Source organism: Somniosus microcephalus, chromosome 13 (assembly GCF_052327205.1).
Source record: "Somniosus microcephalus isolate GS21.2 chromosome 13, FLI_Smic_1.0, whole genome shotgun sequence".
Taxonomy (NCBI): Eukaryota; Metazoa; Chordata; class Chondrichthyes; order Squaliformes; family Somniosidae; genus Somniosus; species Somniosus microcephalus.
Window position 1 is genome coordinate 21949088 of NC_140999.1, and position 72089 is coordinate 22021176.

Genomic DNA, 72089 nt, shown 5'->3' on the forward strand with positions numbered 1-72089 from the left:
TCTAGCGCAGACCATCCTTTAAGTTCCTTCCTCCCCTCCCCCCGCCCCCTTCCCTGCCTCTGCACCTGCTTAAAAACTGTTACATTTCCAACTTTTACCAGTTCTGAAGAAGGGTCTCCGACCTGAAATGTTAACTCTTGTTTCTCTCTCCACGGACGCTGCCTGGCCTGCTGAGTGTTTCCAGCATTTTCTGCTGTTATTCCCCTTAAATGTTGCCTCATTGTTGTTCTCCAGTCTAGGGAGAGTGACCTCTAGTCACCCTGATTGTGCAGGCTCAGCTATGCGTTGCGGGAGCCCATTTGTTGTATCATTGGAAGCATGGGGAGGGGGCGTGACTGGCGCCCCATATTTCCTCTTCTAATAGCGGTTCCCTTAATCTGACAGCACATTCAGAGACCCACGTTTTCTTGGATCTGCAGTGCCGTCAGTTCTCCAATCATAGAGATATTTAATCAATAGAATACAGTCAATGAAGGGAGACACCCATCTCCAATCTACTGTACTCCTATAATGTAAAAGAAAACTCTTAACTGAACATTGTCTGCATCTGGCCCTCTTTTTTTTAAATGTGTGTTTGTTTTAAATATTCAGCCAGGGTGCCTCATTCTAATCCATCGCCATAAGCTAGTTTCAGTAATTCTTAAGCTACCAAGTGGAAACGTAGAAGGAGGTGGAAAATCCCACATCAGCAGAACAAACCAGCCACTACCATAGCTGCCAACCTCAGCATATTATCAGAAAGGAGCTAAGCTAAACACAAAGGGTGAACCTGATTACAGTCCTATTTAAGGAGACGGAGCTGTGTATGATTGCAAAGAATGGGGCACACAAAAAAAACAGTTCAAATTGTTTTAAACAAAAAATAGTCTTATTCAGAAGGAGTCATATTTGGCATGGCTGCACCACTTCATTTACCTCGCCTTGCTGCAAGCGTGTCTCCTGTCAGTTGAGCAAGGAGGGCCATTAGCTTTGTGAGTTCTAGAGGAAACTGCCTATTCAAAGAGGGTACATAGAAGCAACTGTCTGATATAGGAACAGGAGCAGGCCATTCAGCCCCTCGAGCCTGTTTCAGTGTATGGATAGTCGGGAGTAAATTGTCCACATGATCTTGAGTTGATTTGATGTCACTTCACGTCTATGTGGAAACCCCACACAAATGTAGGTCCCCAATTCAGCCCATGATGCTGTATTATTTTAAGCCGAATAATATTTACAAGATACTTACTTTTTTTTCTTTGTTTCTGATGTTGAAAAAGATTGAAGCCTTTCATTTTTCTGGGCATGCCATCCTCCGCAAAGACACCTGAGCCGAAGCAGCAAGAGCTCCTGGGAGTCTCTGCCCTTGGCTCTGACTCCTTGCTTTTGTTTGCTTTGTGAGGGGTGGATGGTGGTTCCACCCCTCACAAGGCAAACAGAAAACTCCTGGAAACAGAGACAACCGATGGAACCAGGTTTCTCTGATTTTCCAGGGGTTCTGCCAGGTTCAGAACCCCTGAGGAACTTCTGGGCCAGAGTTGAAGACAAGAAAGACTTGCATTTATATAGCACCTTTCACGACCTCAGGACATCCCAAAGCACTTTACAGCCAATGAGGTACTTTTGAAGTGCAGTCACTGTTGTAATGTGGGAAACACGGCAGCCAATCTGCGCATAGCAAGCTCCCACAAACAGCAATGTGATAATGACCAGATAATCTGTTTTTTTGCGATGTAGAGCTCCAGCAGCCCTCCAGTACTCTGCCCAACAGATCGTTCCTTATGTGTGAGTGTCGGCAGACTGTGGGGAACATCACGGCGAAGACCAATCTTATTCTCATCCAATTCCTACGCACACACACTTCCCAGTTTTCTGAAAGCCTTACATTTTCTTTCTATGGAATTACGTTGAGCCTCCTCTCAGCTGCTGCTATTTAAATGCCATAAAGAGAATAGGCCTCAGGCTTGTAGATTAGGGACACTTAGTTGGCATAGGCACTTATCTATCTTTTTCTCATTTGCCTCCCACAATTGTTTCTCCTTTCCTCTCCTGCAGGTGCTGGCTCATTTTTCAATTCAATTCAATTCAAATTGCTTTATTGGCATGACAAGGTACATCTTATGTTGCCAAAGCATCGAAAAACATTCATGGTTGAACACAAAAACACAGATCTATCCATACAGTGTATAAACAGATATATCCCTGAGTGTGTAAATATACATTCATATAATTTGTATATACTCTTCTTATATTTAGTGGTTGTCCCTCTGTTTATGGCAAGCTGTAACATAGTGTGCCGCTAAGGTTACACAATTTCTCTCTTCCCCTAGTAGGTATGGGAGTTTTTGGTCGTCATTCAAATTTCTGAATTCCGGGCATATTTTTGTGAATTTTGGGTAGAAATTCTCCCTTATGCCCTGATATTTTCTACAAGCTGTGAGGAAGTGCATCTCTGTCTCCACCACTCCCTGACTGCAGTGAGAGCATATCCTGTCCTCTCTTGGTAGCCGGGTCTGCCTGTGTCTACCTTTTTCGATCGCCAGGCTATGTTCACTAAGTCTGTACATTGTCAAGGTTTTTCTCAGTTTGCTATCCTTTACCATGGTCAGGTAATCAGCCATGTTGTATTGTCTGTTTAGGGCCAAGTAGCAATTGAGTTTGTTTTGGGTTTTTGTTGTTTCTGCCCAATATGACAGATATTTTTCCTTTTGCTTAGTGACGATTGTGTTGGGTCGAATTCTTTGTGTTACGCTCATGCTGAGGTATGTTTTCACAGGCTCGAGCAGCCCTCCAGTCCAGCAGATCATTCCTTATGTGTGAGTGTCGGCAGACTATGAGGAGCATCACGGCTAAGACCAACCTTATTCTCGTCCAATTTCTACGTGCACGCACTTCACAGCAGGGGTCATTGGCTAGCGCCTGTAGGAAGGCCTGGCTGATTTGACCTATCCCCAGCCCAGGGTCTTGAAGCTAATGGTAGCACCCATGATCTCTACCCCACCTGAGATCAGCTAAGTCCACATAGACTCGGGATTGAATGTGGGACCTTCTTGGTCTGTATGGAATAGTACCACACTGGGTAGGGCATTTACCTAGTAAGTCATCAAGGGAGCGGGACACATAGCAACTTTATTTCCTGCAGCATTTCTTGTTTGTTTCTTGTTGGATCAGTACTAGAAGAGTGGGGAAACTCAAGAAATTAATATATTTGTCACTGATTCAAAAATGTGCCAGTTGCCCAATTGAAGCAGAAGTGGGGCTGAGATTAATTTCTGACCCCACCCAGTCAGTGTAACTAATATCCAGAAAATACTACGAATCTGTTATCCACTGTTATTCATTGGCAATGTCATTCTCAATATTAAAACTAACGGGCTGGAGAGCTCGCCTGATGACTCAGTGAGTAAACATGTTGCATGGTGTGGTACTGAGCAACACAGACCAGCAGAATCACAGAACACGCAAGGGTAGATCATCAAATAGAGAACCGACCTCACCTAGAAACAGAACCCACACAAAACTCACTGGCGCCAGTGACACTTGTAAATTATTCCATAGCCATTTGGCTCTTCCTGGCTTAACATGCACACATACATTAATTAGGGATGATAGGGAGCACTTTATTCAAGGCATTCAGAGGATATCAAGGGCCAGAGCCCAAGTGGCTTCTATGGATGCCATCTAATGCCCTCTATCATCTATTATTTACTATGGTTTGCATGAAATAAAAAGAATAGCGTCCCTGATAGTTCAGTGGGTTACTGTACCACCTGGTGTGGCACGGCTCCTTACAGACTAGGAAAGTCCCAGATTTGATCCCCGGCTCTACTGAGTTAACTGATCTCAATATAGCTTCTACAATTGTCCTCCTGGCTAAGGAAGAGAAAAAGCAGCCAAGGCATCCCACTCCTGATCACCACCCAATGTCCTCAATTGGAAATCAGCCACGCGTAAGTGCTGGATACGGACATTATCAGGCTCTGCTCCCCATTCCTGGCATGTCCTAAGCTCTGGAATTCCCTCCCTAAACCTCTCCGCCTCTCTACCCATCTCTCCTCCTTAAAACCTACCTCTATGACAAAGCCTGTCCTAATATCTCCTTATGTGGCTCGGTGTTTGATAACACTCTTTTGAAGCACCTTGGAATGTTTTACTATGTTAATGGAGTGGGCCTTTGGCGTAGCGGTAGCATCCCCGCCGCTGGGCCAGGAGGCGTAGGGTTTCAAACCCCGCTCCAGACAGTCCCGGCAAGTGGAGTCGGAGCTCCGGCTCTAAATTCTGGGTTGACATCCAGCGGGATACTTGCGTCCGTGGGTGTGGGTGGCCCCCCCCCTCGTATGGGTTGTGGGAGCCCGTAAAACCCTCCCGCCATAGGACTAACCACCCTAATGGCTGGTACGAAGATGGTTACCGTCACGGAAGGAGCGTTAATCGCGGCCAGAAATCCTTCCACCATTTCATACAGTTCCCCAAAGGGAACAGTGTGAAGACACGTATGACGACGACTATGTTAATGGCCCTATATAAATGCAAGTTGTTGTTGTACAAAGTGGCCACATGATTCTCCGGAGGGTATAAGAAAAGCTCTGTTATGGACTTTTCCCAAATTAATTAATCTCACGAAGGGGGCGAATAACTGCAGATAAAACTTCATAAAGAGAAAGAAAGAAAAATCCCTTTCCACAAAGATAATCAACTTAAAGTTCCAGAATATGGGGTTTTATTGAACTTAATGCTCAACACATCCATGCAGAGCAACAATAAACAAATCGAACGTTGAACTATAAAGCCAAAACAAGTAAGAGGATGCCATACTCCCACCATATGATGCTCTAGTCAGAGCACACCTTGAACGCTGTGTCCAGTTCCGGCCCCTGAGACACAATTCAGGTGCTGGAGCTAGTTCAGAGAAGAGCCATAAGACTGATCCCTAGTGTCAGAGGTCTGAGTTATGAGAACAATCTAAAGAAACTTGGTGCTAGAAATTCGGTGGGCTGCGCCACCAGTTAGCGCCTAAAGAGGGCGCTCAGTGGCTTTAGCGCCACTGGCCACGCCTCCCGCGATATTTAGCTGGGGCGCTAATGGCAGCGTTAGCCTGTTGCGCTGCGCCACAACCGATGACGTCATCGGTGTGCGCAGCGCCCCGCTACTGCCCCGATCGCGATATTTGGCAGCGCCCGCCTCTGTAGCGCCATTCGCAAATCGCGCCCGGTTCACGGGGCCTACCTGTGGCGGGAGTGGCGCAAATTAAGGTGGAGGTGCGGGGCGGCCGTTTTTTTCAGCAGCCACCTGCCAGCACCTCCGTCCCCAGCCTCCTGATCTCCCCCCGCGGCAGTGCCGGCTGTTTTCCGAGAGCCCGGCACTTCTCCTCGGTGCCGGGCTCTTTTGCCGGCACTCGCGATCTCTGATCGCGCTGGTGCAGGCCCCTCCCCCTTAAGAATGGGAGGAAGGCCTGCAGTACCGCAGTGCGCCGTGCTGCAGCGTGTGGCGCTGCGGCACGTTGCGCTGCGATATTCAGTTTCAGCACCCCAAGAGGGACGCGGAGCGCCTCGAGCAGCGCCCCGTGTCCCTCTTGGGGCGCACAAGCTGAATTTCCAGTGGTCACAACTGCTCCGATCGCAGCGGTAATTCCGGCGCCCAGGCGAGCTGGGCGCCCCGTTTGTGGCTCCACCGAATTTCTCCCCCTTGGACTTTTCAGCCTTCAAAGGAGGTATCTGAGACGATCTCATAGAGCTTAGAGAAGATTGTGAATGGTATGGAAGAGGTGAACAGGAATAATTGTTTCAAACTAAATCGTGGGAGGAGGACAAAGAGGAGTAGGTTCAAACACGCAAAAGGTAAATTTAGGACTGATATCGGGAAGTTCTGCAGCATGTAAAACGTGATCAATACATGAATGAACCTCTACATAGAGTAGTGGAGGTGAAAACATGGAATGGTTCAAGCAAAAATATATTTAACAATGGGAAAAGTGTAGGGTGTCTTTAGGATGGATGAACTAAATGGGCTGAATGGCCTTTGTTCATATTTATTTGGTGATTATGTGAGCAATCTGACTTTAGAATCTACATTATTCAACCTTGGCTGGTTGCATTCCACAGGGAACATCTCACAGCCTATCAGGAGATAGAGCCATAGTGTTGGGTATTTAATCATATCACATGTTAGCTCTTGCCTGTAGGTCATAGGGCCATGGGTTCAGGCTTCACTCCGGGACTAGATCACATAATACAGGCTAACTTTTCAATGAAGAACTGAGGAAGTGCGACATTGTCAGAGGTGGCACTCTTTGGGTGAGGTGTTAACCTGAGGCCCAATTTGCCTGTTCTGGTGGATGGTAAAGATCACACGGCATTATTTGAAAAAGAGCACAGCATTCTCCTGGTGTCCTGACCAACCAACACCACTATTGGCTATAACAACAGAAAATGCTGGAAAAACTCAGAAGGCCAGGCAACATCCATGGAGAGAGAAACAGAGTTAATGTTTCAGGTCGAAGGCCCTTCATCAGGACTGAGAAAGAAGCAGGAAATGAAACAGATTAAGAAGCAAGTTTGGGGATGAAAGAACAAAAGGGAAGGACTGGGAGAGGGGAAGAGATATTAAGAGATATTCAAGGCGAGACGAGATGGTAATAGGACAAGTAAAGAGACGAAGGATGGCTCTAGATGAAGTGTGAAATGTGCTGGTAGAATGAAAGACAGCTGCCATGTGGGAGAGAAAAAAAAAGGAAAAGGCACAAACCAAAAGTGAGGATAAAAAATATATAAAAATATGATAGGGGCCGAGGTTATGATCTGAAATTGTTGAACTCGATATTGAGTCCGGAAGGCTGTAAAGTGCTATTGGCTAAACTGTTTAACTGGTCATGCACCTTATTGCTGTTTGTGGTAGCTTGATGTGCACAAAATGGCGACCACATTATAACAACACCCACTGCACTTAAAAGTAATTTGTTGAACATGATACACTTGGATGTTTCCGAGAGTGTGATAAGGTGCTATATAAATGCAATTGTTTCTTTCTTCTGTAACCTTTAATTCCTTTCATAATGAGAATGTAGGAATGACTCAGTAACAAAGTTAGTCCAGTTCCTCTCATAAAGCCAAGTACTGGCAGGGAACAGAGAATGCCCACGTCGGGAAAAACTCAAGAGATCGCCAGTGGAAGAACACCTGTATGTGTCAGAGTCTGACTCACGGACGAACGTTACAATGGAGCTGTGGAAAAGTCAGCAGTTCCACCTGCCCACATCACAGCCAGGAGCATCCTGCTGAGGGAGATGAAGGCACATCAGCGTTAAAGGGAGGGCTGGAAGCATTGGGGTAAAAATCCATTTAAACAGAGTGGAAAGCGCTCACAATTAAATATGAAGCACATTTTACATCCGTGGGAAATAGGGAATGAATTGTGTTTAGATGGCAAGTTAATTTACTTTGTTTCTTAACAGTTATAATTCATAAGCACCATGGATTAATGAAACCGAAGACAATTGTTTTCAACAACTAATGAACTTTGCAGCAATTCACTTCTAACTTCTGAGTCTGTTGACATTTTGAAATTTCTGGTATTTTAATGGCAACATTAACAATCAATAAAAAAAAGTTAACAATGCGCCTCTTCCGTTGCTCAGATGGTATTTTCATAATATTTCATGATGGTTTTTCCAAGATGGAGGCGGTGTTGTCAATGCCCAAGCATGAGGTAGGCTGGTCAGGTGAAGGACAGATTAGTTGGGAGAGGAACAGGTCAGTTTACTTTGCCCTGGTTTTCACCTCATTAACTGAAGGCACTAGTACGTACAAGTATTTATGTAGTTAAAATCGCAGGAAAGTGGCAGACGTGCACTGGCTCCCTGCATTTGCATTGCTAAAGCAGATCTTGGTTGGTGCAGTGGTAAGGACACTACAATGGCCCTCATTGCCTCTGGACATGGGAGGTAAAATATAAATCAGGCAAGGGTTTCGAGCTCCTGCTGGAAAGTGCATGTGTTTGCATGTTAAGTGAGGACAAATTTAGGCTCAATTTTGATTCCCCCACAATCCAATAGTCTGCCAGCATTCATCATCTAGGCTCACTCATCAAGAATAGTCACTTGGGCCTGGAGGTGGTCACTCGCTAACCAACATCCTAATCTAAGCAGTGGAGACTCAACGGGATTCATTTTGACTGCCTTCGTCTGGCTTTAACAACCTCAAAAATGGGGTTGGTAGCCTTACTGTCCCATTAATACAGGCAATGCAGCTGGCTCCATTTTGAAAGGTGTCCAAAGCCTGTTTTAGGGGATAGGCCCCTTTTAATATGGAAATAGGGGAGTCCTATGACGTAAATAAGATCCCGATTGCTATTTTAGGTCGGAACTGGTCAGACCAGCCAGTTCGACGGCTGTTGGAGCCAAAGAGGCCTGCCAAAGGTAAGTGTTGAATTATTTTGTAGGCCCTAGAGGAGCAGCAGTGTTTCTTCAGGTCCCACAAAGATAATCTGGGGCCTTGCTGCCTCGGGACTCACACCCTGGCAGATCACAACACCCCCCTCCCCCACCCCTCCGCAGCGTACCTTGCTGGCGGCCGCCCTCCCTGATCTTGAGGCCTCAATCTCCGACTAGCTGCACCGGGACAACTGTTTGGTACTCCACAGCTCATCTACCTTCTTGATACGAGGCTGGAGCCTCAAAATCACGGGCGGCCAACCAACGTGCTCCACCGGTCAGTTGCCCCTAAAGTCACACTAGACCTCAACTTGTCTGTCATGTTAGAACAAATGATTTTCATCTGCTCAACCTTTCAATATAATAAGAACACTAGAAAGTAGAAAGAAGCAGCTGACTAATGATGCAAATAGTTCGAATGAACCGAAAAATATCTTTAGGCATCGTTAATCAGCTGCTTCTTTCTACTTTTTCGGGATGTGTGTGTAACAGCTTAATATCTCATCTGCCTCAGTGAGGTTCACTGATTCATACCGAGGCAGTGTCCTATCAGACAGTTCTTAGGAAGCCTCGGTTCCTGGAAGAGCGGGTTTCAGATTTAGCTGTGGAGGTGCTATGCTAGCTGCTGTGGCAAGTTGCTCTTGCACGAGACCCTCTATCTGGTGCAATGTCAACTTCCACTGGCCACTAAGTGTTCATAACATCGTAAAAATGACTTTGCTAAAAATGAGGAACAAATGAAACCTTTTGATTATGGTCTGCTGGAGGAAATTTTCCAGCATGGTTTAGACATTCTTATCTTGCTTTTGTTTAAACTATGGTAAAAGTAATAGATTTATAGAGCAATGTGTGATTGGCATGACGATTGTTTCATTTTCCTTGTGTAAATAAGCTATAAAAGTTGCAAACTCTATTTTGCCCAGTACCTCTTTAACACCTCTTTTCTCTAATGGTGGTGGCAAATGCAACAGTGAGTCTATGTTGTCTGGGAGTGAGGAATGTGGCGAGTTTGCAAGTGCCTGGGAAGATGCCGCTGTAGTCTGTTCAACCTGGAACTGCTGCAGGGCAGCAGGAGTGCTGCCATTTGGCATGAAACTCATATATCATACCCACAATGGCTCAGAAGGTAAGGGCACCACACAGTGTACTACTGACTCATCCAGACCCCGGAGGGCTCCAAGTTCGATCTCTGGTCTGTGCTGAATTATCTGATCCTAGTCAGGCTGTTGGTGAGGGCAGTACAATTTAGGGATAGGGAAAAAAATCAGTCACAGGTTCCTGCTCTTGATCATTATCCACTGACCCAGATGGAAAGTTTGTGTATGAGGGCTCGACTGTGAGGTTTGATCTCTGTGATCAAATGGTATGCTAGCAGCAACAGCCTAGCTCACAAGTGAAGACTGGTCACTTCGATGGGGTATCAGCCGGCTTTCAATACCTTTCCCTAACACAAACTACTGCCTCCAGAAGATGAGCAGAGTAAAGGGAAAAAAATGTGCACTTAACTCACATATGATTGGTGTTAAAATCATAATAACAGTGACTCTTCTACTATATAATTTCTGATGCTATGTTTTGTGTTGTGTATTCCTATCTCCTTCATTATTGTTTTCTCACCAATTTGCTTCCCTCCTCTCCTCCTCTCCCCCAGGCATTAACCTTCAGCTCCAATAGGGTCCTATGAGCGTTGGTCACCCTCTGGTACCTCTTTGGCCAAGAGATCATTATCCAGGTCAGAGCCTTCAGAATGTATGTCGTCAGGTTATTCAACTATGAGGACGCCTAGCATCCTAGATACAGCCCTCTAACAGGGATCAATGGTGTGGCAATATGGGTGGTGCCTTTTCCCCTCTTCCCTAACCCAAGGGTACAACAGGCAATGTTACCCCTACCACCATGTTGCCTGAGGTCACCTAATTCAGCACAGACTGGAAACAAGACCAAGGGCATTTCCAGTCAGTGACTCGTTGTCTAAATCTGGCAAACCATCGAGGGAGTTCTCCTTTATTACTTAATACAAGAATCCTTTCCTGTGGGGAAAAAAGCTGCCCAGGTCATCACACTGGCTCTCCTCCCAGATAACCCTGTTAGGAGGAACAGCAGTTCTTTTGGAGCTTTAACTGTACAATTATACCAAACTTTCATTGGCAAGAGCATGCACACTGTAAAACTGTAAATTAGGTCATAACTTTCTCTTGTTTTAAATATAACAGAAGTGTTAAGACGTAACCTTGATTTCTTTCCTATCTTGAAAAATTGAATGGCCCGGAATTTGCGGTTGTAATGATGGAGAAACTGTCAGCATTCGCCGTCATTACTGTGTAAATCTGACAGCAACTTCTGGCGTCTGCACATGCGCAGTTAAACGTGGCAATCCAGATGTTACTGTCAGTGATACCTTGCTTCTCCACAGGGTGTGCTATTGCAGTCTTCGCAGATGCAATCAGCACAGAACCAGTGATTTGACATGGACTTAAACTTTTTACGCACTATTCTCGCTGTAAAAACCATTGAAAAAGTTAAGCTTTGTTGAATGAGGTGTAACTGAGTTTTTAACAGTGTACTAAGTCATAATTACTGCTGAACAACCTTTCTGGTCCTGAGAAATGAATTTATTAAATGTGGAGTGTCATTCCCTCCATTCCAGGATAAAAATGTAATTGATTTTTAAATTAATAAAAATTATTAATTTTAAAAATTTCTTTATGATATTTCAGCTTCTACCTTAATCCCATGTGTATGGCCTGATCCTTGTTTCGCTTTCTGTAAATTGATTAAAAAGTGAATGATAAAACCTGCATTTTACTTCCTGGTTTGCTATCTGTGAGAATTCTTCAATGTGGTTGGTTGCTCAGTCTGTTTGATGACATCACTGTTGCCGGACGCCAGAGATCCCATATAGATGGCACCAGATGGAAAGTCACGTCGGAAAAGGTGAAATCGACACCACAGAGCCTGCTAAAACTTTGTGGGCAGCTTTCTTTAAGGTCAGTGGTGAGCACCGTCACTTCGCCACTGACCGCAAAATCTAGGTCATTAAAATTGTGTTACATTGCACAGGTTCCACTGCAATTTGTTTCTGGTTTCCTTCCATAAGGACTGGGCACACTCCAGAACTTCATCCAATTCGCCCATTCTTCATGTGTTGGCCTGGACACTGCCAACTAAGCCTGAACTGACCATTACTGGTCGATGCATACACACTTTCCAGAAGGGGTCATCATTAGATAGTGATCAAAAGGGGGAACTCTGACTGATTTCCCCCCTTCCAATTAGTGTAATATAGTATAACAACCACCATCCTGAACGATATCAGCTGACATAGTGCAGACCAAAGATTGATCCTGGCACATTTCTGGTCTGTGTTTCTTAGTAACATACCTGGTGGTGGCATTAACCCACTGAGCAACTGGGGAAGCCCATACAATTCCTTTTCAATGACTATTGAACTTTTATCTCCATAATTCTCCCCGTTCCAATTTTGGAACAGTGTCCCTTCCCTTTTTCACTGCGTATCAGTTCTAGAATACCCCATAGCAAAGGGATTGGCACAGTGGGAACCTGGGCAGTTTCACATCTTAGTTGCCAGTAGAAATACAGCTGGAAGGACTGTGGGTCCATCCGATGGCAGATATTGGTGAGGTGCAATCTAGGAAATGGTGCTCACTGATTCAAAATTGTCCTTCTCGATGGCTCCACGAGTTTATCCAGTGAGTAGCTGAAGCACACAGACCAACAAGGTCCCAGGTTCAATGCAAAGACTCAGCTGAAACTGGTTTAGGGAGGTGATATAAGGCTAAAGGGATCAAGGGATATGGGGAGAAGGCAGGGACAGGGTACTGAGTTTGGATGATCAGCCATGATCTCATTGAATGGCGGAGCAGGCTCGAGGGGCCGAATGGCCTACTCCTGCTCCTATCTTCTATGTACTGTATCTATGTTTCTATGTGATTATTAGTGAGGTTTCCCACTCCCTGGGAAGTACAGTATCAAGTTTTCGCTGTGACCTTTAAAAGGCCTTCTGCCTTTGCACCTCTGTTGATCAATAATGGACATCTGATATTAGGCATTCTTAATATGTCAGAAATGAGGTACTAATAATAGAACATATAACAGTAGTTCATCACTAGCATTTCATTTAAGTGCACCCAATGCCTTTGGGCGAGTGAATCCGCCAGAGTTTTGACTTCTGGCAGAAAATTGGAAGGGCTCCAGTATTCCTCCATTACCACACTGACTACAGTCAAAAGTACATAATTGTAAAGCACTTTGGGACATCCTGAGCTTGTGAAAGGCGCTATATAAATGCAAGTCTTTCTTTTCCTTCTTATTATTGGTCCCCATCCTATTTTCTGATCCAGCCCAGCCCAGTACCACCCAAAACAAGGGGCAATCAATTCACAAAGTCATGCTTGAGTGTCATTTGGCTGTGCAACAATTTGGCAGATTGGCTTCCCGAAAGGGGGGTGGTTTGGGATTTGGGACTTCGATAATAGAGCACTACGGACCCATTCACAGAATCACTCGGGAAATCTCTCGATTGCTTATATGGCCAGTCCATTCCTAATGGTGGGATCACAGCCAAGCCCAATCCTCACCTGATAGCCCCACACCAGCACTTTCCAGAAGTAATTATTGGAGAGTGATCAGGAGTAGAAAGCCTGACAGAATTTTCTTGAGACCAATTGTATCACCGCCCCAGCAAAGATCAGGTAACTCAGCACCGTCCGGTGTTGCAGCCAGACACCCACCTGGTCTTTAGACAGTGGGTTTCGTAACTGAGCTGGTTGAACAAACCTAATGGGATGGAAATCCGACTTGGGTGGTAGTGCAAAACAGGCGCTATCGAATCAGCTGCTCGCTATACACCCCGCCCGTTGGGGTCGATTTTCATTAAGCTGTCGGGAAGGAGGCGGGACTGCAACTTTTGGGTTTTAGTCCCGCCTACATCGACGTCCGGCCAATCCACGTGATTTTCCCTTGATTGACCTTGTTGAGCCCACCCAGCGGGTGCAGCAGGCCAATTAAGGGCCACCCGGCAACAGGTGACATCACAGACTGAAATTTCATCTGTCAAGAGGTCTTGACAGATGAAATATCAGTGTTTCACAGGTGTTTGAAGCTGTCAAACACTGACAGTCTGACTTCTAACCTGAGTCCTTCTACGCAGACTCAGTTAGAACTCACACCGGCAATGAAAGCTGAAGGCTATCACTTTTGACAGATCGCAGCCATTCAGCTTTCAGTGCTGGCTGAGTGATGGACTCCCGACGCCTACAGGAAGAAAGGCTATTAAGGTAAGTACAGGTAATTTAAACTTCTTTACACACTTTAGACACACCAAACACACTAACCTTTGCACTCATGCACCCATCACTCACCTGAACACCGACATCGCAACCCCTCCAAGTCCTTCAACCCGACGGCCCGCCTGCTCTAACCTGGCGTGGTTTGGAGTCGTCGGGAATCCCACACGACACCCCTCAAAATAGGGATTAGGCTAAAAACTGCCTGTTAACTACCTGTTAACAGGCAGTTAATTGGCACTAATCCCTTCCCGCCTCGGGTCAGCGGGTCCCAGTGCGGGGTGGGTACCTGCCTCCTGTGAAACTTACGTGGAGGCGGGTTTTGGGCGGGATGGTGCCGGGACCCCCGAATTCGGGATTTTTGCCCCCCGCCCGCCTAAAAGCCCGCCTCACGGCACACTGAAAATCTAGGCCATTGACTTGAATAGAACTGATGGGTGGTCGATATCTCCCGCTTAGCGCTAGCGCCCCAAACTATTTTTACTGCAATGAATAAAGTAAGATGGCAGTATTCTAAAAAGCCACACAAGCTGCCTTCAGTATCTGACACGGCTAGCTCAAATGTAAAGCGCACTTTATTCACAATAATAAGCAAGAAGAATTGACGTTCCAGTTCATAGGAGTATCTGGACTTCTTTAAGTTCAAAGCGATTGGTCTTATCACATCGCTGCCATGGGTTGCATCAGTACTGTGTAATTCTTTTGACATCTATGTGCAGCCGTGACTCATAAATCTCGAGCTTGTTAATCCATCTGCCTTAAATTTTAGCACCATGTTGTGAAAAACAAACCTGTATGATGGGATTAAAGGAAGATCAGGAGAAAAGTCAAGGACAAGAAAAGGCCAGCCAGCTCACCCCCGCACCTCATCTCTCTGGTATTCCAACTCTCCCGGCCCACCATCCAACTGTCCTTTGAATGGCCTATCTCTCCTACTCAGCCTGGCACTTTATTTGCTTGAAGAAGTTCCTCTAGTATCTGATCTCAATTTATTTGAACTGGAATATATTCATCACTTCTGGTACTATTAGTTAACTTTATTTCAAAGTAGGATTGACCTTACTTTAACCATTTAACTTTTTTAATATTTCACTAACCCCCACTGTGTTTACTAAAACAGCTATTGCTATGATACTAAAGAGCGAGCTTGTATTTATATATTGCTTTTCACGTCCTCAAGATGTGCCAAAGTGCTTCACAACCAGAGATTTACTATTATTTTTTAAGTGTATTAAAAGAGAGGCTATGGCGCGGGGCTGTGTGAAGTATGAGGGTTTTCCCACCAGTGGACTGCCGATAAATATTCTTCACACATCACAGCTGTACATACATGTTTCGATTCACCATGCTGTAATTTACACTTTAAAAATATCCACACACCCATTGTCCACACTCAATTGTCCGCCTGAACTTTCATGGCAGTTGGATAGGAATACCAAGTGGAATCAAGCCTGCCAGAACTTTTTTTTAAATGACAATCTTCAGTTTAAAATAAAACAAGAGAAGTTTACGAAATTCATTCAAAGCACCTGTTGAAAGAGGATTTGGGAATTCTCGATTATCTACCAGTTTTATATTATCCAGCAGGAGGGATTCCCTCCATTATGGCAGATAATTGATACTCTTTTCAAATGGTACTTTGCAAAAAAAAAAATCGAAATCTTTGCTGCTCCCAGATACTTGGTCTAGCACCAACCAGGCAGAGGCCCAGAGAGCATTGTAAATGTCACAGAGAAAGAAATGTCTTTAAATGTCATAGGTGCCTCTCCCTTTTATGCAAACAACTCTTATCGCTGCAATTCGAGACAGGGTCGAAGCTGGAGCAGACTGGTGGCCAGAAGTCCCGCCTGCACCACATTTGCAGTGGCGGAGAGAGTGGGGGTGTTGAGGCATTTGAGGCCCAAGTTGTTCACAGAATCCAGGTTCAACTTTACGCTGGAACCAGTCTTCAGTTGTATCATTTAAACCATAACTGTGACAAGGAGTGAAGAAGTCAAAACAAAACAAAAAATTGAATGAAATAAGTGAGGACTGAAAGCTCTGATCTGGAGTTAAGGGAACAGCTGAGAAACGTCACCACATTTCTGTAAATTACCAGGAGCCCCTGCACTTGTTTTTTTTTAAAAGCCAAGAAAGTTACCAACAAATGTTAAGTATTAAGCTGATTTTTATCAATTAGATTAACTAACTCCTTAGTATTATGTTGGCCCAGTGTAGGAAATACTTTACCGTTAAGTAAAGATACAAGTACTGCAAAATCTGTGAAGGAAAAATACAGTGAGTCAAAATGTTTCAGTGAGCATATTTCAATTCTGGTTTCATACTATATTAATCCGCAAGTATAGGTCACACATGAAATATATGGGGGAGGATGTAATTTACAAGTCACGTAAAAATGTCACCAAAGTCTACAAAGAGCATGCAGCCTATACTAGCGTGTGACTTATTGATTTACTAATAGTGTGTGATCATGTGGAGAAGGCTTACATCTAACTCTATCCTTACGGGACTCTTCAGGATTTTCTGTTTAATGCGTTAGTGCAGAATGATGGACACTGTTGAGACTAGTATTGTGACTCAGTTCAGGGTTCATTACTTCGAACAAGGTGACCAGGCTTTTGAACTGAAATCCAGCCAAGACGTACGTATCCTTTTAATGGCCATACCTTTCCAAAAACAGCTCTCTCAATCAAATGCTTGGACGTCACATAACAACTGATCAGGGCTGTGGAACAGACCAGTCAAAAAATGTGATAGCAAAATACTGCGGATGCTGGAAATCCGAAATAACAACAGAAAATGCTGGAAAAACTCAGCAGGCCAGGGCAGCATCCGTGGAGAGAGAAACCGAGTTAACGTTTCAGGTCAATGAACCTTCGTCAGAACTAGAAAAAAGCAGGAAAGGGAATAGGTTTTAAAGCAAATTGGGAGCTGGGAAAAGGGGGAGGGGATGAAAAAACAAAAGGGAAGGTCAGAGATAGGATAGAAAGCAGGAGAGGTTAAGAGACATAGAGAGACATTGAACGCCAGAGGAGGTGGTGATGGGACAGGTAAAGGAACAAAGGATGGCTCAAGATGAAGTGTGAATGGCGCTGGCAGAATGAAGGACAGCTGCCATGTGGGAGGGAAGAAAGAAGGCCAGACGAAAGTGTGGATTAAAAAAAAAATTAATTATATACAGTCAAAAAATAAACTGATCAAACTGGGGCATTTGATCACCCTAATTTAGAAGGTAAGACGCACACACAAAGACCATGAATCAACGCCCTCCCTCTGCCGGTTTCTGTGTGGAACTGGGGTGGAAAATGAGACATGATGAGCTCTGCTGCATCCCCATCCACAAAGTGATGGGTGACATTTTAATATATCTGCCCATATAGGCATATTGACAGAAATACATCAACAAACATATCTTTTACGATTTGACCTGGAACAATGCCTGCTCATCCCTGGCATCCAGTGTCGCTATGGCAGTGGAGGGGCAATCTAACTTTGTACAGCTTGAAAACTTGCACAGTTGATCACCGAAAGACGGCCCAGTTTACCATCAATTTGAAAGAGGCGTAATACTAGTTTTTGTTTCTAATCTTTATCTGTCACATTTCATCACAGGTTCATACAAAAAAGTCACTCATTTCATGCTGGGTTCTTCTGACCTGGAGTCTGAAATTTACAAGCATATATCTGTCCTTTAATTGACTTCAGGGGTTTACAGGCAGCTACAACTGCCTGGATTTACCTATATACCACTTCACCACATGGATCACTTGAGAAGTGGAGTGGCCTTAAAGGGAAAGCAGCATTAGTAGCTAAACATCACAACTGTGCTCCGCACACCAGATTATTCATGAGCCATGTCACAGGAGATCGGCTAATATTAATAAAAGAACATCTTCTGCAATGATAACACTGGTTTTCTATTTCGGACCTGACACAGTCTTTCAGACATTAGGACAGATGTCCTCAAGGGTGTGTCAATATTAGCAAGAGGGCCTCCATAGTATGTCAGTATTTGTAAGGATAGCCAAGAGTATGTCAATATTTGCAAGAGGTCCCTACACAGAAAAGTTTGTAAACCACTGCTCCAGCCAGCTGACGAATAGTATTGTCCAATGTGACTCATTCACTAAGTTTGGGCATAACTGACGAGAAAAATGGAGTGAGATCTGTTATGTCAAAATACCTCCATTTAGCGCCCCATTCAATTACCTTGTCAGGTTTTGTACTGGTGCCAGAAGGACCTACCCATTTTATTAAAATCAGGCAGCAATTTCCAGTTTTGAGTTCTGACGATGGGTCCATAGCTGATATGTCAACTCATTTGTTCTCTTCACAGATGCTGCCTGACCTGCTGAATGTTTACAGCATTTTCTGTTTCTGTTTAACCAATTACATCATTTAGTGTCCACACAGTTTCCCAACGTTTATGCTTGTATAGCACTCAGTCATCAATCCGCCCATAACAGATGGGCGTTCACAGGTGCTAGAAGGTGTTTACAGGTTGGTCCTCATCAATATGCGTGCATGGGAACGGTAGCATAACAGTTGTGTTACTGGACTAGTAATCCAGAGGCCTGGTTTAATGATCCAGAGACATGAGTTCAAATCCCACCATGGCAGCTGGGAAGTTTAAATTCAGTGAATTAAATAACACTGGAATAAAAAGCCAATATCAGTAATGGTGACCATGAAACTACCGGATTGTCATAAAACCCCATCTGGTTCACTAATGTCCTTTAGGGAAGGAAATCTGCCGTCCTTACCTGGTCTGGCCTATATGTGACTCCAGACCCACAGCAATGTGGTCGATTCTTAACTGCCCACTGAAATGGCCTAGTGAGCCACTCAATTGTACCACACCGTGACAACACAGACTGCAGTGGTTCAAGAAGGCAGCTCACTACCACCTTCTCAAGGGCAAGTAGGGGTGGGCAATAAATGATGGCCTTGCCAGCGATGCCCACATCCCGTAAATGAATAAAAAAAATCAGTGTCAAATTCCATAGTTACGACCCTGCTACCATTTTCGTCTCTGCCCGCTGGATTACGGCCAGTTCCTGCTCCCGCCCACCAAACATGGGTGGTAGAAGTCGGGAGGCAGCCATGCCCATTGTGAACATCATTCAAGGAAGCCTTAGCTACAGCTACAGTCAGGTAATGCTGGAAGCATGTTTGGCACTCATTCTAACTGCAGTCGTTTGTGGGTTTTGAGCCTTAAAGGCTTCCATATTTAATCTCCCTGCTGCTTTAAGTGCTGCAAAAATATGGCCTGCTGCTCAAAACTGGTGGTTCCTCTCGCGCCCAATATTTCCACCCCTCCCCTTTAAGGTGCTGCTGTCTGTAGGCAGTTTAAAATCAGCTGCCCCGTTCGATTTCCGACCCGCAGATCAGCGAGCTGCCTTTCACTTTGGCGGCTCACCAAAGTCATGGAAATGAGGGCCAACCGCAAAAAAAGGTTTACGTTGGAATCGAAAATCACCCCCCTTGTCTCAATATTTGTTTGTGACATTTCAAGCCACTTCAGATCTGTATGTTTAATGATGTAAACTGCTTCCCCAGTCTTCTAAATTGACATAAAAAATGTGGAGCTCTCAAATCATTAGTGAAAATTGCATAACCCGTTAGCCGCTTTCTGCAGTCGATGTTTTATGGCGTGGCATGTAGCACATTTGTGAGGCATTTGCTTCTGCATAGATACGCTGGAATTCACCGTGGTCCTGATCCTTGAAGTTTGCAGTCGGTAATCAGAAATGTAGCTGAGAATGTCTGGTGTGAAGGGAGCTGTCTGGCAAGGACCTGCATGACAGCTGCTACATAAACATTTGTCACTTTTGGTTTTTAATTGCAAAATTTACTAATTGGCAAGGAAAGAATTTATCACAAGGTTATCAAAAAATTAGCCCATTATTTAGAGGCAGAAGGGAGAAGTGAGTAAATACTATTGGTTCCACTTCTGTTTTAGTCACTTTTCTGTCTGAACCTAGAAAATATCCTTCCCTTGTCCCGATTCAATTCAATTAACCTCTCCTACCATTGTTATTCTTCTTTTATTCATTCTTAGTAAGTGGGCGTCGCTGGCAAGGCCAGTATTTATTGCCCATCCCTAATTGCCCTTGAGAAGGTGGTGGTGAGCCGTCTTCTTGAACCGCTGCAGTCCGTGTGGTGAAGGTACTCCCACAGTGCTGTTAGATAGGGAGTTCCAGGATTTAGACCCAGCGACGATGAAGGAATGGCGACATATGTTCAAGTCAGGGTGGTGCGTGACATGGAAGGGGACTTAAGAGGTGATTATGATTGTATCCAGAGGGTCTCCTCTTTACAAAACTCAGGCTTAGAGCCCCCTAGATGGTTCAGCTGGTTAAGCCCATCAGCAGATTTGATCACTGGTGTGTGCCGATTTCAACTGGGATGCTGGAGAAGCACTACAATTGGTTACTCAGCACCGCTGGGCTAGGGAAGGTTCCCATTCCTATTCCCTGTCCAGCAACCCATAATAGCAGAGCATACATATGGATGTCAGGTCGGGTCAGGTCAAAACTGGCTCAGCTCTGATGCCTGTGGCTATCAAACACCTACTGACACTCACCTGGGCTTGCACATTAAGGTTAGCCACATGGGCAAGTACTGAGTGCCGACATCCTTGGAACCATATTCTAACAAAGTATCAAAACCTTTGGCGGGGGAACTGGCATAAAAAGTGAGCAAAATAGGACTGAAGTCTGGTAGCTCCCAATGGCTCAGTGGGTAATACGCCATGTGGTCTGCTACTAAGCCTAACAGAACAGCAGGTTCTAGTTTTGATTCCTGGTCTGTGCTGATCTACCGTCCCCGAGTTGACATTCACTGTCTGGGCTCATGCGTGAAGAATGGGCACTTGGGCAATGAGCTGAACTGTTCCCCAGCAGGAGTCAATGCCTTTGGAGATTAGGAGCTTCCATTGGAGAAAGGCTATACCATTTACACTGCTATGGATCATGGTGGGTGCACTGTCCCCCTACAGGTATGTCTTGTTCCTGGGAATCACATATACTCACTCATATTGCATAAACATGAGTATTATTTTGATATGCCCATTGAATTACAGAGAAATTGCAACATAGAAACAAACCATTTGGCCCAACCAGTCCATGTTAGTACAATAGCAAAATACTGCAGATGCTGGAAATCCGAAATAACAACAGAAAATGCTGTGTTAGTGTTAGTGTTTGTCCTAGACCTGAGCAGAAGTCTTAACTCCATGTGCCACTCTGTTCCTATTATTTCCCTTTCCTTCATCCACCTATCTAACCTATATTCTTATATGTTGACGTGGTCTCTGTTTCAATCACTAACTCCAGTAGTGCATTCCACAGCCTCGCACACTATGTAAAATCATTTCTCCTGCTCTCTGTACTAAAGCTCTTACATTAATTCTTACATTTATGTCCCCTGGTTCTTAAACCCCTCAATCACTGGAAACAATCTGCTCTGTCCCATGCCTTCATAATATCAAACACTTCTATCAAATCACTCCTTAACCTCCTTTGTTCTAATAAAAATAACCCCAATTTTTCAAGTCCTTCATTGTTTTATTTTGTAAACAAGGCAGCATCTTAGTGAATCTATTGCTTCAAAATCCTTCCTATAGTGTGGAGACCAAAACTACACACAATATGCCACCTGTGGTCTTACTAAAGTTTTATACAGATTCTCCATTACATTTGGACTTTTGTATTCTACAGCTCTTGCTATAAAGTCCAGTATTCTATTAGCTTTCTTTATAGCCTTATCCAGCTGAGGTGCTGCTTTTAAAGTCTTGTGAACCTGAATGCCCAAATCCCTCTGCTCTTCCACATCACACAGCTTTTTCCCATTTGTAGTATAATTACTACTGTTTTTAACAAAATGTAACACCTCAAATAAACTGTCATTGAATTCCATCTACCACTTTTTGGCCATTCCACCATCTTAACAATATCCCCTTCTAGCTTCCTTTGGTCCTTAAAGTTATTTTCTGTGCCTCCTATTTTAGTATCACTGAAAATGTGGACATCAATCTCACTAGCCCTATACCCAAATCATTGATACACAGTGAACTGAAGCAATCCCAGAACAGACCCTGTGGGACACCACTACCTACTTCCAACCACATTGAGAGACTGACCTTCATTTCTCTTCTGTCTGTTCCCTTCTAACTAGTTTTTAATGCTCCCTGCAATTCCATACTCCTTAATCTTCTCCAATTGTCACCTGTGTGGCTCCTTGTCAAAGGCTTTCTGAAAGTCCACGTACACCACATCCACTGCATTTCCCTAAATGGATCTCGGTAGATTGGGCTGGGTGGCGAGTGTGAAACGCACTCACTAGGTTTCCAGCCCAGGTATTTTAACTCCCAGACCTCACTTAAATTCTGGCAGTACACTTCCCATCCAGGAGGGAAGAGGGCACCGATCGACTGCCAGTAGGGGAAGATGGGGCAGCCAAGGGCAGTCCACCAACTTCCAGCTTAAGTGGCACTTCTGCTCCTCCTGGCCCCTACAAAGCAAGCGTGATTACACTTCAAAAGTACCTTATTGGCTGTGAAGGATGTGAAAAACAATGTATAAACACAAATTCTTTTAACACACCACCTATTACAAACATTACACATTAACGAAGATATAGTAAATAGTACAGCATCAAATTAGATCTTATGATACTGTACTAAACTGATAAGCTTTTAATCAAGGATTGGGATTGTAAAACCAGTCATGGCATTCATGACTCATGAATAATCTGGGATCTGGAGCATGGTTGTAATAGTTGGCCACTAACATGTCCTGTGCCTTTAAAGTCACTTAATAGGCAAATTGAGATTATTGTAGCTACTTATAAACTGATCAATGAGAGGCCAGTTGTAACTGTTTGTAATGTTTTGGCTCCAATACAATGACTGGAGTTCTATTTTCTTAAGATTGTTTTGCATCTCGAATAAAGAATGGCATTTGGTGTGTGACAGATGCCTGCTTGATGCAAAGGGGTCAAAATTCCAATGGGCCCACTATGCTGGTGGAAGTGAGGCGGAGCGCAACGTACGGTCACCCAAATTGAAGGATTCCGACCCCATCCCAAATTGCAGGAATGGGATCATTCGCAGGTCTGAGGACGTATCAGAGGTGTCTGCACCGCTCTGCCTGCTAGATGGAACAGCACCTAGTCTGCCCCAAGGCTCTTCTGGTACTAGATTGTGCCTCCAGGCCCAAAGAGAAGCCATCACTGAAAGATCTTCAGTTCCAATGGGAGCCATAAATCTAGCAGCATGAGGTGACAAATTCCCTTACTTCTAGCAAGGTCTGGAGCATAAATTGCACTGAGGTGTTTCAAAGATTAAAAGAGTAGAATTCCCAGGATAGCCTGAGGCCTCCCCAGACACTTTCCCCCTTGCTGTGGAGAGATCAAATAGAACATCTGCCCATGGTCCCTCTATTGGTAAATGATTGGACCAAACTCCAGATGTAATCTGGTTTGCCCCATTTTCCGGTCCCCAGTTCATTTCCGTTAAGGTGTAGGTGTGTGCCTGGTTAAGGCCGAGAGGTGTAATTGTTCTGCATTCTTGAGATCAGTGGTTTGGTCAGTTAAAGGTCAGCCTGGCATTCCTTTTGTTAAGTGTTGAAGATCACAATGTCGAATAGTTGAGTAAACAGATATCAATCAAAGCTTTATTGTCAGGGAATTTTGTGAAGTGGAAAATGCTCCTCAGTAACAGGTGCAGTCAACTTTTCCTCCTTAAGATTGTTTTGCATTTGTCACATAAGTGTGTGAGAGCGAGGTATATAAAGTAATTATCACTGCACTTTGGGGGTTATGTAGTAAAGCACCTAGATAATAGACATTAGTTTGTAAATGCACCATCCGGTTTGAAACCGAGCAGGAAGATCCCAGATTTGTGCTCAGTTATCCACACAGCCAATATAGGGCAATAACTATGTAACCCAGATTCTCCTTTCCATTTGCCGTCCAATAACTCTTATTGGAAAGTACGTATGTATATCAGATGAGGAGACTGAGCTCTGATGCACTGCAGCCTTCCCAACGCTATCTCTGCTCAATGAAAAAAGACTATTTGGATGGCCACTTGGGAGTCAATAGCCTACAAATTCATCTCTGGCGGTGGCGCAAAACGGGCGGTAACGGATCAGCTGCCCGTTAAATGCTGCACCTGATACTCAGACCCACAATGGAATGAATAGCCGGCACTGCAGAAAACGGGCGGCCGATCTGATACCACCCGTTAAACGCGGCACCTAATCCTCAGACCTACAAATGGAATGAATATTAGGCGCTGCAGACATTGGGTGGACCATCCGATACCGCCCGTTTCGTGCCAACGCCCATGACGAATTTCTCGGCCAATATCTTCAGGCAGAGGAAAAAGAAAACATGAGAATAAATGTGCAATAAAAAATACACAAAACAAGGAACAAGACATATGTTTATCACCAACATTTGGTCTTTTATTATTTATACCTGCAGAATCGCTTTTTTTTTTCCAATGCTATACAAAAACCTAATACAAGTTTGTACATGTTCAGATTACCACATAACAACCAATTACTGTATGTCCCACAAACCATTGTCAAGTCCTAATGATACATGCATGTAAGTTTATCTACATACCAATACATTATAATTTACTGTTTTTCTGCTTCATTCCAATGCTTAGGATGACAGTGCGTCAACCTTCTTGTCTTGCCAAGTGTGTAAGGCAGAGGTAAATGCAAAATCCCAAGTGACAATAATAGTTTGGTTACATCTAACCAACCCCATCCCAAATGAACTACAAGGCCCGTTCCAAGTCACAATGAAATGTATTGCTTAGAATAATGGAAACTGGTGCAGATTCCATGGAGGAGATTGCATCAACCCTGGCCGTGTTCAAGCTGTGACGTCGTTTTTCCCCCAAACTTTCAAATGCACAAATAAATACCTAGTTCACAGTCACCATTTTGGTTTATAAATTAATACAGTCACATTTGTGCTACACCAGCCTAGCTAGAACATTGTATTTTTTTTTTTTTTAATTGGCTACAAGAATACAGAATATTTAAATGAGGTGTTCATACATTTAATCCCCACCAACAAATTGGTGAATTAATGCTTCTTTACGTTTTTTTCTTTTAAAACCAGGATAGGGGCACAACGGATAGCACACAGTACAAAGTCAGTTAAATATATATATGTATATATATAAAAAACCTACAGTAAATACGAGCAGGAAGTTCACAAACAGAAGTGGGACGTTACAACGTGTGCCTAGTCACAACGGTACAGGACATGACAGGGGTCCAGATGGCACACCTTGATAAACCACAATGGCCTTGCAGGGTCTTAGTTGCACAGGTAATGGGAGGCACAGCCTATGACATGTGGATGAAAGAACGGAGTTAGCTTGGAGAAGAGTGTTCCGACATTTTTCTTTTGTACAGTAGCGAGCGTAAACAGGTCGCAATTCTATGACAAAGACAGGGAACGCAGTGACAATAGGAAGACACAGAAAAACAAAGGGGCAGGGGGCAGTACTGGCCTTTCCATAGACTGTAAGTAAGAGCACAGGTGGAAGAGAAGGTGGGGTGGGCGGGGGGAATTCTCCCAACTGATGGGCCAAGGACACAGAAGTAGACTTGGGAACAAAAAGGCACTTGTATTACTGACACTGATGAGGAAGAGATTGGGTTGTGTAATATTGGTGACATCACAGTATTGCAATGGTAGGACCTAGGGTACCTCATATATGGATTTCAGTTGCAGCTGTGGTTACATTGCCCAATAAGCATGGAACCAATTCTTTCACAACCTTTAGGAACACACCCTACACACTCTGCATTTTGCACTGTGTTTAGCAATTGCCACATATTTAAAATTCATTTCAAACTGGGCTCCACTAAGGATCACTAAGCTAACCCTCGCAGTTTGAAGATGTTGGGCTGTTTGGTAGCAGCCAATATCTTTAAGTACTGAATTTATAAAGAGTATGCAGGCTTATGCAGCAAATTTTGATTTAATCCCCCCCCCACCCCCCCGCACACACACACACAAACACACGCACACACACACCAAAATGTAAATTTGTTATTAAAAAAAATTGGTGGGAAACTGCCAATTTCCTCAGAAAATGAAAAATTGTACCATCGGACTAAATAGATAACACTTGTATAGTGTAGAACAAACAAGTAGGAAGTTTTGTGCCAACCCCAAGGTCTGCATTATAAGAATTACCTTCGCTCCCAGGCCTAGTTCAATGCCCATTGCCTAAACTGCATTGCGCTGAAAACAGAACCAACATGGCTTCCGTCTACTGGTAAGCCAAGATGTGGTATGCAAAATGCAATAGTAGAGATAACTTGAACGATGGATCTCGCAACTTTTCTACAGTCTACACTAGCTAGTACTGTACCACAAGTGTACCTCTAAATGATCTGGCTCAGTTGTGTAGGAAAAATGGCACCAAAGGCTTATTCGGCCTTGCCATGTATGGATTCCCACCCCCAAAACAGTAGGGTAAAATGACTGAATTTAAAGTTACACTTTTCCCCAGAACAGTTCTACTTATGCCAGCAATTTAAACCTTTCCCATGTGACACAGGCCATCATAAATATGATGCAGAGCAAAACCCACTATTCTTGTCTCCAAAATCTAGAGCTTCACCAGGGCTGACAGACCCATGGTCGGTCACCATAGACACATGCAGTCACCATTGGACAAACTTGCTTGAATGAAAGCTACCTGTTGTCACGCTGTTTAAAAATTGTGCAAAATTTCAGTAACTGAATGCTTCGAGAGTGTCGGTGAACAATGCTACATACAGTAATTTTTTATTTATTTAAAGACTTCATTTTTTTTCCCTGTCCGATAAAAAGCGTAGTACCCCCATTGACCTTCAACGAAGCAAAGGAGACTTTTTTTTTGCAATTGCAGCTCTCCTGCTACCTTCGCGGGAAGAACAGTGCAACCATGGCAACAAGCAGCTTCATTGCGCGACTTTTATCACCAAGAGGAAAGACATGCTCATGTCCGGACACGCCAAGTCTTCTCCAATCTCCGTCATAATTGACCATTTTGTAGGGCAGCCATTTGTGGTTACTGCAGACACGTCAACTGCTGTTTGTTAGATCCACTTAATCATGTGACTTCTTTCCATCTTGAACTACAGACGGCATTCTTTTTTTGTGGGAATTAAAAGTTTTTCAGATGTACAGTCCTGATTTCAGGAGACCTTGCTTTCTCTCTCTCTCTTCATCTTTCCTATACTCCATCTGCAACCTCTGGAAGCTTGCTTAGAGTACATTTGGTCGCTGAAATCAAAAGTGAAGTCCTGCTTTTTACCCCCCTCGCCAGGTAGGTCTATGCCACAACAAATTCAGACTTCATATCAGCTTTGACTTCAGGCTTCCATACAGAGTCCTCAAAGTCCAAGTCTAGGCTGCCGTCACTAGATACACTGCTGCTGTTGCTATTTGTCCGGCTGGACTTGCGGTTGGGCAGCCACTGGTACGGTGCTCTGGCATCTCGCCGGGCCTTCCTGCGCATCCTCTTCTGCTGCATCAATAGCTGCAGGCGCTCCACTTTGCAGCGGGTAGCGCGGTTTTCTGTCTGTCTCAGTCGGTCACCTACAATGAAAGAAGAAAAAAAAGGTTAGAAAATTCAAATTTTCACACGTTGATAAAATTGGTCATCTTACTGTATACAAATGAATGGGAATGTCTCATCATACCAGCGAGTTCCATTATATTCAAATTGATTAAGACTGGTGTTGTTTCATGGGGCTGATCTAAGAAATGAGGGTGGTTTCATTGCCCCACTTAATATGCTTCAGTCTGCCACAGGCTGGGGTACACCTGTTATCCACAATGAAGTTCTAGAGGACAAAGTTGCCGTACTTGATTTTTAAATCATTATCGCATCAACTGTATATTCTGGACCATTACAAAAATCAGATTGGTTTTTATATTTTGGTTATTAGTTCATAGCCCAGAGTCCTTTGTGAGTTCTTGTATCTGCTCACTGTTGCTGTTAATTCCTTATTGATTGGGTTGCTTTTCCAATATTGGTCTTTAACCTCAGTGGGCTATCTTGGGCCTAACTAGCTTGGAAAGGGTTAAAAAGCCAGCCTGTAATTGAGGGTTCATTAGTCACTGCAGACCAAGTCGTTTCAAAGCTCCTGCTACACCCTACTGAATGGAATTAAATAATGCTAGTACATTAGAGGAGATCAATCCTGCATTAGAAACTCATGGGAATTGTATTGATTAAACATCAGTGCTAGTGCATTCATTCATTACCATGAGAACAGAGAGGTAAAGGTTATCCCTATGGCTCCTATAGATCTTTCTTTGAATTTCCATTAGCTTACGTATTCTGTCAAAGAACCAACTAGGACCCCCAACGTCTCAACTCTACTTGACATGCTTTTAGTTTGTGTGGAGATGTGAAGTGGAAGGATCCAGAAACACACCAATGGCCATTTCCAATTGGTGAGAATATTGTAAGTGTGCAAATGGTGCGTTGTGGAAACAATTAGGAAGTCAACTGCACCAGTTTTCAATTACCTTTGAGGGCAAGGGATAGGTTAAGAAGCCGATGGCATTTTTGCACTTGGAAAGACTTTTACAAACAATACAGACCATTTTTGTGGAATTATTTCCATCTAAAATGCCAACTCTGGCTCAGCTAGTTTACTCAGTTTGTTGCTGAACCTTACAGGGCAGGAACACAGGAATAACCCAAGTGCAATTCCCAATCAATCGGTTTGGAGCAAGCTGATCTCAGCTGGGACAGCTGTAGGAGCGCTACAATCGGCTGCAGTGCCCAAGTAAGAGAAAGGAAGACCAACCAGTGTTCCTGCTCTTGGACAAGCTCCAGCGACTGCTTCTGAAAGGCTGCATTTGTGGTTGTCAAGTAAGGCCAGAATCGAGCCCAGCTGTGATGCTAACCAATGGTTATTAAATAGCCTGCCGAGACATTTTGTCAAGACTCGCAATGTATAACAGCCAGTTGGACAATATACTGAAAGAAGATCATCGCTCGTAGAAGCACATCCTAGCAAGGAGTCAAGAGCTATTTTTCGATTACAGACCAGATCTCAGGAGAGACACCGATCTGCGTCGCTCTCACGTTTATGTTTAAACAGAGCAGCCAGTCTTCCTGGAGGAGTGTGTTTGAAGACCAGGACCTCAAACCCGGCACTAAGCTCATGGTCTACAGAGCAGCAGTGATACCTGCCCTGCTGTATGCCTCAGAGACATGGACCATGTACAGCAGGCACCTCAAAGCACTGGAGAGGTACCACCAACGCTGCCTCCGCAAGATCCTGCAATTCCATTGGCAGGATAGGCGCACCAATGTCAGTGTTCTCGCTCAGGCCAGCATCCCCAGCATCGAAGCTTTGACCACGCTCGATCAGCTCTGATGGACGGGTCACGTCGTCCGCATTCCCGATAAGAGACTCCCAAAACAAGCGCTCTACTTGGAGCTCCGACACGGCAAGAAAGCCCCAGGTGGGCAGAGGAAACGTTTCAAGGACACCCTCAAAGCCTCCTTGAAAAAGTGTAACATCCCCACTGACACCTGGGAATCCCTAGCCCAAGACTGCACAAAGTGGAGGAGAAGCATCCAGGAAGGCGCCGCACACCTCGAGTCTCTTCGCCGGGAGCAAGCGGAAGCCAAGCGCAAGTCAACCCAAGCACCCCACCCACCCGCCCCTTCAACCACCGTCTGCCCCACCTGTGACAGAGACTGTAGGACCCGCATTGGACTCATCAGTCACCTGAGAACTCATTTTTAATGTGGAAGCAAGTCATCCTCGGTTCCGAGGGACTGCCCAAGAGAGAAGAGAAACCAAAGGCAAAGTGGATTTCAATAAATGGATTTTTGCTCTTCGAAAGAGACGGCGCAGACCCGATGGGCCAAATGTTGTACTAGTCTATGATATCGTGCACGCACAGACTGACTATGACTTTTTGGCCATTCAGCATGCATGGCGTATTGGTGGCATGATGTTACTTCATGGCGTCCATGAAACGCCACGCACATCTACATGTTAATGTCATGACAGGGAGCTTGCTGCTGCCGGAACAGGCACAGGAAGTCCAGCGCCAATCGGACAGATCTAGCAACAGGTCTTCCTTACCGTTGTCCTTAAAAAATAAAAAATAAATCTGGTGAGCTTAGCTTGCGGTTGCCACCGTGAGCCAGCAGCAAAAGAATATAAAAGTAGCTGAGCCCTCGCGTTGGAGAAAGGAAAATTCTAATGTCTCCTATCGTTCAGTCTTCAGATTGTCTTGCAAGTCCCTTTTAGTGCTCGCACGATACTCATTTTAAAACTGATATTCAAATTTTAACTGCGACAGTTTACCCTAAATGCCAGTCCGGCAGAAAAGGATTCCAAAGATTAAATTCGAGTTGCTTATGAAAACACTCATTTCTCTTTGTATTTTAGCACATGCTGTAAACAAGCTTTTGTTACTCCTATTCAGGGCTGCACTTTAGAATCTCACTGGGCAAGAGGAAGCCATTTCCTGTTGCAAGCTTTGTCTTACTTCTGTTACTGTGGCAACTGTCTCATCATCTATTATTTTCCTTTCTTGTCCCGGGTTTACAGAAGGCCCAATTTACCCTCACCAAATGGCCATTCTTCATGCATGAGCCTAATGACAGCGAGCGTTACCAGGCTAACGCCAGAAAAAGAACGAACTTGCATTTATATAGCACCTGATCACATCCTCAGGACGTCCCAAAGCACTTTACAGCCAGTGGATTATCTTTGACGTGCAGTCACTACTGTTATGGGATGGGGGGAAATGCAGCAACCAATTTGTGCAGATAAGATCAAATTAAACAGCTATTTAGTGACCAGATTGTTATTTTTTTTGGTAGTGTTGGATAAGGGAGGAATGTTGGTTAAGACACCGGAGGAGCTCTTTGCATTTCACGAGAACTCTTACATCCACCTGAGTGGGCACAGGTGGGATTTAGTTTAACGTCCAAAATACAGGTTACTGTGGGTAATGTTATCTTGTGTTGTGTCACTAGACATATAGACCAGGGTCAAGCTCTGGTCTGTACTGTATTGGCGGATCTCAGCCAGTGATGATGATGCTTTTTCTGAGCCATTACTAGAGGTAGCTTTTTAAAAAAGTGTTCATCAGACAAACATCTAAATAGTGGAGCTTCGGACAATAACTCACTGCTGTACCTGCCATCTGAGGCTACGAGAACCTTGTTTTATTCTTAATGATACATTATGGCAGTTTCCTTACAGTTGCAAACCACTACAGCAGCTGCTGCTGCCTTCAGAGCAGAAAGCATCAATTAAACCCCAGTGCTTACATTCAGCTGTTGCTAAAAAAGCGATTTCCTGTTTCGCTGCCGCAGGTTTAAAAATACCTGGCAGCGTCTGATAATGCGCAATTGAGCCAACACCTGGCAACGACAAAAAAAACAGGTCCTCCTACCTATCAGGAATCCGAGGAGGGTTAAAATATCCCTCAGTGCTGCCCAGCAACAAGCTAGGGTCCAACTAATCCTCAACAACAGTTCATTTTCAGCAGTCGGATGTGTAAAATAAATAGGTCTGAGCTCTGTGCAATTAGGGCACGAGGCCTAATGTGTGTGCCCATGAATATATGAATGGCGGTGGGAGGAGAAAAGGGAAGGAAGTTGTTACCTGCGTTTATGTATTTATTACACTTTTGTCCTCTGCCAAGTACAATTGTGCTCAAGCAAGAAATAACCGAGGGTTTTGTGTGTGGACCGAGTTACGCTGTAACTGGTTGAAGTTAACCGGTTTCAACGTGAAAACACAAATGGTATTCTTTGGAGCAAAAACGTGAGCTGGAAACCACAAGGTATAGCACAGCTAAACCATACGCAGTCGCTGTGCTCTCCTACGTCTTCCTGTCCCAATTGCCCTCCTCCTCCCTCCCCCCCACTTCCCCCACACCCACCCCCTCCCCCTCCCCACCCCAACCCTGTCTGTGCAAACCATCATCCTTCAACGCAACTGCTACAGCTTGCTGTGTGGGCGGATTGAATGCAAATGCCGAGAAGCGATTCCCTGCAGGCTCCCCACATCTGCCAAAAACAAAAAGTGAAGAAAACGCTTCATTGTTCCCCTTCGTTTATGGTTCCCATCGAGACGCAAATTCGTTGAGCACACAGGAAGATTCTACGCTGGCGTGAGAAATGCAAATCTCAGCCTAAATTGGTTGCATTTCAAAAGACAAGTAACTACCTGTCTGCGGTGCGCATTTTAGGCAAATTATCAAGGCAAGGAACTTATTTTTTATTGCAAAGGAGCGACTTTCTCTTCCCTATTCTATTATTACAGCTTTGCAAATGTGAGCAAAGATAAAGCAGCCTTTGCGCTTTCCAAAAACAACTATCAGCTCACAACAGTACTCATAGTTCTGAGGCATTCAGTTGCGTTTGTTAAAGGGTACTATATTGGTACAGCCTTCCCCCCCGCCCACCCCTAACCTTGTAAAATTTCCATTGAGAAAACGACTAACATGTTAAGAAGCCGACTACCATTGGCATAGTATTGAGTTGCATGGCCGAAGACAGCTTAAGGATGCATATTTGTTTCAGTATCTTAAATGTTAGTAGAGCTTCAATTCCCACGTCAACCTGGGTCTGTAGCGTGTACACTGCAGAGGCCTGCAGCATGGGCACGCTGTTCCTTATCATTACATAGTGTGAATCACTGCCATCTGCTGTGTTCAAGATACAAACATAGCCTCGAGGTCTACTATCACAGGCAGTTGCTGCAAATGACCTTTCATGGAGGTGGGAACTGGGTTCTTTTGTTTTTTCATGGTGTTGAAAGGCCCCACTGTTCTTGTAGTTGCAACTTCTGCTACCAAGTGCAGCAACAAAGGTCAGAAAAGAGCTCCGGTTATTGGAGCCAATTTGTTTACGTGCTGCAAGGGTGTGGACTCTGGCACCATTGTAATCTATTTCAATAACCTTCCTCGCACCTCCCCAACCGTCCAAAAACACGAGCAAACACCAAAGGGCTTTTGTCCTGATGAAGAAAATAGGTTAAAAAAAAAGCCACGGCTCATTGTACAGGACACCAACAAGGTTGAAAAGAGTAAAAGAGAAGTTCAATCAGGAAGTATTGTTAGGTGACACACTAAGCTTGTGTTTCCTTCTTTTAAAAGCCCAAAAGATTGTAGAAATGAAGACTAAGGAAGGCAAAATGTTCCAGAGGTTTGAGGTCATAAGGACCGAGTCAGAGTAAGACACTGGAATAGTCTCGAATTCAATATAGTTGGAATGTAGGGAAGAGGAAGTGCATGTTGTAATTCAGAAGGTGCACGGATCACCGCAGTTTTGCTAAAATATAGCAAGACCAGTCAAGTTGCAAAGAGAGAGGAGTTGGAACTGGAGAGTAGATTCCCATATCAGATGACATGCTATTTACTAGCACCCAGTCCAAGTGTGCGAGAGAGGTCCTGCAAGACACTCCTCAGACACGCCAGCAGTGTTCAATTCCTGGACAAACTTCAGCTTTCTAGACAGTGATGAGTTGCGGAGAGGAAAAAAAAAGACCCAGCTTTTTGGAGGTAGCTTTAGTAATGATGGAAATATGAGATTTCCATTTGAGATCAGAGGGGATGGAGAAGCCAAGAACATTTATAGATGCAGAAGTACAGGGGGCGAAATCAAAATTAAGAAATGGTATCATGGAAGCACCACCAGCTGTACCATATGCAAACAATTCAGGCAAAATACAAAGCTTAAGACTTAGCATTAATAGAAAGTGGGACGGAGGCGAGAGCATGACCTTATTTTAGATTTAGGCCACAGTGGAGAATATCCAATGAATACTCTTTGATACCAAGAAACAATCAGGCTCAGAATTCTTTCTATAAATATAGAAAAAAAAACTGTGCGGTTGTGACCATGCTGCAACTTCGACTGTAAAAGCGTCATTGTAAAATCTTTCAAGAGGGTTTAAATTATTCATGGCTGGATGTGTTGCAGTCAATGGCCTTTCCTGCAATTTCCTCATTCCGTTCCAAGCTGCTGACCTCTTCTACTACAATGTCAGCTATTTCCACATTTGTCTGAATAGAGTGTGCCTTGTTTGGGTCTTTAAATAGTAAAAAAAAAATTACAAAAGACTCCATGCTTTCTTACAAGGAAGAAGAAAAAAAATCCAACAAATTCTCTTTCACAAATTTTTCTGTATTTACTACCCGTGGTATCACACTGAATGATATACTTTCAGCATGAAGTCACCGAGACACATTAAGAGGCCTTCCTCTCACTTCATGTGACAGATGTTCCAAGAAACCTGATAATTATAGCTCTGCAGCCTAGGAGCCTTCAGAAGCTGCTGAAGCTTGGAGGGGGAAAAAAAAGCAGCCCAGGTACAGACAAGCCCGATTTATGGCCAGCCTTTAATGCTGCGGCATTCCTGCGGTACCCATTCTTGCTAATTCCTCCGGCTCCCAAGCGACGGTTGTTCGATCTGGTTGGACTTTAGCAACAGCTGCTGCATCACAAGAAAAGCACATGCTGCCGCTACCGGCTCGCATGCTCGGCCCAAAGCAGCCGCTGGTATGAATACACGGGAATAAAAACTGTCGAGCCACAGAACATTTAAAATGAACATCCTGCTCAGAAGGTGTATAAAGCCGTGTTCGAGCCAGTATAACATTTAATGTGGCTGTCAGCATTCTGTTCCCAACATGTTTCCTCTCTCATCAACAATTTTGTCACCCCACACCCACACCCACAATCCAATCTTTTCTCCTGGTCTCTCTCCTCCCTGAAGCCACGGATTCATGCTGGGGGAGTGTTTCTCCAATACCATCATCAGCTACCTGTCCTTCGCACACAAGTCTCTACAGTAGATATTGGGAGCTATGAGCAGCTGGGCCAATATTTTTCTCAATCTACGCACACACACACACACACAAGGGATGCTGAGATTACCTAACTAAGCACAGAACACAGACTGAAACTCAAACCTCACGCTATATGGTTCAATGGTCTATGGGGAGCTACTCACAGCCACTCCCAAGGTATGTATATTTGCCACTCAATGCATCATATTGCGCAAACTGTATTTACATTTCTGGGGAAAAATTGTTAACGAGAGCTTGACTATAATTATATTTGATTTTTTAAAATTCTTTTGCGCTCCCAAATGGCTCAATGCGTTTATCCAACAAGCAGTGGAGCCGCACAGACCAGGAGGCCCCACGTTCCCAGTCTAAACTGGGCTCAGCGGAGGCAGTGGCGAGAATGCTACACTCGGCCTCAGCACCTCTGGATTAGGAAGGGGGGGGGGGAAAAAAGACACCCGGCGTTCCCGCACGTGATTGCAGTTCCCTCCAATCCTGCTGGAAGTGGGTTTGCACATCGGCCGTTGACAGAATGGGGCTTGCCTGTGATACCTCCCACAGTGTAATAGCATAGCGCTCACTGTTACAAGGCTCACACATTGAGTAACGGCCACGTGGGCAAAGTACTGATAGCGTCCGTCAAAACCGTAGCTCGATAAGAAGTCAACGCTTTGAGGAGTGGAGGGCAACTTGGAAAGAAGAAAAAATATATTTCGGTATTAAAACAGAAATATTCACTGTGCTCAGAAAATGCTGTGCGCAGATTGGCTGCCATGTTTCCTAAATTGGTGCTTTGAGACATGAAAGGCACTTTATAAATGAAAGTTCTTTCTTTCAAATTAAAATTTAATGCAAGTATTTCATAGGTTCGCTTCAACCAAACAAATTGAGTTAATGGGAGTGCATAGGAAGAATTATTGCATAGTATCCCAGACTTGGATCACGTGGCTTTTTAATCTACGAAACTGTGCTGCACACCACCTCAGATTCCTTGGTATTCCCTGATGACTCACCGCTTGACTTGCACATCCTGATCTGGCTCTGGCACTGGACGAGCGAATGCAGTGGTTGCTGCATTGTGTCTTCAGAGGTAGTTTTGTTTGAGCAGCCTGGGGAAGGTGGCGAAGGCGATGGCGTGTTGGGGGCGCAGTGTGTCTGACAGCGCAGCTGCGTGAGGGACTGCGGCATCCCCTGGTAGTGACGGGTCGCGCTCAGCAGGTCGTTCAGGATCTGCAGGATGGTGGTGATGTCACGGCGGGGCCTTCCAGTGCTGTCCTGGCAGTTTGGATGCAAAGTGCCTGGTTTGGGGGGGAAGGAAGAAAAGGAAAATTAGGAACAAATACTACTAACAGGAAGAGTTTCAAGCTGCGAGTGTGCCACAACCCACCAGAAGGCGATAACAGAGCACTTCCTTCAGTTGCAACAGTGTGACCAATTAAATCATTTTAACTGCCACAAGCACCAGACATGAAGGCTCTGGAGAATTTGCTCCCAATCCTCCATGTGGAAAAACACAACAACACAAAGACCCTTTTATGACGGGAGAAAAAAAACCTGCAAAGCGCCTGATGCAGGAAGACGGAAATGAAACAAAAGTTAAAGGACTAATACTAACTTGAGGAAGTTAACGCCACAACTGTTCCTTACAGCACACCAAACTTCTAGTTACTTTTCAAATTCCTCTTCCCGTTTGACAATTTTAATATGTCTTCGCAGCTAAAATAATTTGAATAATATGTATGTACTTTGAATTACCTGAGAAGGTTCCTGAGAAAACCCCAGGGGCATGGTTGACAAAGCTCTCGATGATGGCACCTGGTTTTCGAGACTTGCTCGAAGCAGCTGAACTACTGCTTCTTGTACTGCAGTCACCCTGAAAGAGCAATTGTTCAATGTCACTACGGTTAGTAACAAAAAAAAATTAAGAGAACCACAAATACATGCTCAGAACACAAACTGATGTCCCTTCCCTCACAGTTTTGCAAACCACGGGTTACAATTATAGGAAGTCTGCTGAACTTTCTGCCACATTTACAAAAAAAATACGCTGAAAGTGAATGATAAACTGAAAGCCGCGGTTTATGGATCAGTCTTAGTAATAAGGAGCAAAGCCGCATGAACCAATTTTCTATTTACAAGCACCAACATCTGTTTGCTCTCCTACCCCTACATCCTTTTAAGCCAACAGATAGAACTCTTTTTGTGGGTCGTACTATGCGTTACTGATATGCTGCTCCTAATGGAATGCAAAAAAACAGGAAGCTGGAAGAACACAAGACTTACAGATAAAGCTGAGTGATGGTATGTGTCCCTTCTTCCTCCAGAGGGGAACATTTCCTGCCCCGGCTACAATATGGCCAATTGTATTGCTGTACCTAACCTGGCGCCTTCCCCTCTCAACAGTTTCGAACCGTCTCAAGTATGCAATGGCTAATTGGGCCGATTAACAGGGCAGGCCAGCGCTAATGCAAATCTATACATCACCAGTTAAGGCAACTCAGTTCTCTCCTGGACCCATCTGAGTTGGTCATTAGAACTAATCAGGGACAGCTCAGCTCTATAATAAATTATCTTAATTTCAACTCAGTTAATGCTTTTGGCAGGCGCAGCATAAAGGCAGCTGACTATTCCCAAAAGATATCACAGCCGAGAACCTGGCTATCAGCAAGAGATATTAATAAAACATTTTGCCATTCCTTTTGCATTTTGAAACAAAGGGAAACCTAGTAGATTGGTTGCTTATATTTTTAATCAGGCCCTTAAAGTGCACAAAGTGTATTATTGATCATAACATTTAGAGCTGAACAGGCCCCACATATTAATATCAACCAATTCTTTGCTGCAGAATCTCAAGAGGGCCAACAAAAGAAACAAACACTGCTGTACAGTTCGGAGAGGGGAGAAAGAAATAATATTTTTAAGACACAAAATAATATTTTTAAAGACATGAGTAACAATGTTACTGGTTTTCCCCCAGGAACACTGATTTTATCTGTTGAAGTGACAGGTTCCTTTTTAAAAAAAAAAAAATAGCCAATTCCCTCACCCCTTGTCCTCCAACTTCCACGTTTCCAATCTCTCCTGAAAGTACTAATTCATGCTGGGATGTGGTCCCAAAGAGGTCAATCATCCATTTGACCATTCTTCATGTGTGGGTGTCAGCAGCTATTGACCACAAAGGGCATCATAGTGAAGTCTGATCCCGTCATCACCAATGTCCACCCATGTGAACGTCTAGCAGGATTTACCAGACAGCAATGAGGACTGGGAAAGGATATGTAGCCCCCTCTCTGACCTAGGGACACTGAAGCTAATCCCAGCTGAGATAAGCTATTAATAATAACCAAGTTTAAGATTTGCCTGTGCTGTATATTGTGCAATATCACACGATATTATTTAGTGTGACACATCCTATGAGCAGCGTAGAGTCTCCATGGTCGAGGTAAGTTTATCATACCTCAGTGCAAGACGAAGAAGCAATGTTGTGGCTGGCTGTTGACGTGCTGGCCCCGTGTGACCTGAACGATCCAGCGGTGACTGAAGGTGGGCGAGCTGTGCTAAAGCAGGTGGTCGCTGCCGCAGGGGCGGGGCTCGCCATTGCTTGCTGGCAGGCCGCAATGTGGTTACAGTTTGAGGCTCCGACAGTTTGCCTGTGAAGTCCTTGAGTGTCAGTAAAGCTGGGCGTTGCTGCCCCTCCGCTGCTCTCCCGACTGGCTATCACATGCCTGTGCTGTAGCTGGCTGCCAGCCTGCTGGGCTGCCAACTGGAGCTGAACAAACATCATATGATCTCCAACCCGCAGGGCAAGTGTCAAAGGTGACCGTCCTGACAGAAAGTCATTGACCTGAAAGGAGAAAGAATGAAGCACGTTTAAAACTTTGATGTTACTTAAGACACGTTAACACTCATTTATTTTCACCTCTGAAAGGGCTGTCAGCTGAACCTAGAATGGAAGTCCTTCAGCCAAGTTCTATCATATGACTTGCATCAGAAGACCCAAATTTGAATGAGCTTAATTGCTCCGTGTGGAACTATATGTTTAACTGAATTATTTAGCAGAGTTGGTATTTTTGAATGAAACAGCCTGCACACAACCAAAGCAGATCTCAACCTCTTCTCTGTGCAGATGCCATATGAAAATAAAAATTTGTGCAAATTCACAATAGAAAAGGCGGGTACACTGTGGTATACCCGCTGGTGCAGCAGTATAAAGCCTCAGGATAACACTAATAAAAGTGCCAGATTAACAAAGGAAGCCTACTGTAAAGAGTGAGGGCTACTTTAAAGTGGCAAACTTTTACTGAGTTGGTGAGGCAATCGACAGAGCTCAAGGTTCATTGCAACAAATGAATTATTTTGCATCTGGTTTATGTAACAGTCAAAAATTGACATGTTAAATCTTAAATATTTATGTGCTCTGTTTCAACTTTCAATTTCTACCAGAGTTCATGGAAAACTCTAGATTCGGCACACATCTATTTAATATTCAGTACTTTATTTCCAGCAATCTTAATCATTTCATCTACACGGTGAAAACACATTTCAAAGCGGAGATGTCCTCACTTACTGACAGCAGAATTAGCTGCATTTTGTTGGCAGATGTCACTGCTTGCTACCATTGAACATAATATACAGAAATCTCAACTTGGAGGACTTTTAAAATTAGCATTCTTGATTGTTAACGTGGAAAAAAAACACTTCCTTTGAAACATGTGACCCTTTCTCTGCTCCCTCTCCTGAAGGTGGTGACTGGATTCTGGGGTGTAGTCCCATCGGCACCAGAGACTCGCCATTCCTTAGATGTCTCGACAGGCCACTCAAACATAGGGTGAGAGGATCACAACCGAGCTAGATCCTGTCCTCAACTGATGGCCACAGTGGAACCTTCCGATAGGGGTCACTGGACAGTGATCAGGAACATGAACCATGTTGGTTTTTCCCTTCCCTAGGACTGCTGAGGTCAATTGGAACAGCCCAATTGTCAACCTGGCAGAGATCGATCAATTAACTCGGGGCCTAAAACAGGCTTTGATTGGAAATAACCTATCTAATTCACAAAAAAAAATTATGTTTTTTTTTAAAAAAAAGATCAAAGCTGACGAGAGCAAATCTCTACCAACATCAACTGGTAACAAAGAGTGCTGGGGATCTTTTATCTTCATTTAATTTTCTGCTTGAGGGAAGCAGCTACGCGGATTTGTGTCCTACAAAGGCTTTGTGTTCTTCAGCGCTCTCTAATATTCACGACAGTAATTAAATCTGTATACTTTAACGTCAAAATCACCTGCGTGCTGCTGCCTAGCCTATGCAGCCTGTACTCTAGGGAGTTAATAGGCGTACATTGCTGTTTTATACATCTGCGACTCTTGTCTATTTAAATTACCCAATGCCTGGCTGCAGTGAGCTTGCAGTAGCTCAACGCTGCACCATGGAGATTCAGATGATGCGCACGTTACGCTTTTACACGGATAGTCGTGTCTCCGTTTATTTACACCAGCTGTGTGTATTTACATTTCTCACTTGCGTGTTTGGAATCCTGGTCACGTGCAGTCGAGAACGGACTGCAAAAAGCGAATGTTGGGGAATGCAAATTGGAGAAGGATGAACAACAGTCTGTTCTGTGCCTGCTTCAATACAGTCTGCACACAGGGGCGTGGAACAGAACCAACAACTCAGCCTCAAGAGATAATGCCAAATGGCTTTCTGTGCACACAAAGTTCTTTCGGTTCTTCATTGTGACCGTCTACATCTCCAAGAGCCCGCAACACTAAGCTATAAGTCTTCTATAAATTGCGCTGTGTACATACAGTGCATTCAACAGCTGCACTCCGGTATGGCTGTAGTTTAAGCTTCAATAATAACTACCAAGCTGGCAGGGAATCTAAAGAATTTCACTGTTTGATGGCAATTCATCTCCATCTCCTGAGCCCAGGCACCTGATTGTTAGGGAAACCAGATGGCTAAAGATCAGAAATATAATCCGCTTTGCCAGAGCAACCTTTCAACGTCTGTCAGTCATTTGAGAAGACGAGGCCCATCACAGGTGCACACTGCCAATCTCCACAGAGGTGAGACAAGATTTCAAAGCAACCTTGTGGCACATTCCTTACATCTTTTGCGGCTGGAGACTGATGTGAAATGGAGGCCTGTTTTCAAAGTTTGGAAATAAAACAATAATCTCTGGACGACGCTGGTCTGCATCCAAAAGCTATTCTGAAAATACAGATTTTATTGGAGGGGGCGAAGTTGTAGAAATGGATACTGGAGATTTAATCTTTGTTCAGAAAGATGTCTTCTGAATAGTCTAATAAAAATCTGCCTTATTGCTCGGATCTTGGCACTCCAATAATTCAGTCTATATTATTTTGGTTTTGTGTTATTCATCTTTTCTCCACATATTTTGAATAAAATGTAAGAAATATTTATTTTATTTTATGTACTATATTCCTTTGATGGAAAACTGAGTGATGTGGTAAAACAGCAATCAAATTAGGCCTAGATAGCAATACAGGGGCTCACAATCACTCCAGCATTTGGCCTGGCTACACACTTGCTCCTACAATCCTACTCTGATTGCTCATATTACCTTTTTACAAAAACATGCTAGAACAAGTCATACACTGGCAATGGGGGAGAGAAAATATAGTCTTATGCGTCTCCAAACAGACAGATATATATAATCACACATACACATATGCACACACGCTGCCTTATAACCATATATGGCAATGGATTCAACCTCCTCCTCCTCAAATGAACCAGAACAGCCCTGAAGCAGTTCAGCCATTCGCTGATTCTGCTTCTCTTCTGGTTGCTGTGATCTCTGCTTCAAGAGTTGAAACCCAACAGTCATTCAGAATTTGATATATGCAATGCTGTAGGCAATTTTTTTTTTTTTAACACTTTCAGACAGGCCGAGCTAGACTTGGCTCTCTTAACTACTCTTAATTATTACAATCTATTCCCATTTAAGAACACACACAAGGAGGCGGCATAGAATGCGGAAAAAAAACAAGGTTTAATTTTGTATGATAGGGACAGGCCTGTTTATATTTATATTTTTATATACACAGTTGCTAGGTTCTGGGAAATGAACAATTACTTCAATTGTCAATTGTGAAAATTAGGGTCGGAGTTGGAAAGCCACACAATCCATGGAAATTCTATCCTCATACATTTCACCTAACTGCACAGGTTTTGTTTACAACTATGGTTCAAGGTTATACACAGTTTCAGTGAAAGCAACAAATAGGTGTGTTTTCTCAAACTGTGCTAATTTAACATTAGAGTTAGACATCTTCCACACATTTGCACTCCAAGGTCTTTATCCCAGCTTTGTAGGGAACCCACCAAAATACACTAGTAATTCAATTATGTGTACACAGACACAGTAAACATCTACCTAACCATAGCGAGCATTCAATAAAAGGAAAATGCTGCTTGAAAAGAATCTCCCCTCCTGCATTATTCAATCATAGCCACACATATTTGTTTGCTAGCATTGTAAAGGAGAAATTATTTATCAAAATGTCATTAGTCTGGACCCAATGACTAAAGCAATTGTTCATTATTTTTTAAACTGTCCCTCTTAAATACTGGTTTGTATGTGGCTATTTTTTACTATTATACCATGAAAATTGATTGGATGATAAATCATAGTGATTTTTTACAAAATATATAAAGGCTATCTAATAAGCCCCTCAGTGGCTAAGTTTTACCAATGTCAAAACACTAATATCTTTTTTGGTGGGTTCTCTTCAAAAGTGGAAAAAGCAAAAAGATTTTAATCTGCGTGCGACACATTTTTCTTGCATTGCCTCACAGCACCAGGGACCCGGGTTCGAATCCGGCCTCGGGTGACCGTCTGTGTGGAGTTTGCACATTCTCCCCGTGTTTGCGTGGGTTTCCTCCGGGTGCTCCGGTTTCCTCCCACAGTCCAAAGATGTGCGGGTTAGGTTGATTGGCTATGATAAATTGACCCTTAGTGTTAGGGGGATTAAATACGTGGGGATAGGGTGGGACATGTGTTGGTGTAGGGGTTACGGGGATCGGGTGGGATATGTGTCGGTGCAGGCTTGATGGGCCGAAATGGCCTCTATCTGCACTGTGGGGTTTCTGTGATTTCTGTGATAACCAAATTCACTAAATCAAGGCAACCCCCCCCGGCCTTTACTGCCTGCTTTCACTAAAACTACAAATACTCAAAGGGTAAAATCGGACATTGCTGTGAACTGAATAAAAGCACTTCCCATATTACGAAGATCCCAGTTCAGCCCCCAGGCAAGTGCTGTTCTACAATCCCAGCCTGGGCAGTGATAGGGCCTCACAATTGGCTGCAGCAATCCAAGCTAAAACGATTATTATGCAGTGACCCCCCTACTGAATATGTATTAGACGGGAAACCCAGATCTGACTTGGCGGTGATGCGTCTAACATTTGAATCAGTCGGTGACACTCCGAGTCCTGACTCACCTATGAAGAACGGCCAATGCCATCTGTGGAACCATAACCTAGTGTGATTCAATCCTTTCAGGAAATAAGTGGTAAGAAAGAAAATCAGAAGAAACACTAAAAAATGAATCTAAAATCCCATCTGATGTCTGCGCTGGCTTTAAATTTCAAAAAGCGACATGAAATCGACAGCTAAGGTATCGACGGTTAAGTAGGACAAACCAACAAAGTAAGGGAGAGTTGAATGCTCCTTGTGGAATGGGGAATGCCATTTCGAAATGAGACATTGAATGGGTAGTTAAACCCCTGCCGCTGAGCTCAGTGAAAGAGTGAGAATTTAGATGAGGTGGGGGTGGGGTTAATCTTTACAAGCAGAGTTAGAGGCCTGGGGACAGATTAAGACATAACACAAAGAGCGCTTGCTTTTATTCCAGCCAACAGATAAAGTGAAGATTGTCCCTCCCCCCACAAGATAACCCAACCCCTCCCCCATCCAAATCATTCAACAATGATTTACTCAGTGATGTGTCAAGGGGGTTGGATGAGCAAACTAGGAGCACATTTAATTTAAAAAGAATTGTATGGAAAATGTGTGTCACTTTCCTAATTGTCAACTGCACAAAAAATGAGTCAAGTTATGATAAATTATACCCACACCCCCCCCCCAATTCAGTTTTCGATGAGGTGTTTGCGAAACAAAAGAAAATTAAAAAGGTAAATGTTAATGGAAGTACTTGTGCCTGGCCTGAGCACCAGCAGGAAGTGTTACCAAGTTTCATTGCACTAAAACAGTTTAAACTGATTCACCACCTACTGACGCCCTTGCGCAATGACACGATCACTCTGGAATATCAGAAATAGAAATCACATTGGTCAAAGTGAACTGACGTTACACTGATCTCTATCCTCTAGATCCAGAGCTGAAAAAGTGTTTGGGCAGCAAGGAAAAACATTTCAAATGCTATCTTGCTGCCATCCTGGGACATGACAAGTACTCATTATTATATTTTTAAATGCATATATCTGGGCACTTGTGTTTTTTTTTAATCCAAAAGGTTATATTTTAAAGCATATTATTTGCATGGAACATACAATCTAGAAATGGCTATAAAAAAAAGAGGGGTTTGTAGGCATCACAATCAATAAAAAACACTACCCATGTTGTGTTTAGAGGTTAACCTTCCTCCCATTTCAGGAACAAAGAGTAAAACTGAAGCAACAACAGAAAATGCTGGAAAAACTCAGCAGGTCAGGCAACATCCGTGGAGAGAAATTTGAGTTGACGTTTCGGGTTTGACCCTTCTTCAAAACTGAAGCCTTCTCTTTCTGCACTGCTAAAATAAGCACTGATTGAAGAGCAAATGTCTCCATTCTCCATTCAGAATATTTAATTCCACTTCTAGGTTTGTGGTGAGCTGCAGAACCCAAAAGGCCTGACCTTAACTAAACATGCAGGGTACAAAGATGTGCTACAACCTCATCGCTCATCTAGTCCCTGCAAATCAAATCATAAATCTCATCCCATCTGCTCTATGGAAAGGCCTGTGGAATTTGCAGCTCTCAGGCCTCCTTCTCTCCCTCCTCCCCGCCCCCCAAACCATCTCTCAGTAGGGGAAAAAGCCTACTTAGAATTCTAACCATGCTGCTAACTTAAGTACCCTGGAATGTATTGATTAAGTAATGCACCAGCGCTATACAAATCCCAGACCAGTATAATGCAAGCTGATAAGGAACACAGTCTAACCTCCCCCTGCATCTTTGAAAGCCATCTTGGCTTTTTCAACCTACCAGCTGCCAAAGACTAACTGAAGTCTCTTTGAAATTTAAGATGCAGACTTTGACCCTCCTGTGCCTTTCCTTTTTTTTAAAAGCCAAGCAGTAACAACACACACAAAAAATGCGCCATATGTAACTGCAGTCACGTTACAGCCATTAGCCACCAGGTTAGCTAAGCCAACAATCAGCTTTTAATTGGTCGCAGGCCCACACTAAAGCTTCTTTTCCTTACTCAAGCACACAGCCAGCAGTGAAAGCTCACAAATGCGGATGGGAGCAAAATCTTTTTGACAATGGATTGCTGGCATAGATTTTTTGTGCTGGGGGTCATTCGAACGGTGTGTGCAAATACTTTGCACAATCACTACCAATATTTCTATCCACACCAATATCTAACTGTGGGAGCGACACGGTGCACGAACAGAAACGTTTGTTGTAAAGTAGCAAAATGCATTTGCCACAGGCGCCATTAAAACACGAACAACACATTTAAAACACAGATTTTCTGTGTTGCCGCATTTTCTGTTGCAAGACCTCCACTGCAGTCCAGGTTTCATCTTATTGTGACTGTGAATTGCTCCAGTAGTAATCAAATTGAAGAAAAAAAAGTTGAAGTGCATATATTTGCAGTCACAAAGTGACAAGTCTGCTAAACTACAGCCTTCTGAAAATTCACTGCTGACAGATCCATTTATAGAGGTCCCCACAGTTCACAGAAACTCATTTGAAGCCACTGTATTGCAGCATTCATCTGTATGCAACTGCGCAACACACAAGGCCATCTCAACTCTAAATATTAGTGTATTTTTCTTCAATATGCTCTTAATTTGCAAACCTTATTAGTCTTGTTTTGCATGCAAAACATTAGCCAACAAGGGGTTAGGTGCCATAAAATTAGTACCTGCACTGCAACAACATACTAAAAAAACTAAGTCATACTGGTATTTAGTTATAAATACAGCATAATCAAAAAATGTAAAAAGGAGCGGTTTTCCAACTCTGAATGGAGCAGAAAGCTGCTCTCACTTCAAAATATTTTCTTGGAATTCATATAGTGAACCCACTCATTGTTTCCAGCCGCATTAAAATAAAAACCGCAACCACAGGCCAGTGCTAATTGGATCTCGAAGGTGGTCCCCTGCAATCTAATCAGTCACGACTCAACCCACTTCACTCACAAAAGAGGCGCAGTATCAAACTTCCAGGCGTCACGACTGCAGATTCTCCATCCGCCTCAGATGTAAACCCATCAGGCATGTAGACTCGCCCCCGCATGAAAACAAAAGAATTTCACATGCGCCTCTCTCACAACCATATATAGATACCTTAAGAGGTCTAAAAATGTATTGCTACAAAAGCCCTTCAGCTGCAGGAATACAATGCCACCATTTCAATGGCTCCTAGCAAGAGCCTTAAAGGAGTGAATGGGCTTTTTGGGTTTGCTTGATGTTAATTCAATTAAAATTTATAGCATCCAGCGTGCATTAAAATGCATGGTTTACGTGTGCAGTAGAGTGCAAGGTGGAGTGAATAATATCAAAAGAACAAAAGACACTCAAAATTTAGCTCCATTCTATAGAACACACTAATTAGCAATTGAACCAAAGGTAGCGGTTCCAATGACCTAACCTTAACTGGAGGATCAGAAGCAAAATAAGGTTCCTGCATAAAGATTAACAGTGTAGGACAGTAGGTCCTCATTTCTGCTGTGCTCGCTCAGTTTGACACAATTTAAACTAGGTCAGGGCTTCAGTATTGAGTCTAAAATCCCCTTTGTACTCAAACATCGTACAAAGAAACATCACTGCATCCCTCAGTTTTTGTTGCTGCTTTTCCAACAATGGCCATTTTAGATGTATGAAAATCAGTATTTTGTGTGTGCATGTATGTGTCTCTCTCTTTTAACCTTGCATCCCAGTGAGCAATTTAAAATGCAGCATCTCTTTTTAAATGCCATGATTCAGTTGAGTGCTCTATTCCCTGGCCATCATTAGCTGAAGAAAGAAAAGAACTGCAGCCCACGTACCAGCACAAACTCATTTTTCATTCATACTCTGGCTGCTAAAAATAATCCTCACCGTGGACACAAAAAGAAGACAGACAAAAAAAATCTATGTTCTTTGAAAAGGCCACAGAGACTGGATATGAAATCATATCCTCGAGTCTAATTAAATGAATGTAGTGTGCAGAATGGATCTTCCTACGGGTAGGAGCATTTCTTGATTAAGCTCTATACTTGGTAATGCCTTAACCTGAACTAATTTCTAATACTAATCACAACATGGTCAGCCAGTGCTAGTGACAAGCGTCACACCAAATTTATTGCCCATACAAAAATTGCATTTAAATAGCGCCTTTAATGTAGTAAAATGACCCAAGGCGATTCACAGGAGTGTTAAAACAAAATTTGACACTGAGCCACATAGAGGTATTAGGACAGGAAGCTTAGTCACAGAGGTAGGCTTTAAGGAGCGCCTTAAAGGGGGAAGAGAGCGAATTCCAGCGGTTAAGGTCTAGGCAGCTGAAGGCACGGCCGTCAATGGTGGAGCGATGAAAATCGGGGATGCGCAAGAGGCCAGAATTGGAGGAGTACAGCAATCTCGGAGGGTTGTAAGGCTGGAGGAGGTTAGAGAGATAGGGAGGGGCGGTCCCACCCAGCGGGACAATGGAGGAGAGGCATTGGATGGATGGGTCTGTCTGTCTGTCCACACACATTGTTCAAGGAGAAGCACTATCTATTTACATTTCTAAACAGATGATACAATGCCTTAGTAGTGAAGGTACCATACATACAGATTGTTATTAGGCAAGGGCATCAAGGGCCATGGAGCTAAGACAGGTAAATGGAGTTCAAGATACAGATCAGCTATAATCTAACTGAATGGTGGAACAGGCGCGCGAGACTGAATGGCCTACTCCTGCTTCTATGTACACCTTACAGTACATGAAAAATTGCCTATGACCAGAAACAGATTTTCATTTTTTTTTTAAACAATTGACACTGCTTGAAGTTGTTGGCCGATTAATTTGAGAAAGATTTTTTTTTTTTTAATGTAACATTTTTAAAAATGAGTTGGTAGCTCAATCAGAAGCATTGATCAGGCTTACTGACCACTGTAGCTCTGCTCTTTTGTTTATTTACTTGCCTGTCAGAGTTTCCCTTCCTTTTTTTTTAAAAATAAAAAGTAAACCACTCCCCATAGCCTTAAACTAACACACTTTGTGCTGGTCCTTGGTGTACTGCAGTGGAGGCAGCACCAGGGCAACTACTAGGCTTGTTTGACCAGCTTTCAAAATAAACCAGCTCTCGGCAGAATAGTCTTTCCGGTCAACTGCAAAACCTGCATTCTACAGGAAAAGAAATAAATGAAAAAATAAACAACTGCTGATAGTGATTAGGGGGGAGGGGGGGGGGGAGTTCTGTTTAGTCAGGCAAAAAATCTACTCACAATGCAGCTTTACAGGATTGGGTTTTTTTTAAATCAGATTTTAAATTAGAAAAAGCTCCCCAGACCAGCCATGTGCTAAATTTCAAGGACTAGTTTAATGAACTGGACCTTTGCGCTTACAAAATTGCAGATGAACACGATTATGTGTAATTGGGTACTTAACTATACTTTCATATGCTGATCCATTTATACTAAGCTCCGATTTTAATACATACTTTAAAATGATGTCCCCCCCCCAGTCAAATGTATTGAAATGTAACTGAATCTGAATGATTAATCACCTAACTTTTTCTTTTACTCAATTGGGCTGCTCTCATTTGTAACTGAACTGGATGTCATTTCTTGATTGAGTAAGGACTCTTGGGTTCCCATTTGATCATGGTGATGTACACGGCACATCAAAACAACCTGAATTACGTTTGCACCTTAAAATTGACATGGTTAGAGACTCCTTTGGCCACTCATCAACTGCCTGGATGGGGCAAAGCAGCGGCGAATAAACCCCCCCAAAAAGTGTCAAATTGTATTTAAAGCTGGTGACATTTTAAATATGTATATTGGCAAATTCTGTAACTAGCAATACTACTGCAGCGAGCCAGCATAATCCCTTGTATGAGGTGATTATTTTTCCATTCAGTTTTAAAGTAGACGCACTTGCTATCTTACTCCACATACATGTTTGACAACACAGTGTGTGTTTTGTCAACTGTGACGCAGCTGTAACCTACGTCATTGTTCTGCCTCTGCTATTCTGGATTACGATTTTCCAGGACTTCTGCCCTTCCCTAAGGGAGAGGAGGAGGGGGCGGAATTGTCAGCTTGTTGCAATAAAGGAATTCTACCCGGAATTTAATGTTCTTTTGACTCAGAGCTCCATGAAATGCAAGAACAAGCGGTGATGCCAGATTGGCTGGTGGTAGTGCAGCTATTACACGCGCAAGAATTTGATTAAACAAGGGTCACGATCAAGTTGGAAGAACAGGGCCCAGCCAAGGTTTATACAAAAAGTAAATCAAGAGGTCACTTTATACTTGCGGCCCTGGAACAAAGCTACTTTGAGTGGGTATTATTCATACAATCGTTACGATCACGTGGTGCAGTTACTGATAACAGTTTGACTACAAGAACCATATTTCCTCCCCCCCCCCCCAACCAGCCTGACTTGGCTGATCGATCGCAAAGAATACAGGATTTCCAGTTTAAAAATACATACTCCCCAGGAAACCAAGGCAGTATGCTTATCTACAATGCCAGACCATTCTGAGCAAAGGGCTTCAGGAGGGACGGAGCTCACTGTATTGGTTTGGTTACATGAACAATGGAACACCAGGTTTTTTAAAATATTTTTATATATATATATTTAGTAATTTTTCAACAAATTCTGCAGAGCTCAGAATGATAAAGCTGCTGAATCGGTGTGCTTAATCTGTACCCTCCATCCAATATGTGTAAAATACACATATGTACATCCAATATTAATAAAGGTGACTGGATTTTTTACATTATTAACACTATATATGGGCGAAGGAGTTAATCAGCTAGCCCTGGGGACCCTCATTACACGTATAAATAAAACATTACAATCGATTCGCAGGATGTTGGAAAGTCAGTGGTGAGTGCCTCAGTCTGATCTGACAGGACACCAATTAAATTCAAACAAGCTCTCGCAGTTTACAAATCTACAGCGGGCTCCCAAATGTGTTTCCATGTACTGCTACATCTTAGAAAGCCCCAAACACAGAAAAAAAACAATTGCATTCAAACCAAAAGAATGGACAGGAGATGAAAGACACCTTTATTTGATCCTCAGTGTCTCACTGATCTGCTTTATATGAATTGGCTGCTCCGTTTGCCAGCATAATTTTTTTTTGTTTGTACAATGCATTGTGTGACGTTAAGGTTGCTACCCAACTTTTTACTGCAGATCTGGCAGCGGGCCTCGCTTGGCCACTTGGACTTAGATGCGGCCTTTTTACCCACCGTGAGACAAAGGACCGGCTTTAAAGCATTCAGAAATGTCTCAGACGCTTTCTGCTGCTGGCCAGCGAGTTGTCTGGGTTGCCTGAAAGTATGCGCAGCACCGCGCGTCACGATTCCCATCAGCATTTGTCCATTTAAACCCTACATGACTTCAAAGCAAAAGGCGATGAGCGTCACCCGAGCGAAGCAGGGAAGCCTTAAAGGAGCAGCGGCGCCGTAAAAAGTTAAGCGCTGCATTTAGTCTAGTGTCTTGCCCTGGATTAGCAAGTTTAACGGCTGGGTCACGCTTTAATTAGAATGCTCTGCAAAAAAAGTGATCTGCAGTTAACCGTCAGAAGCATGGGGGGGGGGAGTCATATACAATGGTGACTGAAACTAGGCGAATTATTGAGCAGTTCTAGCAAGTCTGGTTGTGCCTTTGCAACAAAAAAAAATGATCAGGGAGAACAATGGTGGTAATTAGGATTTTTAAAAAATGTACAGAGCTGATGAATTTAGGAGGTGAAAGGTGAATTCCACGCTTCAGAAAATCTCCTTCAAAAGAGAGGCTTTTCACTCTCGGGTCACGCTACAGTAGGAGGTCTGAATGTCGTCACTGGGGGGGAGGGAGGAGCTTTGGTCTGAACAATATTCTCTGTGTAGATTAAACACGGAGCTGTCGCCAAGGAACTCCCAAGTGTTGCATGAAACACGCACACCCTGAACAATACAAAGGGACCGAGTCTGGGGCTTTCGGAGTTTTGGGAAAGCGGCGTTCCAAAAAACATTAGGCCGGTGGAGCCGAATCCGGCGAGCTTCACACATTTAAATTAGACAGGAAAATCCCGATTGATATTAGAGTCACACTATAGTAACAGTGTAACTGACAACATACAAATTATGCTACAGCAGTAAGATTATCGGGGTATGCACGCATAATTTTAATAAATGCATATAGTTTGTTTTAAATGTGGAATTGAACTAAAAGGCATGAATTCACTTCCATATATAGTCCGGCGTCCAAGGTCCAAATGATCACTGTAGCAGGAATACAACTCCGGCAGCATGGCAAATTTGCGTTTAATTATTAAACGATTTTAAAAAAAGTATTATATTCATAATGACATCAATAAAATATCGATAACTGTATCATGCGTAACAATCAGCTGGTTATCTATCACCGTGTTGCATTTACTATGCTGTAGGCTTTAATTCTTACCTGAGTTTCCGTTAAGCTTTCCAAAGCTTGCATCACTGATTGCTCCGGACGCGAAGCTTGAGACTTGAGGAGACAAAAAAAAAGGAATTAATTATAGCACAAGTCTCTTCTAAAATGCGACGGTAGACATTGAATGCATCGATTTCTATATAAACCAGATCAGAGGTCGATCTTACCATGAGTCCAGCCTCTACAGTAGGGACAAGGGTCAGTTTGCTTCCTTCTGTTATACCGTGGTCCTGTAGCTTTCCGGAATTTAAACGCCTAAAAAAGTTAAAAAGCACAGGATACAATCTATAGCTGAGAAATGCACCTGCATATAATCTTGTCATTGCACAAATACGGTAAAATGCCACAAGCTTCACGGATGAGTTCAAAAGTACATACTAATGGAAAGTTTACACCGATTAACTAACAAAGTAATACTGGATTATGAATGACTACTTGGCACATAAACCTGTCACAGAAATTCGGATTGGGGTTTCGCAGGTCTGCTCAGAACAAAGGGGTGTACGTACGTTTCTTTGTGCAAGAGAACTAGACGCTCCTTAGCAACCTTCAAACGCTGTGATAACCTCCGTTTGAGTCCTTCCACTGTCTCGTCTACTGGAACAGAAAGATCATACTGGGCTCCGGTCGTTGTATTGATGACTACACGCATTGAAGGCTCGTTTTGATGGGCCTCGCAAGTTGGGGCTCGACTGCAACTCCTGGTGCTTGTATGGTCCATTCGATTACCTTTGATCGGTCTTGAGTCACAAAATAAAGTCCCTCAGACACTTAAAGGAATCATGCAATATTATGTGTGCTAAAAGTATATGGAAAGCCAATCCCGGCGCTCTCTCTCTCTCTCTTGCTGAAAGATTAGCGGCCAAAAGTGTGCGATATAGATTTGGGTTTCTCCGTGTGAGGTTTCCTTTTTGTTTTCGAAAGATCTCTCAGACAAGGGTTTTTTTTTAAAGAAAGCACAAGTGATTTGCCCAGAGCGCTAAGCCGTGCCTCTCTCTCAGCCCTGCCGACTGCCCTACGAGCCTGACTCTGGCTGACTCCGCCGCGATCCCCCGGAGAATAATCCTCACAGAATGTCTGCAACAAAGAAAACACAGCGTCAGCCAATCAGCGCCCCCCTGACGCCTCAACCTTCCCAAAAGTATCCACCTGTTCCCCGGCACCAGCCAATCGGCCGCCACTCCATTGTGACGTCTCGCTCGATGCTGGCCGCCCACTCGCCAGTTTCAACCATTCAAAAAAGACTGCGACGCCTGCCACGTGACAATAGCCGAGTTCCTTCCTCCTCCCCCCCCTCCTCCTCCCTACACACACTACCTGAATTGAAATTCGCAATGAATCGAGAGAAACAAAGGGTCAACCTGATGTTCTGAGAGGTGCAAACGTTTTGTTAAGATTCCTTTTGAACTCGGCAAAAAGCATTTCACAAAGAACCGGCACTATTTGGGGATGTCCACCTCCCCCACCACAGGTGATGGGCTGCAATCAAGAATCGACTGTTTGATATCTCGATTTTCGTTTAAATATTTAACCCCCAAAAATCACAATATCCACGCATTGTGCTTGAGAATGAATCAAACGTGTTTGTGCCAGTCCCCAAAGGAAATGAGTCGATGCATTTATAGCCCAAATGCTTCAGTAATTAAACTTAAGCTTGCAATTTTCATCGGCATTGGCAATGTTTGCAAATAAAATTAAAATATTTTTTTGTCCCTCAATTAGCTATAAGATTTCACAAATGCACCAAAAACTTAAGAACCGACCGCACTATTTTGCAAACCGAAAATGTATTTGATCCGCATGTTGCCGACGCGAGCCGTTTCAGAGAAAATGCTGAACTTAGATTAGACTTTATTTTAATTTAATTTAGAAGTGCTTTATTTAAATGCTGTGGTTAACCATTAAACAGCCGGAATACTCCCAGTTTAGAGACTCCAGCTTCATGGATAGCAACGACAGTCCTTATAGTTTGTATTGAAGCAACACTATAAGCATTCTAGTAATTATTTCTCGGTGCTTCGTAGTTATGAGCTGGTGCCATAAAGATAATGATGAAAGCCTATGTCGTTTGCATTATCGCTGTAGCACTGGGCTGTGGGGGTTGGTATCTTACAGAAATACCACGAACTCACAGTAGACGAGCAACAGCGCTACCTTCTGACAATTTGTGGTACTACTTCACCGAAATAAACGGAGGTGGATTATTTATTGAAGGACCAAAATCAAATGATAATGCTTCAGACTTTCGTACATTTCTTACTAGAAGGAGCAACCGTTTGCGAGTAGGGAAAAGAGAAAACACGTAAGAGTTAAGCCAATAAAATAGGAAAGTTGGGGCCCATTCACACAACAGTTATTGGTACAGTAAGAACTGAGATAACCAGAAGCTATGGAACCAGATCCTCACTACTGTATATTAAAACTCAGTAAAATAGTACATACCACATTAAACTGATCGGCTTTTCTAAATACAGAGTTTTTAACCAATGACATTAGGACCATTTATTCTTGTGCGCCGTTTTTTTGGATTATAGTCGCCAATAGTTGTTTAATTTGCCAGATTAATGTTTCACGCGACTGTGTTCCGTTTAATCCCAGGTTACGTATGAAAGGTTTGTCAATCTAATCGCTTACCAGCTTTAGTTAAATCGCTCTTAGTCTTAGCAGTGCCCTCACTTCAAAAATAGGTTCCTTTAGTTAGTGGCACAAATTGTAAATTCCTTTAAAGTCGGCGAGATCGTTGTTCTCCTGAAGTTGCTCCTTTAAGCCTTGGCTCAGGACTTGTCTTGGTATTTAAGCAGATAGACGTGACGCCGACGCCCGGGTGTGGTGGGAGTCTGAAATGCAGGAACTGTTTGGCAGCGATCAGCAGCAAAGGCGGAGCCATAATCCCCCGCTGACATCACCGGCAACAGCAACCATCGCTGAATCACAGTTTTGGAAATCTACTGAGCAAAAAGAGATTTGTCTCGGAGAAGCGCGACCCTGCTCGGTCAAGCAGGGTCTGAAGCTTTTCGGCTTCTTCACAGCGGCGCAAGGGGGGGTAGCTGGCGACGAGCCGGCTGGCGGCGGGTGGCGCCTCAGGCACGCTTCGCACTCTCCTGGTGCAGGGCATAGTTACGCGATTACGTGGTTAGGCGGTGTCATAACAAACAGTTTCTAATCAGCACCAGCCAAACCTGGGACATTAGTAACGCACTTCTGTACAGTGAGTGCTGTGCACGTCACGAAGTAAACATTCCCCAAAAATTAAGTCGACTCCAAATAAAATGAGTTGCCTGGTGCTACAAATATGTATTCTGTTATCCTGCTCTAATCTGTCTTTCCGGGAGGAAAAAAAAGTATTGAATATTGAAATAGACGGGTGCTGCCTCTGTCTGTATTCTGATAATCAAATATATCCAGTATGCTAAATGGAACGCAAAATTGATCTCACATGTAAATGTTAACGCTCTACACTACAGTACCGATCAATAATGTTTAGCCTTATATAGTATAATTACACAAATAAATATTATTGAACCGTCTCTGGTTTGCATAACGTATTTCAAGCAAGGAGCGGGGACCCTTTTCGTGCACGTTTAATTGATGCTCTCACAACAGTACATTAATAAAATGAGTCTCAGGTTTGGTCAGAATAACTTTCGCCGTGACTCACAGTTACTGTCATTTTTTAAGTCAGCACTTTGGGGAAGGAATTGAGTGAAGAAGGCGTTCCCTGTTACTGGCAGTGATGCCTCACACAGGAACACATTTTTCACATTATAATAGCACTGCCCTGTTTATACTGGAGTGCTGTTTTTGGATGGAGTGTGCAAGCTATTAAGCTATGGGTTCGTCCATAAAATCTGTACACTGGATTGAGGTTTTTTTTTAAGGTAGAAAAGCATACGGGAGGGGAGAGCTTTAGCCAATGCATAAATACAGCCCCCCCCCCTCCCCCCGCTGCTTTGTTTGAACCAATAGTAGAAAAAGAAACAAAACAAGAAAACTATTTCATTGCACATGAGAGGGCGGTCCAAGAGACATATTTTCTTTTGCAAAGGCTGATGAATGCCTTTCTCCCCTGGTTAGAATGTTATCCCTGGGACTATCTGACTGTGACAGCACTGTAACAGACGAGAGGGTGTCAGCTATTCGGCTGCAATCCAGGGCGCTCCAGCTTGTGTTTTGTCTGAGCACCTGGATTGAAAGGTAGGCTCCTCCTATCGACTTGCAGGGAACATCTGTTAGCAGATTGAGAAAGAATCGCAGTCGAAGACAAACTCCGGCTATATAAACATGTAACTCGGTACATAGTGTGCCCAATGGATCACCAGCCGACGGCAGCACGACTGACTCACAGCCAGCTGCCTCTGCACTTCCACTGACGTGGACACGGTAGTGTCAGCTCCCCCTCTCCTCGATGACATGCAAAGCCGCAGGCAGTGACAAATCTGGGAAAATGCTGTCCCTCTTTGACAAACTGTTGAACTGGTTCTTGAAGGAAAGCACGCTGGTATTGGGCTGCTGTTCCTGGGCAAGACAAGCTTTGTGAATGTGATTCTCAACATTTAGAAGTGCTTTGAATTGATGGGGTGTTGGTCAAAGTGTGCATTCTTTTGGGGGGGGGGCCCTGCTGCCACTTAATTCCATGTCCCCCTCCCTCCACTACTCCTCATTCAAATCCCTTTAGTTCAGTTTTCATCCGGTGTGATCATGACTGTGGTACCTTGCCCCCCACCTCAACCTCTCCGCGGCCTCCACCACAGTCAAACATGCTATCCTCCTCCACTTTGGCCCACCTTCATGGCACCACCCTCAGATGATTGCTACCCTATTTGTCCCAACATAGCCAAGACTTATCCAGGAATAGATTCTCCTCCTATACCTGTATGGCCGTCTCCGGTGTCCGCCAAGCTTCCATCCTTGGTCATATCCTCATATTGTTCATCTATTTGCAGGTCCCCTCACATGTCATGATTCTGCAGCTGCAGAATTTATCCTAGTGGGAACGGATAAAAATCAGGAATGGGAGAGATGGAAGAATCAATCAAATCAAATCAAAAATCAAATCAAATCAAATCAACTTTTATTGTCATTGTTAGTGCACAAGTGCAGTACAACGAAATGTAGGCTTGCGGCTCCCGAGAGTGTACATTTGGATTAAGACATTTAAACATTCAACATACATTTGGCTTGTAGTATATTAACATAAACATAACCATAATAAAGTGCATTGGCAGATGTGCAGGCTTTAGAGTTTATTTGTGGAGTTCAGTAGGATGACAGCCCTGGGAAAGAAGCTGTTCCTAAATCTGGTCGTTCGGGTGCGAATGCATCTGTAGCGTCTCCCAGATGGCAGGAGGGCGAACAGACTGTGGCTGGGGTGGGTAGGGTCTTTGATGATGGACCGTGACCTCCGTAGACAGCGTTTCTGGTATATGTGCTCTATGGTCGGTAGCCGGGTAACAAGAGATAGTCATCCTTAATAGTAAATCTTGTAGCTTATACAGAAATCTTGTGCTCTTGTTCCTCGTCCCATGAGAAGTCTGTATTTAGAAGTTGACTATAAAAGCCAACTGTGAACGGAATGGAAACTGAACTTAAGGGATTTGAACAGAAAACGCTGGAAAAACTCAGCAGGCCAGGCAGCATCCGTGGAGAGAGAAACAGAGTTAACGTTTCAGATCGAGAACCTTTCGTCAGAATCATGTGCGGAATCATCTGACCAAAGGTTCTCGACCTGAAACGTTAACTCTGTTTCCCTCTCCATGGACGCTGCCTGGCCTGCTGAGTTTTTCCAGCGTTTTCTGTTGTCATTTCGGATTTCCAGCATCCGCAGTATTTTGCTATCGTAAAGGGATTTGAATATGGAGTAGTGGGGGGGGGGGTGGTTTGGCATGGAATTAAGTGGCAGCAGGGCCCCCCCCCCAAAAGAATGCACACTTTGACCAACACCCCATCAATTCACAAATGCACATTTCTTATGCATCTCTGCTGGTGATTCTAGCACATTTCCTATTGTCAATTCTTACATTTCTCTCGCTCTTGATTCTACTGCTACCTCTCCTGCACATGGTTCTGTTGTGTCTCCTGCTTTGCTGTTAATCCTGATGATGATCCTGTTGCTCCTGTGTCCGTAACCTAAGGAGCCCGACCCCCCTCCCCATATTCCCCTCCCCCTTTTGCTGCTTGGCTGCTGCTGTATGGCTGGCCTCTGGTGTTTGACTGCAGAAGGCTGGTTGCTGCTGAGGCCTGGCTGGCTCGTTAGGGTTGGCTGGCTTCTGGTAGTTGGCTGGCTACGAGGCTGACTGACTGTTCCAGGTCTCTGTTTCCTGTTCTGCTACTGGGAGCTCCAGTTCCTACTACGCTGCATCGGCCTATTTGTTTCCTCTCTTCTTCATCAGCTACTGCAAGTTTATCGGTCAGGTAGCCCTTTCTAAACCTGCAGTGGCTCCCGAGCTAAACTCACTGGATTTATTTTAAGACTGACTGCCAGTCTTCCTGGACCCAGTGACAGTGCAATCCCTATAGTGATGTACTTTGTGTGTGTGCTTGGCCGAAACTATGACAGCTAGTCTGTCCATGCACAATGCACTTTGTAGCTGGTTCCACAGAAACCGGTTATATTACTTGTAGTTAAATACAGAAGAAAGGTGTACTTAAGTCCCGAGACCCAGCCTACGATATGAAAGCAGCATGATATGAAAATTGCTTTGTCACCCTATTCTTGCGAGATAAATATGCAAAGCCAACTTAGTTCTAGAAACTGGTTAAACCTGCTGCAGAATCTACATTCCCTTGCCAAAGAATTTGGTTCAGGTTGGCACACAAATTGCCTCAAGGTGTTACAGAATCCATGGGGTCCTGTCTAAATGCTATCACATGATGACATTATTGGTAAACATGGTTCCAAATTTATGTCCCCAATACCCAGTTTCATCTCGCCATCATTCCCCTGAATTCCACGACTGTTGTTGTGCTTTTTTCTTCCAATGTCAAGTTGCATATGAGCCAAAACTTAGTTAACACTGGCAAGAGCAAAGTGAATGGCCCGGATTTTGCTGTAATAATTACGGCGAGGCTACCAGCGTTCGCCGTTATTGCAGGGTAAATCTGACAGCAACTTCTGGCATCCACATATGCGCAGTTAAACACAGAAATCCAGAAGCTGATGTCAGAGATACCCTGCTCCTCCACAGTCTGTTACAGTCCTCGCTGACAGACCTGGCACTGAAATCACTGTAATGGTGTGAACCTGGGGTACTTGCCCGCTAGTCCCGCACTAAAGTCGGCTGAAAAAGTTAGGGCTGGTACATTTAGGTGTAAGTGAGTTTTTAACGGTGTAATAAGTGATAATTACTGCTGAACAACCTTTCTGGCCTGAAAACTTAATCTTACAAGTGTAGAATTTCATTCCCTCAGAAGGAAATTAATGTTGCAGATTTATTTTAAATTAAAATTAAAATATATTTTTTTAACTTTTTCTGTTGGACTCTCTTATCTCTCTCACTTAATTCCATCTGTATTTCTGAATCTTTATATCTCCCCCATACATGATTTAAATGTAATTTATATTTCCCATTTTTTACTTCCTGATTTGCAATCTGCATGTATCAGTGAGGATACTTTAATCTGATTGGTTGAAGAGCCTCGCTGCTGCTTTTACTACAGTGGTACAGGGCCTTGGTGAGACCACACCTGGAGTACTGTGTGCAGTTTTGGTCTCCTTACCTAAGAAAGGATATACCTGTCATAGAGGGAGTGCAGCGAAGGTTCACCAGACTGATTCCTGGGATGGCAGAACTGTCGTATGATGAGAGACTAGGCCTGTATTCACTAGAGTTTAGAAGAATGAGAGGGGATCTAATTGAAACGTATAAAATTCTGACAGGGTTAGACAGACTGGATGCAGGGAGGATGTTTCCCCTGGCTGGGGGGTCTAGAACGAGGGGTCACAGTCTCAGGATATGGGGTAGGACATTTAGGACTGAGATGAGGAGAAATTTCTTCACTCAGAGGGTGGTGAACCTGTGGAATTCTCTACCACAGAAGGCTGTGCAGGCCAAGTCACTGAATATATTTAAGAAGGAGATAGATAGATTTCTAGACACAAAAGGCATCAAGGGGTATGGGGAGAGAGAGAAAACGGGGAATTATAGACCGGTAAGCCTGACATCGATAGTGGGGAAAATGCTAGAGTCCATTATTAAAGATGTAATAGATGAGCACTTGGAAAACAGTGACAGGATCGGACAAAGTCAACATGGATTTACAAAAGGTAAATCATGCTTGACTAATCTACTGGAATTTTTTGAGGATGTAACTGGTAGAATAGATAAGGGAGAACCAATGGATGTGGTGTATTTGGACTTTCAGAAGGCTTTCGATAAGGTCCCGCATAAGAGATTAGCATGCAAAGTTAAAGCACATGGGATTGGGGGTAAGGTACTGTCTTGGATAGAAAACTGGTTGGCAGACAGGAAGCAAAGAGTTGGAATAAACGGGTCTTTTTCTGGGTGGCAGGCAGTGACTAATGGGGTACCACAGGGATCGGTGCTAGGACCCCAGCTATTCACAATATATATAAATGATCTAGACGAGGGAACTAGATGTAATATCTCCAAAGCTGGGTGGGCGTGTGTGCTGTGAGGAGGATGCAGAGAAACTCCAGTATGATTTGGACAGGTTGGGTGATTGGGCAGATGCATGGCAGATGCAATATAATGTGGATGAATGCGAGGTTATCCACTTCGGTGGCAAAACCAGGAAGACAGATTATTATCTGAACGGCAATAGATTGGGAAAAGGGGAAGTGCAATGAGACCTGGGTGTCCTTGTGCACCAGTCACTGAAGGTAAGCATGCAGGTGCAGCAGGTGGTTAAGAAGGCAAATGGTATGTTGGCCTTCATAGCGAGAGGATTCGAGTACAGGAGCAAGGATGTCTTGCTGCAGTTGTACAGGGCCTTGATGAGACCACATCTTGAGCATTGGGTGCAGTTTTGGTCGCCTTATCTGAGGAAGGATGTTCTTGCCATGGAGAGAGTGCAGAGAAGATTCACCAGACTGATGCCTGGGATGACAGGAATGACGTATGAGGAGAGATTGGGTCGATTAGGCTTATATTCGCTAGAGTTTAGAAGAATGAGAGGGGATCTCATTGAAACTTATAAAATTCTAACAGGACTAGACAGGCTAGATGCAGGAAGGATGTTCTTGATGGTGGGGGAGTCCAGAACCAGGGGTCACAGTCTAAGGATAGGAGGTAAGCCATTTAGGACGGAGATGAGGAGGAATTTCTTCATCCAGGGAGTGGTGAACCTGTAGAATTCTCTACCACACAAGGCAGTTGAGGCCAATTCATTAAATATATTCAAGAAGGAGTTAGATATATTTCTTAAGACTAAAGGGATCAAGGGATATGGGGAGAAAGCAGGGACAGGGTACTGAATTTGGATGATCAGCCATGATCTCATTAAATGGCAGAACAGGCTCGCGGGGCCGAATGGCCTACTCCTGCTCCTATCTTCTATGTTTCTATGAGAGAGCGGGAATATGGTATTGAGATAGAGGATCAGCCATGATCATATTGAATGGTGGAGCAGGCTCGAAGGGCTGAATGGCCTACTCCTGCTCCTATGTTTCTATGTTACCCTGTTCACAGACACCACAGATCCCCTGTAGAGGGTGCCGCACTGAAACAGATGCCGGATTGGTGGAAATCCCTGCTGACAAGCCTGCAAAAAGTCTGTGGGCAACTGTACATGAGGTGAACGGCAAAAGCCATTCCTTCGCCACTGAAAGCAAAGCCCGGGCCATTGTGTTGTGCTTCGGCCAGAATCATTGCACCTTAGCCCTTGATTCCATCTCCCTTCACCACTGCTTACTTAGGCGATGGTGCACAATCTCAATAGCCCCTGCACCGTAAATTCAGTAGTAGCTACTGGAAGTGCTTCCCCTCCTTCTTGGGGCGCTACCAGTGAATTTCGCGGCACTACATGCAACGGCGCCACGTGCGTCGGCACGTAGCACCGCGTCATTGCAGGCCTCTCTCCCCTGATTAAAGGGGAGGGAGCCTAGCGCTGCATGCACCGGGGCCCTGCTGGACCACCAGGGGGGCGGGGAAAACAGCCCGGCACTCAAGAGGAGTGCCGGGCTGAGCGATCGTGGCCAGCACCCCGATGAAAAAAGGGGAAGGGGGCAGGTGCTGGCAGTCGGCCCAAAAAAAATGGCTACCAACACCTGCCCTTTAAGTAGCGCCGCCGCGGTTGTAAAAATGCCACCCTGACCCTGTCGGATATATTGTCCGGCAATAGCTCAACTTTGCGGGCGGGGCGCTGCACACGGCAATGACGACATCGCCGTTAACCTCGCGCTGAATTTCCCAGGAGGCGTTAGTGGTGCCACACCAGGGGGCGCAAAGCAACCCAATTTTTCCACCAAAGAATTTATCCATACACTTTTCATAGAATGCCGGTGCTTTAACACAGGTTTTTCAAGATCACAGATGAGATCTATAAGTGAAGCTTCTTCATATAAAGACTTTGGAGTAATTAAAATAGCCAATGACTTAGGGAGTAAATCTACCGCTAACAAAAAATCCAAATCAAGAAAATCTCTGAATCAATCTCTGAGCGAGTTGGCATTATCCAGAGTTAAAAGAGTAAAAGAGGTGGAGAGTCAGTCAGGAGGAATGCTGGGATCAGGAAAGATAGTCACAAGAGGCAAGGCAGCAGAATGGATGATCTTGATTCTGTAGACAAAGAACTTCATAAGTTCCTCGCATGGAGTCAGATGAGATACTTAATTGTAGAGGCGATTGGAGCTGTTCCTACTCTCCATGAGAATTTTCGAATAAGATGAGGATTTGGCTAATGGAAGGGATGGGCTGCTGTGGTCAAACCATATTTGACAATAACAACTTGCATTTATATAGCACCTTTAACATAATAAAACGTCCCAAGGCGCATTATCAAACAAAATTTGACACCGAGCCACATAAGGAACTATTAGGACAGGTGACCAAAAGGTTGGTCAAATAGATAGGTTTTAAGAAGCATCTTAAAGGAGGAGAGAGGTAGAGATGCGGAGAGATTTAGGGAGGAAATTCCAGAGCTTAGGGCCGAGGCAGTTGAAGGCACAGCCACCAATGGTGGAGTGATGAAAATCGGAGCCGCACAAGAGGCCAGAGATCTTGGAGGGGTGTAGGACTGGAGGAGGTTACAGAGATAGGGAGGGGCAAGACCATGAAGGGATTTGAAAACAAGGATGAGAATTTTAAAATCAAGGCGCTGCTGGCCTGGACTACTAGGTCAGTTGCTCACTAAATGCATAAGACTTGAGACTACAGAGTTGTCCTGGGGAGCAGCAGGGGCAGGGGACTATCTGTGATCTAATGGGGAAAAAGGTGTTCGAACAAGAGGTGAGGCAGTTTTGCAGGCAATTAATGGAGGCTTTGATGTCATTATAGACGTAAGGGCAGAATCAGAGGAGGGTTGAATGAAAGGGGTCTATGATAAAATCGACGCAGTGATAAATATTTTTTCTTCTACAGGGTACCATGCTTTTATTACCACAAGTGATGCTTTATCCATGAAACATAAACAGATAATATGACTTATTATTTTACAGTAGCTTCCTCATTATAAAGCAGTTTAGGTACCTTCACTATGCCAATCAACAAAGAGATTGAAATAGTTTTACTTAAAAGTTTTATCTCCTGATGGTACAAATAGAATATGTGCTGAACAAGTGTGATATGTAATGAACAAATCCATTTATAATAGTCAATCTCCTATGGCACTGTACACGGGGAGTCAAGAGCAAGTGTAGTCTTCAGTTAAAACGGAGTTAGAGGGCAGGGTTGCAGACATATTTCAGTTGAACTCATTTTAAAGTCATATGTTCTGTCCTTATGTTTTTAGAAATTTCCATTATAAATTCCTGTGCCCATATTCATGATGGAAACTGCCTATATAAACTTATCACACTGTTGTTACACCATCCTGCCACTGTTGGTGCTGTAGCACCTCCATTGATGGGAGGGTGTACCTACAGTGTGGCAGGTTTACATTATAAATGTGGGCATAAGAATTTATAATGGGAAAAGTTGACAGGAAATGCATACAGATGTAAGATTTTTAATGTATTAATAGTTCAGTTTCACTGATAGAGTTGCCATCAGTCCAGTTTTCAGTTGGACAGTCCATTTATTTTGAGCAGGCTGCTGTGGGTTTTTAATCGTTAATGTAAAAAGGGCAAGGATCGTTTTCTGCTTAGTTCTCCATGGATCTTTATCACCCAGTATCATAAGGTTTACATTAAAATATCAAAACCGGACTGATGTTTTTTTTTAAATTAATTGATGGAATGTGGGCATCGCTGGCTAGGCCTGCATTTAGTGCCCATCCCTAATTGCCCTTGAGAAGATGGTGGTGAGCCGCCGCCTTGAACCGCTGCAGTCCATATGGTGTAGGTACACCCACAATGCTGTTAGGAAGGGAGTTCCAGGATTTTGGCCCAGCGACAGTGAAGGAACGGCGATACAGGTCCAAGTCAGGATGGTGTGTGGCTTGGAGGGGAACTTGTAGGTGGTGATGTTCCCATGCGTCTGCTGCCCTTGTCCTTCTAAGTGGTGGAGGTCGCGGGTTTGGAAGGTGCTGTTGAAGGAGCTTTGGCGAGTTGCTGCAGTGCATCTTGTAGATGGTACACACTGCAGCCACAGTGCGCCAGTGGTGGAGGGAGTGAATGTTGAAGGTGGTGGATGGAGTGCCAATCAAGCGGGCTGCTTTATCCTGAATGGTGTCGAGCTTCTTGAGTGTTGTTGGAGCTGCACTCATCCAGGCAAGTGGAGAGTATTCCATCATACTCCTGACTTGTGCCTTGTAGATGGTGGAAAGGCTTTGGGGAGTCAGGAGGTGAGACACTCACCGCAGAATTCCCAGCCTCTGGCCTGCTCTTGTAGCCACAGTATTTATATGGCTGGTCCAGTTCAGTTTCTGATCAATGGTAACCCCCAGGATGTTGATAGTGGGGGATTCAGTGATGGTAATCCCATTGAATGTCAAGGGGAGATGGTTAGAGTCTCGCTTGTTGGAGATGGTCATTGCCTGGCACTTGTGTGGTGCGAATGTTACTTGCCACTTGTCAGCCCAAGTCTGAATGTTGTCCAGGTCTTGCTGCATATGGACACGGACTGCGTCAGTATCTGACGAGTCTCGAATGGTGCTGAATAGTGTGCAATCATCAGCGAACATCCCCAGCGAACTGTTCCCGGAGAATCAGCAGAGAAATGAAGTTCATTGTACCCAGTGAGCAAAGGCTTGCATTACAATAAATTTTACCCCTGTACCAATCGAATGTTGATACCACACGTCAGTTGAAATAATTTGCTTTGATACAATTTTGAAACGGTCTTTTCCTAAACCACACCTAATCACCCTCTCTCTGGTTTTGGATTTGGTAAAAGGTGGCACCCTAGTCACTGCTAAGGATCGCTTACACAATTCACATCTGTCATTCTCAGTTATGACTTATGAGGTTCGCCCTCATCAGTGAAATACAACATATTACACATTTGCTGATTGCACATCCTCTACTCATATTTTTGATGCATCATAGTTTTATAATCCAAATGTCCAAATCATTTAATTGCCAAAGATACTGAATAAAGGCATTACAGTAAAATATTTTTACAGTGAAACACTGAACTGTAATAAATTTAGAATACTGTGTTCACTTTTACCAAAGAAGGATAAAGAGTCAAGAAAGAGCTTTCAAATCAGGTTTTCTAAAGGATAAAAACAGAAATTGCTGGAAATACACAGTAGGTCTGGCACCATCTGTAAAGAGAAAAGGCAGGTTAATGTAACCTGAACATTAACCAGTCTTACAGATGCTGACTGACCTGTACATATTTACAGTATTTTCTGCCTTTAACAAGAAGTCAATCGGAATCAGGGGGAAAATTCTCCACTGTCTGGAGTCATACCTAACACAAAAGAAAATGGTTGTGGTTGTTGGAGGTCAATCATCTCAGCCCCAGGACATCGCTGCAGGAGTTCCTCAGGGCAGTGTCCTAGGCCCAACTATCTTCAGCTGCTTCATCAATGACTTTCCCTCCATCGGAAGGTCAGATGTGGGGATGTTCGCTGATGACTGCACAGTGTTCAGTTCCATTCGCAACTCCTCAGATAATGAAGCAGTCCATGCCGCATGCATCAAGACCTGGATGACATTCAGGCTTGGGCTGATAAGTGGCAAGTAACATTCATGCCACACAAGTGCCAAGCAATGATTATCTCCAACAAGCGAGTGTCTAACTACCACCCCTTGACATCAACGGCATTACCATCGCCAAATCGCCCACCATTAACATCCTGGGGTAACCATTGACCAGAAACTTAACTGGACCAACCACATACATATAGTGAAGACAAGAGCAGGTCAGAGGCTGGGTATTCTGCAGCGAGTGTCTCACCTCCTGACTCCCCAAAGCCTTTCCACCATCTACAAGGCACAAGTCAGGAGTGCGATGTAATACTCTCCACTTGCCTGGATGAGTGCAGCTCTAACAACACTCAAGAAGCTCAACACCATCCAGGACAAAGCAGCCTGCTTGTTTGGCACCTCATCCACCACCTTAAACATTCACTCCCTCCACCACCGGCGTACCATGGCTGCAGTGTGTACCATCTACAAGATGCACTGCAGCAACTCGCCAAGGTTTCTTCGACAGCGCCTCCCAAACCCGCGACCTCTACCACCTAGAAGGACAAGGGCAGCAGTCGCAATGGAACACCACCACCTCCAAGTTTCCCTGCAAGTCACACTATCCTGACTTGGAAATATATCGCCATTCCTTCATTGTCGCTGGGTCAAAATCCTGGAACTCCCTCCCTAACAGCACTGTGGGGGTACCTTCACCTCACAGACTGCAAAGGTTCAAGAAGGCGGCTCACCACCAGATTCTCAAGGGGAATTAGGGATGGGCAATAAATGCTGGCCTTGCCAGCAACAACCACATCCCAGGAATTCATTTAAAAAAAGTAAGTATCTGCATTTATATAGCTCCTTATATATGGCGCACAATTTTAAAGTGCGTTGGCTTTAGAAAGGCTGAAAACTAAATTGCACTTCCTTACAGTGTTTGTAAAGTCTTGACAACCTTTGGAAAGGCTGAAATCATTTTTGCTCCCCTATGAATGTGCCCACATTTAAGTGGCCCCATCCCTTTAAATTCTGGCTGCTGCTTTGAAGGGCTGATGAATGTGTGAATTTCCCCATCCTTAACAAACACCCCTCCCACCCCTCCCCATTTTGGTGAACTCCAGGCACCATGCCCAATTTGAGCTGGGAGCACACCATGCATAGGCAATGAGGGCCGACCTTGAGAAATCCTTGTATGGCTGGGCCAGCGGAATGCCAGCGAGCACTGGGAGAAGAAGATTGGCATGATATCTGTGGCCAAAGATGGTGTTGCACAACCATGGTCACTTCTGTAACCGGAGTGGTGCAGTACGACAACCAGAGCCAGAAAAATGCAGCCAGTATTAGTTTTATTACACACTTGAGCTAGATCCAATTGAAACAAAGAAGGTATTTCGCACATTTTGGCAAGCATTCAGGCAGGCTACAGACTCGGCTTTGCTGTGTCAGTGGGCAACAGTCTCTACTGTATGCTGCTTTTAGTGGGTACTCATGTCACTGACAGATAATTATGCCTCGCTGGCATTAATTAGGTTAGATCTATGTTCTCTGACGTGACTGCTTTTCAACTCATTAATTTTAACTGAAGCATTTAATGACTGCTATATTTGATATTACATTAAAGAAAAATTATAAAGGGATGGTGGCTTTAGTTAGCTGAGGCATTATTTATACCTTTAGTAAACACAGCCTAAAACCAGAAAGAAGATATCAAGCTGTTAGTCTGTTTCTCTAATCTTTTCTCATTTTAAACCAGCGAATGACTTTGTTAAAATGGTGCAAACACAAGTTTGATGCAAATGTGCTACCCAGCATGCTAAAAATAGCACACAGAGGAATTTCAAGCGTGGTGTTCATAAATAAAACATTATTACCACGTCAGAATAATATTATTGACCTCACGTTACAAGAAAGAAAATAAATCAATACAAGTTACGTTAGGCGCTTTGTACATTACAGTATTTCCCAACCACTGAAATTCAAAGGGAGGAAGTGTTATTTCCAACAAAAATAACAGTTTCCTCATTTTGACATACAGACACTAATGGGATTTTATGCATAATATTTTGACTTGTGACTTAAAAGTCCATCCAGGAGTTGGGATAGATGAGTATAACAAAATCCACTGCAAGAACAAAGGAAAGTCCCAAGTAACTTTTATTACCTTTGTCCCATTTACACATGTCACCACTGTATTTGTCCTAAAATAGACCTAAGGTATAATTAAGTAATGATGGTGGTGACATAATGGCCTAGAAATTCAGGTGCTAAATGGCCAACTAAGCCACCAATATGGTGAGCAGGAAGTGAACACTCATTACGAGCCGGAAGTGCACCGCCCGCCATATTGGTAAAGGCCAAAAAACTGGCGTGAAGTGCCCAAGGCTGTAACAGGCATTAGGGCTTCAGCACTGGCTCCATGCAGGAAAACCAGGTCTACCTGCAGCCTAAGAGGCGGTCCTTAAAGGGACCGCTGCAGGCCACAACCAACAAGGTAAGTTCTTTAAATATACTTACCTGAATGTGGAGTCGGGAGGAGCAGGACTCCACATACAAAGAACGCGAACCACTGCCGGCCACCATTTTCCCAACCCCCCCCACACTTCGCCACTGCTACCCACCTCCGATCGCCACAGCTATGCTCCCCCCTGCCCCCGCCACTCAATCCCAGCCTCTCCCCATCTCGATCCCAGACTCTGCCCTCCCAGATCCCGATCTCTCTCCTCCCTCTCGGCCTCGCCCCTCCCTGATCCCGGTCTCTGCCCTGTCTCTCGGTCACCACTACCATCGCGACCCCGTCGACCTCCCCCTCCTTTGATCACTTGCCTGTGACGCCAGCGGTGACCCAATCTTCGATTCCTTTTCCCCAGTGAGCTGCCTGGAGACACCTGAGAACATATTGGATCTTTAAAAAAAGCTGATGAATTTCAAGGCCATATATATACACACATATGTTTTTTCATATATATATAACACACAAATACACATTTGAGTCAATTAATTGTCTAAATGATCATCAAATAATGTATATTTAAAATTTTTCTCTTTCTCAACTCTTATAATCTCTAATATGAATAAACAAAATCATTCAGAGGTCATGAGAAAAAGGCTACACACAGAAAGGTACCTTTCCGCTCCTGGACATTAGAGTAATGGTGTTTCGAACATGCAATTGATCAGATTTTTGTCGTGGATATCTTAGGTTCCTCAGTGATGAGCACTAATCTGACAATAAAACTATCCTACACCCACCAACTCACCACAAATACTGATCAATGCCTACTGAAACTGATGCAGAACCACTGACCCCAAAATGATCTATGTTACTCTCAGTATCTTAAAGTTCCAATGTGAAGCATATGACCAAAAGGTGCAGCAGGAGTTTAAAGAAACATTGTTATTAAGGTTAATGTGTGCGAAATACAGCTTCCATATTTTTGCTGGAACTCATGACTAAAATAGTAACAAAAAAAATGCATGTAACGATGACACATGCTTTTTAATTTTATTTTTATACATATTTATAATAAATTTATTATAAACTCGGATACCATCATTTTAAGAAAAAAAACTGGTCAAGGGTGACAATGTTGAACAGAGGAATTGCTAGATGGAAAATGGCCAAGGTCCATCGAGCTCACCTTCTACCATTCTGGTAGTCGCATGATACAAAGACAGTGGAGTTGTTGACTAATCATAGCAATCAGTCTCTATCAATTGGTCTACAACAGACCCAGACATGACGCGAGGAAAACCCCCAGTGGTGGTGAGCTTTGGGGACCATAGGAACATACAGTGGAAAGGTGTAAGAGGGCAAAATCAAAGGGGACAAAGTGCAACTCCTGCCAGAAATGTAAGAATTCCACTACACAAGAACAACAACAACTTGTATTTATATAGCACCTTCAACATAGTAATATGTCCCAAGGCGCTTCACAGGAGTATTAAAAGGCAAAATACTTTGACACCGAGCTACATAAGGATAAATTAGGGCAGGTGACCAAAAGCTTGGTCAAAGAAGTAGGTTTTAAGGAGCGTCTTAATGGAGAAAAGAGATGAGCCATATTTGAGAGGCACTGAATATTGGCTGATGTTCACTAAAACAAGCACTATCCCTGCCTTTACACTGCAGCTTCCAGTGAAGCGCTGACTGCATTTGAGCAGAGACAAGAGCCAGGAGCTGCAATCACACACCTGGTCATAGCTTCGTAAAGTTGGAGGGGGTTGGAGGAGGATTTCAGACGTTTACATATATCTGCTAAATCAAATGCTCGGTTAATTGCTTACCAGTTTTCTGCAGCTGGTGAGCTTTTAAATAAGTGACAGCTGACAGTACGGCCAACTCTTTTTTAAATTGGTAAAAGTAGAATAATCGACGTAGGAGGCTCTTCTGAGTTTAAATTATTTATTATATCTAGTTGGAGGGCTTGACACCAGTGGAAAGTATATCATAGCCAGTGTAAAGGTAAAGCCATGTCTTGGAAATTACCTCTTGCTTATCTCAATACTGCTCCACAGCACCAGCCCACTGAGAAGACACAGGTGAAAGGTTCAATGTAACAGCAATGTAAAACAATTTTGTTCATTATATATGAAGCTCTTTATTTCTATTTTCCCCTCTTCAATGTTATCCCCTCTTTTAATAAAGATGAATCATGCTGATCCCAACACACCCTTTGGGCTGGATTTTGTCAATGGGGACGTGATGGAGGCGGGACTCCCACTTTTTGGGTTGTAGTCCCGCCTCCATCGACTTGTGGCCAACCCACACTATTTTCCCTTGATTGACCTTGTTAAGCCCGCCCAGCGGGCTCAGCAGGCCAATTAAGGGACGCCTGGTTACTGGTGACGTCAGTGATTGACATTTCATCTGTCAAGAGCTTTTGACAGATGAAAAATCAGCGTTTGTCAGCTCTGTGAAGCTGTCAAACATGGACAATCTGTCTTCTAACTTGAGTCCTTCTACTCAGACTCAGTTAGAGAGCTCTCCAGACCAGAAAGCAGAGGCTGCAGCTTTTGACAGTTCAGCGGCCATTCTGCTTTCTGTGCCGGTGAACTGAGGGACTCCCGAGAACTGAAGCAAGGAAGCCTGCAGGAGAAAGTAAAGGTAAGTAAAACTTATTAAAACACTTTACACTTACCTCACACACTTACCTCTGCACACATGCACCCATCGCTCACCTGCACAACGGACATCTCGACCCCTCCAACCCCTTCAGACCGACGGTCCGCCTCGCTAACTTGGCGTGGTTCGGAGCTGTCATGAAGCCCACACTTCAGGGCTAAAAATAGGGATTAGGGAAAAAAACTGCCTGTTAACAGGCAGTTAATTGGCACTAATCCCCTTCCCGCCTCGGGGAGGCGGCTCCCAGCACAGGTCGGATACCCGCCTCCTGGGACATTGGCATGGAGGCGGGTTGGGGGTGGGATGGGTTCCTGCCCCCCCGATTCTGCAATTGTCCCACCACTCCCGCCTCCAAACCTGTCTCCACGGGGCTTGGAAATTCGAGCCCTTTTGTGTACATGCCTAAACATCAGGGACTGGAATTTCCTGGATTGCAATTACACAGAAATAACGCCAGAAGTTACGTCGGTTTCTGTGTTGACCTTGCCGACAGGAACTTAAGCTGACACGTCCTGCAGAGTTCATTCGCCTACACAAAAGCAAACGCAAATGCAGCGCCACCAATAGGGAAAACAGCGAATAGGCTACTGCCTTCTGCCGTGACGCCTCGCTCTCAGAGCCTCTTGTCTCCTCTTCCATCATTATGCAGAAGAGGGACATGCCCATTGGGGAGGCCATTCCAGCAGCTCAACCTTCTGAACGAGTGGGGGGGGGGGGGGGGAAGTGGGCAGGGATCCAAAATTTTTGGGTGCTCTGAGGCTGACATCATTTTGGTTCAGTATAGTGCAGGTCTCAGTAAGAACACATTTGCTATCAATCTCCAGAAATCTTAGTTACGCCAATACCAGGTGGCTTTGGGCTACATTTTCAAGCGTGAATCTATGGCAGCACATTATTCATGGAAATTTGTGCAAGCTGATCTTTTGCGTGGGGGCGGAGCTATGTAAATGAGCGGCAGAGGGTTTGGGCGGACATATCTCGGACGTGGCGCAAACGATGGTGGACATGCGTGTTACGCGCAAATGTTCTCGCAGAAAAAACAGGGCAACTGCACGGTACGCAAGAAAGTTTTCAGGAAATCCTGGGCCTGCATGTCAGCTGCCTACAGCCTGCTCAACTGCACGAGCATACACAGCTAAGTCCAATTCTGTCCACATCCATTGTGATTCACATTCGCTGTCCAGTAGGAGTCTAGTGATCAGGATTAGGAATTTTTTCCATTTGTCGTACCCCTACGACCGCCGTGACTGAGATCAGTTAACGCAGCACAAGTATTGAACCCAGGGCTTTCCTGGTCCATATGCCTCAGTGCCAACCGTGTCATTA

The 72089-nt window shown here is 44.0% G+C and overlaps 1 protein-coding gene across 1 annotated transcript; it reads right to left on the reverse strand.

Annotated features, from left to right (window-relative positions):
• Positions 1 to 24156: 24156 nt before the first annotated feature.
• Positions 24157 to 54540, reverse strand: midn (midnolin). Its single transcript, XM_086004611.1, has 8 exons — positions 54082 to 54540; positions 51957 to 52524; positions 51615 to 51702; positions 51439 to 51501; positions 38042 to 38428; positions 36340 to 36457; positions 35598 to 35882; positions 24157 to 27336 (listed from the first exon to the last, which is right to left on the reverse strand). The coding sequence occupies exons 2-8, from the start codon at positions 52166 to 52168 to the stop codon at positions 27071 to 27073; spliced, it is 1419 nt and encodes a 472-aa protein (XP_085860737.1). The 5' UTR covers positions 52169 to 52524; positions 54082 to 54540; the 3' UTR covers positions 24157 to 27070.
• Positions 54541 to 72089: the final 17549 nt, after the last annotated feature.

Bases quoted from the DNA above. Each gene is read 5' to 3' on its own strand.
- midn (XM_086004611.1), bottom strand. From the start codon at position 52,168: ATGGACCATACAAGCACCAGGAGTTGCAGTCGAGCCCCAACTTGCGAG. The intron at 38,429-51,438 runs GTAAGAATTAAA...TTCTCCTTTCAG, and splicing joins AAAGCTTAACGGAAACTCAG to GTCAATGACTTTCTGTCAGG. The intron at 27,337-35,597 runs GTGAGTCATCAG...CTTTCATTGTAG, and splicing joins CAGGATGTGCAAGTCAAGCG to GTGACCGACTGAGACAGACA.